Genomic DNA, 72,089 nt, shown 5'->3' on the forward strand with positions numbered 1-72,089 from the left:
ATTTTCACCTCTTTGCTTAATACATTAATCCATTCAGAAATCTTTCAATACTCAAGGAACTCGAACACTTAGTGCCAAAATGATTAGCTGAAGCTATAATGATATCGCACAATTAGTGTCATCATATTAAACCGAAGCTATCTTAGTATCGCACACTTAGTGCCACATATAGCCAAAGCTATTCCAATTCGCACACTAAGTGTTATATATATAGCCGAAGCTATCTCGAAACGCACACTAAGTGCCAAACATAGTCGATTCGTCATCGTACACAACCATCATCTCATTTATATGATTTATGCAATATTAAAGCATTAAAAATATAATTGTAACAATGTCTATTACGTACAAACTTACCTCGTACTCGGAATTGATGTATCGGATCGATTACTCGATAACCTTCGATTTTTCCCGATCTAAACCCCAATTCTTTCTTTCTTGATCTATATGTACTCAAATTTAACTCATTTAATCACAAATTTATTCAATTTAATCCACAAAGCATAATTTTAGCCAATTTTTACTTTCGCCTTAAATTTTTACATTTTAACAATTTAGTCCCTATTTCATAAAAACACAAATTACTCAAAATTCAATAAGACCCATGCTTGGCCGAATTCTCTATTGGTCCCTAGCAGCCCATATTTTCAATTTATTTCACAATTTAACCCCTCAATTTACACTTTTCTCAAATTAATCCCTAATTGACATTTTTGTCAAAAAACACTTTACAAAAACATGTATATCAAACACCAAGCTTGCATAATTCATCATCAAACATCATAAAACACATGATTTCATCAATGGAATTTTTCAAAATCACTAACAAACTCAAAAATTAAGGTACAAGCTAGCTAGTACTCAAAGCAACGATCACAAAAACATAAAAATAATCAAAAACTGAACAAAAACGAACCTTCAATTGATCACCAACATGGATGAACATTAAAGCTTTATATTTTCTTTCTTTCTCTTTTAATTTCGGTCAAAAAGATGAATAAAGAAGAACATTCTCTGTTTTACTTTAATTATCATTTAATTAATAAATTACCTAAATAACCTTATATAATAACATTTAAAAACACATATTGGATGGCTATTCATGTCAATTTCCACTATCCATGGTCTATTTACAACATAAGGACTTCATATTTAATAAGCCATAGCAATTTGGCACTTTTAACTTATAGCATGCTACTTTTGCATTTTACGCGATTAAGTCCTTTTTCTCAAATTGAGCTATTAAACGATAAAATTAGCTCACGAAATTTTCACACATACATATTCACATGCTGTAAACATAAAAAATAATATTAAAATAATTTTGCAACCTCGAATTTATGGTTCCAAAACCACTATTCTGATTTAGCTAAAACCATGCTGTTACACCATATGAGGCTTTGCATGGTCACAAATGTAGAACTCCATTGTATTGGATAGAACTTAGTGAGAAAAAGTTACATGGAGTTGACTTATTCTGTGAAACTGGGGAAAAAGTGAAAGTGATTCGGGACAATTTGAAAGCAGCATCTGATCGTCAAAAGTCTTATGTTGATCTTAAACGAAAAGAAATAGAATTTCAAGTTGGTGACAAAGTATTCCTAAAAGTATCGCCTTGGAAAAAAGTTATCCGGTTTGGTCCTAAAGGAAAACTGAGTCCACGGTTCATTAGGCCATATGAGATTACAGAAAGAATCAGACTGGTTGCATATCGGTTAGCTTTACCACCAGAACTTGATCAGATTCATAATGTTTTTCCTATGTCTATGTTACGACAGTATCGATCCGATCCTTTACATGTTATTTCTCCGGCAGAGGTAGATATTCAACCTGATATAACATATAGTGAAAAACTGATCAAAACCTTAGCTCAGGAAACAAAGGAGTTAAGAAAGAAAAATGTAGCTTTGGTAAAAGTTCTTTGGCAACGACACTATATAGAAGAGGCTACCTTGGAACTGGAGGATACTATAAGGAAGCTATATCTGAATCTTTTTACTAGTAAGATTTTCGAGGACGAAAATCCTTAAAGGGGAGAGTTGTAACAACCTAATTTCAGTGAAATCGGAACAGTGGTTTTGGGACCACAAATCTGATCCAAAAATAAAGTTTATTTTTATTTTATTATATGGTTCGTATTATGTAGACATGTCATGTGAAAATTTTGATACAAAAAATTTATCGATTAAGTGTTTAATTACGAGAAGGACTAAATCGCATAAAATGAAAAAGTTGAATTCTAGTTACTATAAGGATTAAATAGCTATGGAATTCAAAAATGTAGGTCTTTATATGGTAATTAGACCATTAAAGAAAAGTATGTAGATTTTTGGTGACTCATCCATGCAAATTTAGAAAAAAAGGCAAGGACTAAATAGAAATTTGAAAATTATTTAATTAATTAAAAGATGAAAAGAAAATATCATCTTATTTTCTCATCTTATTAAACCTAAAATACATGGAAACTCTAGGAGAGAGAGAAGGAACTTTTAAAATACATGGAAACCCTAGGAGAGAGATAGCTTAATTAGGTAAGTTTCCTTGTCCTGTTTTTAGTAATTTTGATGTTTTTGAAACCGAGATAGCTTAATCTATCTATTTAGGGGATTAATTTGAAAAGTTATCAAGGTATGAAATTTGGGTCATGGATGAATATGCTGAAAATTAGAAATTTATGGTAGAAAATGAAACGTCGTTAATAGATAAACAACTTTTACAAAGTGATTTTTGATGAAAACATGATTCAGGGACTAAAATGTAAAATTTTGAAATTGAAGAAAAAATGTTGAATTTTTATAAATACATGTGCTGTAAATTTTGTAATGGGACTTTGGTTAGGCTTGGAATAGGGAGTAAATTGCACAAGTTTCATTTTTTGAGCCAGGGACGAAATTGGAATTTATGGAAAAGTTAGGGGCAAAATGATAATTTTTCCTAGGATGTAAATTGAGTCCAAATGAGTATGAAATATGAGAAATTGATGATTAAAGCTATTTATATAGATCCAGACAACTCACATTCAAGGTTAGATTGAGGAAAAGAAAAGGTTTTGAATTAGTAGATTACTTACGTGAAAAAGTGTCGTGGTAAGTGCGTGTAACTTAATTAAGCTTGTAATTATATTAAATTAAATGTTATGATTGTATGAAATGTGATTATCATTTATGTGATTTCCTTTGATGTCACAATATGAGAAATTAATACAAGCTTGAAAATGGTGAAAAAGGTTTATGTCCTGATTGAATATTGAATTCTGATGATCATATGTGCTTTCCCGAAATGAATGAGGTCCTGCATTTGTTGAGATAGGATTTAGCTTGGACGAGTAATCCTATTGACCTCATTATGGAAAGGATTTAGCCCGGACAGGTAATCCTGATATAATACCTCTCGAGTATATGTTACAATTAGGATTTAGCCTGGACTGGTAATCTTGTTATGCGATATGTGACTCGAGAGTGTGTTCCTCGATTAAGTGCCCTAATGGGTACTCTTGAAAAAGAATTGACCGGATATTGAATCGTTCACCTAGAGTGTACCACCTGAGTAACGGACACAAAACTTCTTAGCATGATAAGAGAATTATGGAATGAAATGAAGGAAAATAGTATGAAGAGCTCATCTATGTTTACTTGATTGATATGAATATTTTGTGACTAACATGTTTGATTGAATGCATGTGTTTAGGCAATTATGCCAAATATGTACCAGCCCGATTTTGGGGCTAGTTAGAACAGTGGTTTTGGGACCACAAATCCAACGTAGTAAATCTTGTTTTTATTATATTTTCATGGTCTACAGTTTCACGGAATGATTTCGTGAAAATTTTGTTCGAAAATTTTGACGTTTGGGCACTCAATTTAGTCAAAAGGACTAAATCGTAAAAAATTGCAAAAGTTGAGTTCTACATGTCAGAGGAGTTCAATTTATATAAGATTTAAAATTAGAGATCCTTAGATGGTAATTAGACCATTTTTCAAGTTAATGGACAAAAATGGGCTTGGAGAGATAAATTTTCAAAGAAAGACCAAAAGGGCATTTTAGTCATTTGGTAAATAAAAGAATAAAAAGCGAAAATCAAGTCAAATTTGTGTCCATCTTCTTTCTCCCTTAGCCGAAATTTTCAAGACACCGTAGCTAAGGTTTCTTCAACTTTCAAGCTTGATAGTAAGTGCATCCTAGCCCATTTTTAATGCTCTTTACGTTTTTGAAGTCGTATTCACCCGATCTTTCCATTTCTACCATTATTTTGAAGTAGGGTTCATGTTTAAAAATTTACCCATGTATGAAATGCATGTATTTTGATGTTTAATGGTAGAAAATGAAAGTTTGATGTGTAATAAACAACTTTTACTAGGTGATTTTTCATGAAAATACCTAAAAGGGACCTATTTGTAAAAGTTGTAAAATGTGTAGTAAAAATCTGATTTGATGAAAAATGTGGGCTGATATGAGCATGTGTGTGGGTTGGCTAGGCTTGGGTAACAAAGAAACTAAATACATTTCATTTTACGAGCCTAGGGACAAAAATGTAAATATGTTAAAGTTTAGGGGAAAAAATGTAATTTTGCCATAGTATGATTTTTCGACTGAATTGAGTAATGTGATAATTAAATAAGCTAAATTTTCTATTATAGATCAAGATAAATGAAGTTCGAACCTTGATCAAGGGAAAAACAAGGTTATTGACGATTAGATCCTTTCTACTATTTTTGTACTAAGGTAAGTTCGTATGTAAATAATGCATTATTATTTATGCTTTAAATGCTTTATTACTGTATGACTTGATGATTGACTCTTCAGAGGAATTCAATAATGTAACACCCCTAACCTACATCCGTCGCCGAATTAGGGTTACGAGGCATTACCGAACAAAAGAGCAATTCTATACATTCATATATTCACACAAGTCGAAACTCATTTATATAGAGCATATAGCTAATTTATATATCAAAACACACATTGATTTTCATATTGTATACATAATCAATAAAACAAATTTCAATGCATTACTCACAGCATATTATGCATTAAAATACATAGCATTTAATTATTTTCAACATGTCAAGCATACTTCTAATACCATCTTTTTATTTATGCGTATAACCACCAAATCCCATATCATTTCAATATGTAACATTATAGTTATTCATCAAATGTATGACAACATGTCTACTTCTTTTGCCGACTATCAATATGACATTTCCTTAACCAATATACATACACATTCTTAAAACTATATAAGCCATATTACACAACTTAAAAACCACTTACATATGCGGCATTAGTAATAGCCAATATGGACTTATATGCTTTGCACATTAATGCAAATTAAAATATCCATACGGCAATAGTCATACATTTTCATATACTTCATTTAAAACGATTCATCATTAAAGACTAAACATACCTATTTTTAATCATTAGATCATATGCATAAGACCATAATAAATTAAACCATTCTAAGTACAAACACCACAAAAAAGTACACTCATTTCTTATGCTAATTAATATGCCTAAAATTACATACTCATTAACCAACAAATAGTCAACATTTGGTCATTCAAAACAACTTCAATATGACTTTTAAAAATATTGTTCACTTATTGCCATTCATGACCGAACTTAAATAGCAAATTCATGGTAAACATGTTTTAAGCATACAACCATATTTTGGCTAGGTTTAGCCGTATAATCATGCATTAAACGATATTCCATGAAAACATATTTTCAATATAATCTAAAACATAACTGAATTGACACTATAATTGACATTATTTACAAACCACAACTCAAAAACATCCATTTTCCATTTAACAAGCTTACTTAAAGCTATTTATAATTTATTCATGTCATTAACCAAATATAGATATATATCCAAAACACAAATCTTATATACCATATAATAAGCATATCAAAATATATTCCTACCATGTTCGAACATAACCAAATATCCTTTAATGCCAATTCTCATAATAACACATTAATCAAACATAACAACCAAATTCACATATACTTTTATCAATGCATAAACCATAGTCGAATCAACCATATATACATCCAAAATCACCAACCATTTCCAAAGCATATAACACATATAAACTTGACTAAAATTTCATATACTCATATAACATATTAGCCATTTTCGCATGGCTTAATATATACATACTTCAAACTTAACCAAATATAATCTAGTCTATACATGCCATAATTTCAAGTTCAAACTTATAAAATACCAAAAATAGTTGATAGTGTGATGGACTTTGCTGACGATCCCCGAGCTCGTAACTAATCTCCAAAATCTATAAAATAGAGGCAAACATAAACACACACAGTAATCTATCTTAGTAAGTCATAAGCAAATAAATAACTCAATGGCATAATCAACTTACTTAAACCAAACCAAATTATACTATCATAATCAGATTATATCTCAAGCTTACAATTTCATGTATAACATATACTTTCACATATAAACCTATTCATGGCCGAATGCACACATATATATATTAACAAAGCATCTTTCAATCTCAAGGCCCAAATGTCATTATATAACCAAGTACGTTTACACTATATACATATACTCGTGAATCAAAATATAACAACACATACATATTCATAGCATATAGCCGAATATACTACACAAATGCACATATGTTTACATTAGCAACTTGTATAATTTGCATCACATATCAAATAGCCAACTCACCTTATTTTCAAATAAGTAATCAATTAACTCATACATGATTGTTTTAGCTCGTTTTACACATTCGATCACAACTTATCATTGCCCGTTGAACCATTCAGAATTGAATAGGATATGTAACACCCCAAACCCGTGACCGTCACCGGATTTGAACACGTGGTGTTACCGGGCTTACTTCCCTTATTTCTCTCTTTGTAAAATCTGATTGCTGTTCCAGGCAGGCTAGCTAACTGCGTCACTGTCGCCTTAAAAATCATATCTCGAGTTTCAAAACTCGGAAACTGATTCTGTAAATTTTCCCTGAATTTAGACTCATATATCTATCCATGGATTTATTTCTAGAATTTTTGGTCGGGCCAATTGGTACAGTTTATTAGTTAAAGTCACCCATGTTACAGGAGTCGACTACACTGACCTTCGCGCGTTACAACTTGAATATCTCTCTGTACAGGGCTTTAATACTGGTACCGTTTGTTTCTAATGAAACTAGACTCAAAATGGAATCTGCACATATAAGGCATGACTTCTAATTCTTTCTGGATAATTTATAGTAAATTTTCAAAGTCGCAACAGGGGACCCAGAAACCTTTCTGGCCCTGTCTCACGAGAACTTTAATATCTCTCAGTATACTGCTCATATGGTCGTTTCGTTCCGTCCATATTAAAATAGATTCATCAAGGTTCAATTTCATAATTTATTCACTATTTAATTCTACTTCTACTATTTTTAGTGATTTTTCAATCTCATCTCACTGCTGCTGTCCGCAACAGTTACTGCAGTAGACTATGCCAATTTCATGAATCTTTCCTTGGCCTTACTAATCATCCATCATACATGACACAAATTATGGCCACCTTATCAAAATAAAAGTTTCTAAGACTCGTGGCTATAGGTTCTAGCATCCCACTCGACGACCACATAGGCCATTTTTACATGGCTTAAAGTTTACAACCCACAATTCAACAAAATATAATAGCCTATACATGCCAAATGTTCTCCTACTTCAACTACGAAGACAATACCAAAAGGTTTCCAGCCGGTGTGATGACTTCAACGACGGTTCCGAGCACGCAACAATACGAGTCCAAGAGACCTAAAATGGGTGACAAGAAAACACCGGGTGAGTTTATAACTCAGTAAGTCATAAGCATTCATCAACCATCCATTAGTAAAATTTTCACAACATGAAACAGTAAACGAGGGTAGGTACTTCATCCCTATCGGAACTATACCATAATTCCTCGGACCTTTCGGTTCAATCTCATTCCAAGTCATACATCCACATTTCATATTCTATACAATAAGATAATTGAGGCATTTTTACACACCAACTCATTCACACCACAATCATACAATTGCAATCATCACATAGATTTAAAGCTTACCACGCTCAACCCCGAGCAAGAACGTATTGCCTATTCGTCATGAGCTCAAGGTACTTACCCGATCCACTGTCCATACTCAACTCAATGGAGACACACCCTCCATATAATTGTTCGATCGGAGATATATATATATATATAGAGTACGCACACACAGTGCTTAATACTCGATTTCGCACACTTAGTGCCATGCGATTTAAGCCCGCACACACAGTGCCATACCCTTCGAGCTCGCACACTTAGTGCCATATATTTCCAGCATGCACACTCAGTGCCATATTTTTCCAGCATGCACACTTAGTGCCATATATTTCCAGCATGCACACTCAGTGTCATATTTTTCCAGCATGCACACTTAGTGCCAATCTCGTCACCGTACACTCGTATTGCCCGCACACTTAGTGCCGAAAGCAACTTTCTACACATTTCACTATTTCTTTTACATTCAACAAATGTCATCATTCCATACACATACATTTTCATTTGAAAATATATATATCATCCCATTAAACACAATTGCATAAATTTTACAATCATTTAAGCAATATCAAATACGTGCTTAATGACTTACCTTGTTTGGGGTAGAACGGTTCCAAATCGGCTACTCGTTTGCTTTCTCCTTTCCTTTGTCCAATTTAGTTCCCCTTGGCTCTTGAGCTAAATCAAACAATTTACCTCTCCATCAAACACAAACATACGGCATTCACATGCATTATTATGATTATTGCCGAATACTTAACACAACTAAGCTGAAAATTTACTCAATCTCATCTTAATTTATTGCTACTTATTTATCAAAATTTCCAATACAAGGTATTTAACACCTATGCCCATTTATACCCCATATGGCCGAATGCTTCATTTGTTACCCAATTAACCATTCAACAATTTTCAACCTCATTACCACCCTTTTTATGTCTAATTGTTTAAATACCCTCAAGCTCATTCACAAGTACTATTATACATCTCATTAAGCATTAATCATTTTGCAACATAAATTCTATAGCATGGCCGAATACTCATGCACACACACACGTAACAACAAGAACTCAATGGCACAAAATTTCCTTTTGTTAAACATTCGAACTCACTCATCTCCATGCTTTCATCACAACAACATCAAAACACTCACCAAGGGAGACAACATTCATGGCCGAAATTTAACTCACCTAACAACCTAGTTTCGATTCAAGATTCAAGGAAAATTTTGAACCAATCCTCCAAATCATGCATGCATTTTCAAGAGTGGCATAAAACATACCTTCTTGTATCAAAACACCTTAGTCTAGTAAGCTCCATGGCTGATTTTCTCAAGCTTTTCCCCCTTTCTTCTTAGTATATTCGCCAAGCAAGAAAAAGATGAGAGGATGGACACTTTTTTTTCTCTTTTGTTTTCATCATAACCCTTTTTTTTTTCAATTTCATTTCTTTATTCTTTCAAGCATAATCCATTAACTAAACATGTTTGAAACATGTTTTCCCTTGCCCATCACTCTTGACATGGCCGGCCACTAACCTTAGGAATGGGCTATTTGACATGCAAGTCCATTTATTTTACTTCATCCTTTTATTAATCTCTTAAAATTAGCCATATATATTTAAATCCTTTCACATGAGTCCTTTTTCTTTCAATTCACAATCAAATTAACTAAATCAAAGAATTCAAAATTCACACATGCATTTTCACATATTCTAGACAATAAATATTATGTTCGAACATGTCGGTGACTCGGTTTAGCGGTCCCGAAACCACTTCCCGACTATGGTCAATTTTGGGATGTCACAGGATACTCGGATAATGACATATATCATACAATGCCAACGTCCTAGATGTGGTCTTACATGCTATCTCATATCGATGCCACTGTCCCAAACAGGGTCTTACACAAATCAAATATGATGCCAATGTCCTAGACATGGTCTTACACGTAACCACATATATCGATGCCAACGTCCCAGACGTGGTCTTACACGAGAACACATATTAGAAATCCTATGTCATTACATATGTATCCGAACTATTCCTAAGGTACTCAGTCGAATCGAACTCATAAACATAGTTCCAAAGTATATACACATTCGACTATCATATATACAAGCTCATAAAATTTAAATCAACATTTTACAATCACATATATTCAAAATTTATAGCATTTATTTGCTTATAAACTTACCTCGGACAACGGTAATCTGAATGGGACGGCTAATCGACAACTTTGGTTTTCCCCCGATCCAAATCCGATTTCTTTGGTTCTTGATCTAAACATATTCAAATTAAACTCATTCAAACATATTTTCACAAATTTTAGTCCAAAAACACATAAATGGGCAAATTACCATTTTACCCCTGAAATTTCACACTTTTTACAATTTAGTCCAAATTGCACAAAACACAAAACATGCAAAATTTGCACACAGCATGCTTAGGCCAAATGTCCCTTGTGTTCATACAAGTCCATACATTTCATTTATTTCACATTTTAGTCCCTTAATTTATTATTTTTGCAATTTAGTTCTAATTACTCAAAATCATAAAAAATTCCAATACAAAACATGTTAATCCAAAACATATATTTCATATTTCTTCAAGTAACATCACAAAGCTCAGATATTCATCAATGGAATAACTCAAAATATTCATCAAAATGAAAAATTCAAGCATGGGCTTTGTATATTACACTGCAACGATCTCAAAAACGTAAAAATTATCAAAAACCGAGCTAGTTACGTACCTTGATTGAGCTTAACAAAGGGCCAAACATCAAACTCTTTATTTTTCTTTCTTATTTTGATGTTTTGGTCAACATAAAAAGATGAACACAATAACTTTAATTTTTATGCTTTATGTTATTATATCTTATTAAGTATTTTACATAAATAACCTTTATTATAAAATATAAAACCATTATAAATCATGGTCATTACCGTTTACTCATTTAATTATGGCCTAATAGCATTATAAGTGCTTCATATTATAAAGACAACAAAAATTAGGCACTTTCACATTTAACCTTCAAATTTTCATTTTACGCTATTAAGCCCTTTTAATTAAATCGACACTCAAATGGCAAAATTAAAACACGAAAATTTTACAGATATAAATTTATCACATAATAAACACAGAAAATAATTTTAAAATATTTTTCTAACTCAAATTCGTGGTCTCAAAACCACCATTCCAAATAGGTTCTAAATCGGGTTGTTCAATAACCCATATCCGTCGCCGGACTAGGTTTAAAGGCATTACCGGACAAATCTAAACATTTAGCATTCATTACACAATCATCATAACACCATAGATCATACATCAATATCAAGTCCCTTATATTAGGTCAACGTGTAACACCCCGTACCCGAGTCCGTTACCGGAGTCGAATACAAGGTGCACACAAACTTGACTTAATCATTTTCACAGTCCATTTAAAATTTTCCAGACAAGCTGGTTACTGCGTCACTGTCGCCTTAAAAATCATATCTTGAGTTTCAAAGCTCGAAAATCAGTTTCGTAATTTTTCCCTCAAATTAGGCTCATATGTCCATCCACAAATTTTTTTCTAGAATTTTTGGTCGGGCCAATTAGTACAGTTTATTAGTTAAAGTCTCCCCTGTTACAGGGATCGACTACACTGACCTTCGCGCATTACGACTTGGATATCTCCCTGTACAGGGCTTCAATACTGATGTCGTTTGTTTCTATAGAAACTAGACTCAAAGATGAATCTATACATATATAGTATGACTCCTAATTATCTCTGGTTAATTTACAATGAATTTCCAAAGTCGGAATAGGGGATCCAGAAACCGTTCCGGCCCTGTTTCACGAGAACTTTAATATCTCTTAACATATAACTCATATGACCGTTTCGTTTCTTCCATATGAAAGTAGATTCATCAAGGTTCATTTAAATAATTTATTCACTATTTAATTCCATTCCTACTATTTTTAGTGATTTTTCACATCCATGTCACTGCTGCTGTCAGCATCTGTTTTCAAGGTAACCTTTACCTACTTCATAATTTCTTTGATTCAACTAGCCCTTTTAGCATACATGGCACAAGGAATGATCATGATTAACCATTCCAATGGCTAATCGTTTCCAAACATTTCCATACCTCTTAATGAACAACATACAAAATGATTATGATACCATGCCAAAGTGTATATAAGCCATTTTCGCATGGCTATCCAAATTTATACAAAATCAAAGGGGTCTATGACCAACAAACGAAAGAGTAGTCGTATACATGCCATTTCAAAGTTCAACCAAAATTTGTACCAAAAAGGCGGCTTTGATAGTGTGGATGACTTCGACTTCGATGATCCCGAATTCGAAAGCTAACGAGCAAAATCTATAAAACAGAGAGCCAAAGCAACGGGGTAAGCATTTTAACGCTTAGTAAGTCTCAAGAAATGAAATCAGCTTTGACTAAAGTATTACATTCACATAGCTAAATGTATCACTTTAGTAATACACATTCTCATAATCATACTTACTTCACACTTCATCAACATATACACACACAAGGTATCAACCTATCTAAGAGCCGAAAGTTCGTTAGTCGATCGAACAAACACTATTTCAAACAAATCGACTTTTCCGATGCACATGTAAACATACCTTATCGTATGGGTTTTTCGAGCGTATTAATTGAATTTATTACAGCACCAAAACGCTCACCTTCAATCGAGCTTCTTCGGAATTTAGCCGGATATAACCACAAGCACAATTGCCTTCGGGTCTTAACCCGGATTTGGTAACTTGCACAAATGCCTTCGAGTCTTAGCCCGGATATAACAACTCGCACGAATGCCTTCGGGTCTTAGCCCGGATATAATCACTAGCATAAATGCCTTCGGGACTTAGCCCGGATATAATCACTAGCATAAATGCCTTCGGGACTTAGCTCGGGTATCATTCAAATACTCATGTACACATATATCAATAATCACGACACATCCATATTTCATTCTCGTTACTAAGGCTCAAACACAAAACATTTATCAAACCTTTCCAATTTAAACCGATAGCCACACACAAAAGCATGATTTCAATTGACTTTATAACTTAGTTCCTACGCACATTCGGCTGTCCGCCGTAATATGACAAATCATTTCAATATAATTCAAGTAGGGTCATTACTCGAAGACTTACCTCGGACGTGGCCGAACGATTTCGACGGCTATTCGATCACTTTTTCCTTCCCCTTATCCAACGGTGGTCCTCTAAGCTCTTGAGCTAATTCACACAAATTTAACTTATTAAAACCTCATTATGCTAGCTTATGGCGAATATGACAAGGAGTTTAAATGGTCATATGGCCACCCTTTAGCTCGAATACACAATGGTCATGCACATTTTAATTACATCAAGCAATTCAATACAATTCATTCAAACATCAAAGAGAAGCTCAAGGTTCTTAGCCCATATATCCATTAGACATTAGAGTCACATGTGTACAAAATCACGAATCAATTCAACATACTAGCTAATATTTCCCCTTAGCGAATTTCTAAGTCAAGCTAAAGCCATCAATAGGCCACCTAAGGCCGAATATACACATCAACATATGTATTCGTTCATGTGGCGAACATACACATCTATGTTGAGGCCGATTTCAACACTTGATACATTCTACAAGTATGGTCGCTTGTATCGACTAAACACCATTTTGTTTCAAGTTCAAAACTAGGCTAATACGCACATATACACTAGTAAATCAAACACTAACATTTGTACTTCACCTTACTAGCACTTCTCATTCAAATAACATGAACAACGACCATAGTTTTCTTTTATTTCCTACCATGGCCGAATGCCATACAACACCATACCATGCATCATTACAAGCTTTACTTTTAGCATGCAAATGACATCCACAAATCCACCTTAGCGAACATTATCTCCATGACATAGTGAAGATTTGAACCATGGGCTAGTTAGAACTCAAGCTAACTACTAAAACATGCTTGAATCTCATGGCACAACATCAAACTTACCTTAACTTAGATGCAAATATGGCCGAATATCTTCAACTTTTCTCCTTTCAAACCGGCCAAGAAGAACCAAAGGATGAAGCTTTTCTTTTCTCTTTGTATTTTCTTCCTAGTTTTGGCTCAAAGAAAGGATGAACAATTTTTTTTTCTTTCTTTTCCTTCAACTCACAGCAATGGGGGGGATCACACACCTTCTCTCTTTCTTTTTTTTCATTTCTTTATTCCTCACCTTAGTTTAATTTTTTCTCCCATATTGCACCAACAAAACATGTCTATGACATGTTTTGCCCATCCTCCCTTGTCATGGCCGGCTATCACCTATAAAAAGAGGGGTATTTGACATGCAAGACCATTGTTTTGCATGCATGCTTTAATTAGTCATCACACATTTCCCTATCCTACTTTCAAAGTTTACTACTAGGTCCTTTTTAGTGAAATTCACATTTATAACCCTAAATCAAATCATCAAAAATGTCACACACGAATTAACACATATCATAGGCATCAAAATGAATATTAAATTATTTTTGTGCCTCGATTTTATGGTCCCGAAACCACATTCCGACTAGGGTCGTTTTAAGGCTGTCACACAATGAGACCTAAACCATGCTTTAAAAAGGGGTCAGGACTGAACCGAGCACATACAATTTTTCTCAGAAACTTAACAAAATTTTCAAAGTTTCACAGGCCACATGCCTGTGTGAACAGGCTGTGAGCCTCACATGGCTTTAGACACGCCCGTGTGTCTAAACCATGGCAAAACAGGGCATACATACTGACTTAACCAGATGGCCACAAGACACGCCCGTGTGCCTTGGCCGTGGTCAAAACTAACTTAGGTCACACGGCCAACCACACGCCCGTGTGTCTAGCCCATGTTCCCTTTGAAATGGCCACACACGCCTATGTACTAAGGCTTTGTGCCTCGCACGGCCACCAGACACGCCCATGTGTCTAGGTCATGCTCCAGACTGACTTGAATAGCTAAATCATAATAGGCACATGGTCGAGACACACACCCGTGTGCTCAACCATGTGGGGTGAAATTAGGCTTGGTTTAAGCCACATTTTCCACCTATCTCAATCACACCACAACCACAACTTTTTTGCATCATTTATAGGCAACCAAATCAACAATTTCATACATATTGCATAACATCCAAATACCATCCAATTCACTACTCAATTCCACAACCTAAATATACCAAAATGACACTAGCCTATACATGTCATATACTATATATACAACTCTCAAAATGGTACCAAAATAGATGTTCAATAGTATGAATGAGTCGTTGACGATCCCTGGATCTGGCTAGCTTTATAACACTGTAAAATAGAGAACATTTCACAAAGTAAGCTTTGAAGCTTAGTAAGTTAGTACTAAATATAATAAAAAATTTATATAATACAAAACATCATCCAATAAACACTTAGTAGTTCTCAAATCATCCATCAATTCTATTCCATCACAATTAACATGTTCATACTAATTCATCAAGCAATGTTCACACAGTATCTTTTACCACATAGGTTTTGTACATACCTGAACTTCCCCGTATTTATTCACTTTCATTCTCACCTTCTGTTCAAATATATATTTTCTTTCCGAAGTCTTTCCATGCTTTAAGAATTTGCACACTTAGTGCTTTAATGGTTAGCCGAAGCTAGAACAATCCCACACACTTAGTTGCATCTCAAATAACCGAAGCTATCTTGGTATCGCACACTTAGTGCCTCATATAGCCGAAGCTATTCCATTTTGCACACTTAGTGTCGAACATAGTCGATTTATCATCTTACTCAAACCACAGTTAAATATATATACAATTTATGCATAAGCATTAAAACATACTTGTAACATCATTTATCACGTACGAACTTACCTCGTACTCGGGATTGACGATTCGAATTTTTTAGTCGATAATCCTTGATTTTCCTCGATCTAAATCTGAATTCCTTTTTTCTTGATCTATATGTATTCAAAATTAATCCTTTTATTCAAAAAATCATTCAATTCAACCCATATACACAAATTTAGGACATTTTACAAATTAGTCCTCACATTTTCACATTTTGACAATTTAGTCCCTAATTCACAAAACCACAAAATACACAAAATCTCCTTTTACACATGTTAGGCCGAATGTTCATAGAGTTCATATAAGCCCACATATTTCATTTATTTCTCTTTTTAGTCACTCAATTTACAAATTTCACAATTTTGCCCATTTTACTCAAATTCATCAAAAAGTCAAAGACAAAACATGTTAACCCAATACATATCTTTCATTTACTAACATCAAACTTCATAAAACTCATAATTTCATCAATGGCTCAACTCAAAATCATCAACAATTTTAGAAATTCAAACATGGGCTAGCTAGAACACTTAACAACGATCACAAAAACGTAAAAATAATCAAAAACCAAACAAAACTCATACCTTAATTGATGCTTGAACTAGCCAAACCCTAACTATCTCTTTTTCGTTGTATTTTTGGGAATATGAGATGATAATGGCTTTATTTCATGTTTTGTTTTAATTTAATTAACATTAATAAGCCATTTACATTTTTAACCTTTTTATTTTCATTATAATTCCACTATCTCATGTCCATCTCTGTCATTTAATCATAACAATGGTCTATTTGCATCGTAAGGACCTCTTGTTTTAAGAGACATAGCAATTAAGCACTTTAACAAATAGAACACATCTTTTACATTTTACGCGATTAAGTCATTTTTCAAAATTTTATACAAAACTTTCACACATGCTTAACCACATACTGAAAACATAGAAAATAATATTTAAATATTTTTTAACTCGAATTTATGGTCCCAAAACTACTATTCTAATTAGGGTCTAAACCGGGCTGTTATGGATAAAATTGACAAGTGAGAAATATCCTGATTGAACCTTAGGAATAGTTAGGATACGAATTTCATGACATTAGGGTTATTAAAGTTTACGTGTAAGACCATATCTGGGATATGGCATCGGTATGAGATTTCGTGTAAGGCCACAGATGGGCTATTGGCATCGATATGAGATCTCATGTAAGACCATATCTGGGATATGGCATTGGTATATTACTATGTGTGTGAGATATCCCGAGTATCCTTTAGTATTCCAAGTTACAAGTTGGTATATGCTTGATGAGTTTGATATGTGATGAATCCCTCGGTAAGGTTATGTTTGTGCAAGTATGGTGTTAAATTTTTATATAATATCCATGTCATGATTGAATTGTGAAATTTACAATGACATTTATGATAATTTACCTCATGTTAAAATTAAATATATATGTTATAATGTGTTTATGATGCCTATTATTTGCATAGGAACTTACTAAGCTTTTTAAAGCTTACTGCCCTTTTTTTTCCCTTATTTTATAGTGTCACCAAACCAGCTCGGGGATCGAATCAGAAGTCTATTCACACTATCAAATTATCATTTTGCGTACTTATGATTCCATTATTTTGAGTTATGGCATGTATAGGGACTTGGTTTTTTTTTGTGATATGTGTCATTATTAATTTGGCCAAATGTGTTAGCTTGTAATGGTAATTGATTCATTTTGTAAATGGCCATTTGGTATTGGCTAATATTGGTTAAGTATATATACATATGATGATGCCTTTCATGGATGTTGTTTTTGCATGATTTGTGATGATAAGTATGAGATATTGTATGTGATAGAAAATAACATGTAATAGATGTGTGGATGTCTTTGTTGTGGCTAAATTGGTTGTGTGTGTACATGCTTGGATTAGTGAGGTTTGATGTTGTTTAGGTTGGTGTAAGTAAGGGTGGCAACAAGTGTCCATACGGGTAGTGTAATATCCTGAATTAGGGCTTCATCGGAATAGTGGTTTTGTGACCACAAATCTGAGATAGAAATAATTATTTTACAATGTTTTTGATGTTTATGATATGATTTCATGATTGTGTGAAAATTTCGTGATGAAATTCTATGCCTAAAGTGCTTAAATTGAAAGTAGGGACTAAATCGAATAAGTTGCAAAACTTGCATTCTAGAAGTTTTTAGTATGAAATTGTTTTGGAATATTAATGAGGAGGTCTTAAATAACAATTTGACCAATTTTAAGTTCATGGAAAAAATTAGGACATGGAAGGAATTTTTTGAAAGTTTAGTAGTAAGGGTATTTTGGTCATTTAGTTATTAAAATGAATTAAAAACAAAATTAAAAGCCAATTTTTGTCCATGTTCTTCATTAGGCCGAAATTTCAAGGGTTCTCCATAGCTAGGGTTTGTTTCAAGCTTCCAAGCTCCATAGTAAGTGATTCCCAGCCCCGTTTTTAATGTTCTTTACGTTTTTGGAATCCCGGAAGCTCGATTAAGCTTACGCTAGCAATAATTCAACCTAAGGTTTATATTTGAAAAAATACCCATAGGTGAAATTTGTGTATTTTGATGTTTTATGATAGAATATGGGGTTTTAAATTATGTTAGACAACTTGTGCTACTCGGTTTTTAGTGAAAACGAGTAAAAGGGCTTAATCGGCAAAAATACCTAATAATCACAAGTATATGTTAGAGAGAGAATTTGATGTTGCCATAGAAGGGAAAAGTGATCAGCATGTTATAAAACATAAGTATAAGGAATAAAGTTTAATTCCCGAGCCTAGGGGCAAAAGTGTAATTATGCAAAAGTTTAGGGGCAAAAGTGTAATTTTTTTAAAGTTCGTATTAAATGTTGTTTTGATGAATGTATGTATTAAATAAGATTAATTTGGTATTATAGATCAAGAAAAACGAGATTCAAGTCGTGATCGAGGAAAAGAAAAGATTGTGGACTAAATTGTAAAATATTTATATTTTGGTACCAAGGTAAGTTCATGTGTAAATAATGTAGCATAATTGTTATTTTTAAGTTATTAATGTTAATTATATGATATGCTGATTTTAATCGTGAAATATTATGCTTTGTGGTTAATGTTGAGTAATATGCAAATTATGTTTACTACTTGATAAATACGAATTGCTACCGAGTATCGGTTCCGATATTCCATGGAAAACGGCAATGTGAGATCGAGGAAAAAAGCCCGTTTGAACCTTAGGAATAGATTAGGATACAAGTGACATGTCACTAGGATGGTCGAGCATCCGAACTCGTTGAGTTGAGTCCGAGTTCACTTATGGATGCAAATGTCCGAACTCGTTGAGTTGAGTCCGAGTTCGTGAGATGTAACTAGGCATCCGAACTCGTTGAGTTGAGTCCGAGTTCATTTATGGATGCGAACGCCCGAGCTCGTTGAGTTGAGTCCGAGTTCACTTAGGGGCGGGTTACATGATTTCTTGATTACATATGTGGCACTTATGTGCAAATTATCCATGTATCCGAGTTATATTCCGATGTGTTCAACGGGTGAAATTTCTAGTTTAATGGAAGAGCACTTAGGATATAAGTGACATTTTGGGTAAGTTTTGTGAAATAGGCACTTTGGATAGGTATGTTCTTAACCCTCGGGTTGAAAATAGATACAACAACGATAAGGTGGTAAGATGATGAATGATGTTTAAAGATGTGATATATGTTTTGGTGGTACCATGCTAAAGTTGTTTGGTATATTTGTATTGTTATGTTACTTGTTATTTACATATGAACTTACTAAGCATTTATGCTTACTCCTTCCTTTTCATTCACTGTAGTTTTGAACAAGCTGGCTCAGGGAATCGGACACGGTCGAAAGTTCGATCACACTATCCAAAGGACTTTTATCTTGGTAAATGGCTTGTACAACTACTTAAGTATGGCATGTATAGCAATATACCTATTTTGTGTAAATAATTTTATGATATGGCCATGTTTGGTTGAGAAAAGTTTGATATTGATAAGTCATGGTGATGGCTAATTTAGATCATGTTTGATATCATGGAAGTTTAACAGTTATCTAGTTCATAAAAATTCATGGAAAGATGAAACTTGCCTTAAAAGAATATTGTCTTGCAGAATGACATGAATTTGAAAAATCACTAAAAATAGTATAAATAGAACTAAATGATTAGTAAATTGAAGCTTAGTGAGTCTATTTTCATATGGATTGAACAAAACAGAATATAAATTATATTTTATGAGATATTTAAACTTTTGCAAAACAGGGCGAGTGATTTCTAGATCCCTGTTCTAACTTTAAAAATTCATAATAAATTTTACTAAAATAATTAGAAGTTGTTATTTATATGTACAGATTCCTTATTGAGTATAGTTTTAATAGAAACAAACCTCATAGTCATTGAAAGTTTTTATAGAGATATATCTTATTCGTAATACACAAGTGGTCGAGCAGTCAAACCCTGAAACAGGGATACTTTAATTAATAAACTGTACTAATTGGCACAATAAAAATTCTAGAAAAAATTAGTAAATAGATATATGAGTCTAGATTCAGGGAAAATTTATGGATCTTGATTTCGAGTTTTGTAACTCGAGATATGATTTTCTTGTAACTGTGGCGCGTAGCTAGAAAGTCGTGAATGTAGAAACAAATGATTTGAAGTTCTTAAATTGATAAATTATGTTCGGTAACCCCTCAAGCTCGACTCCGTTGATGGTCTCGGGCATGGAGGCGTTACAGGTAGACACACGGGCGTATGTCTAGGTCGTATGTGACACACGGCTTGCCTTATGGGTGTGTGATCCGGCTGTGTGTCCCTTGTATTGTAAATTTTAGCTTCAAATTGGCCACATGGGTAGAGACACGACCGTGTGAAGGACACGGCCTAGGGACATGGGCGTGCACCTAGGGCGTGTGAAGTCTACACCTATTTTAGGAAAAAGCATGAAAATTAAATCACCCACGCAGCCTAGCACACCGGCGTGTGCCTTGGCCATGTGACCCTAATTTGTTGATAACATCATAAACAAAGAGTTACAGGGGTTAGGAACACGGCGTGTGTGACCACACGGCCTACCCACACGGGCATGTTCCAAGCCACACAGGCATGTGACCCCTATTTTTATGAAAAATTTACTAAATTTGGGAAAGTTTCCAAAGTTCTCGATTTAATCCCAAACCACTCCCAATGTATGTTTTGAGCTTCGTAGGCTCATTTAAGGGATGATAAGAATGTTTATGAAAATTTTTAAATTTGAGTGGAAATTTATGTCACGATTTTGAATGTTTGATTGAGTTTAAGTCCGGTAATGCCTCGTACCTTGTTCTGGCATCGGATACAGGTAAGGGGTGTTACAAAATGGGTGAAAAACATGACATTGTATGCTTAGATTTAATAAACAGGATTGTTAATTTTAGTTTCTATTATACGAACTTACTAAGCATGTAATGCTTACTCCGTTTTATTTTCCCCTATTTTATGTGCTCAGAAGCTCGCGAAGGTTAGAGGTCATTGAAGCATCATCACACTATCCGTCAGCTTATTTTGGGTATACATAGTACGATCATTTTGGTATAATGGCATGTATAGGCTAACTTGGCCATAGATGGCTTAAGTATGGGGTTTGTAATCTAGCCATTGGAATGGCTAGTAATGGTTGTTTTTGTAACAGCCCGATTTTGGGTCTAGTCAAAACAGTGGTTTCGAGACCACAAATTTGACGTAGAAAAATTTGTTTTTATTATATTTTTATGGTCTACAATTTTATGGAATGATTTCGTGAAAATTTTGTTCGAAAATTTTGACGTTTGGGCATTCAATTTAGTCAAAATGACTAAATTGTAAAAGTGCAAAACTTGAGTTCTATAAGCTATAGGTGTCTAATTGTTATGAAATTTTAAATTGGAGGTCCTTAAATGGTAATTAGACCATTGGGTAAGTTTTTGGAAAAAAATGGACATGGTTAGGTATGTTTCTAAAGTTTTTCATTAAGGGCATTTTAGTAATTTGGTAATTAAATGAATTAAAAAGACAAATTAAAAGGTTTATCTACTAATACAAGTTATCTTTTCCTATTACGATCTGACCACATAATACCGCTTATTACTATTTAAACATTAGATAACCACGAGCCAATATTTGATTCTATTTTTTCTTTGCGTGCCAAAACCATTGAGGAAAATAAACAAAGGGTATTAATGTAATTAATGGATATTATTATTAAACCAATTAGTTCAAAAAATACAAGTGTACATAGACAAAATACTACACTTAGGGCACCGAATCCAATAGTTAGATATATGAGATTGTCACCTAATGGGTAAGCATTAGAATGACAAGTAACTTGAATGTTAAGTAAACTAGTTAGATGATTAAGATTGATAGTCCCTTTGGCATGTATGTGTTCATTAGCTTTCGATGTGTTCTATTGTTTATTTTGGATTTTTGAACTTGAGTTTTAGTCTTGTGTGTCAAGTTTTTGATAATATATTGTTAGGGGTAAAAACTGATGAGTTTTAAGGTTGTTTTTTCGGTACATGCATAGTTGAATAAGTACTTGGAGTTAGTTGTATTGCAACAAGTAAGGCAATATGTCTACTGCTACAATACCATAGACTTGTATTAGTACAAGTCCTCACTTGTACCGATGCAACTATGGCAGACAAGGGTCCCTTCCATGTTTTGAGTTGTTTTGACTCCTGGAGACCGGTATTCAATCTCGATCACCTCCGAATACCTAATATTTGAATTAAAATGTTTCCAACATGATTATAACATCCTAAAATTAAAATTGATTATTATTGAATGATATTATAAAGATGTTTAAACTCGATTACTGAGTGAATACAACGTATGATCAGAATTTGAATTTCTCTGACAATGAATATGACATCTCGCATTCGGACCTGTTGCCCGAGTCGAGTGTGGTGTGCCACAATTACATTGAAAACAAAAAAAAAACCATTTTTGAAACACCTTTTACCTGTACCCGAGACCGGGATAAGGTACGAGGCATTACCGTACATAAACAGGGCATCTTCGGAAAATATAGGTAATAAAATTTCATTCCAAATTAAAATCGATCAAAAAAGATCATATTATCCTTATTATAGACTTACAAGGTCCAAAACATACATTAAAAGCAATCAGAAACTAAACCGAGAACTTACAAAAATTTTAAGAAAAGTTTCTAGGTTTAAGCCTCACACGCCCGTGTGGAGGTATACACACGCCCGTGTGGAAGTATACACACGCCCGTGTGCTTTGGGACACGCCTGTGTCCCATACCTGTGTGGAATTTCTAGAATTTATATTTCACTTCGAACCTATAGGGGTTTTCGCACGGCCGAGCACACGCCCGTGTCCAAAAACCTAGACATTCTGTTTATGATGTCATCGCTTATTTAGGGCAAACGACCAAGGCACACGGCTGTGTGCTAGGCCATGTCCTCCACATGGTTTGAGACACATGGCCATGTCTCTACCCATGTGTTTACTACCATGCATACTGACTTAGGAATTTTAGGTGCAGGGGACACACGGCCATTCAACATGCCCATGACACATGGTCTAGACACATGCTCATGTGTCTATTCATGTGGATAATTTAAAGGCTATTTTCCAAGCCAATAGTCATCCACAATCACCCATACATTCAAACATACTTTATAACATGCAGTATGACATATTTAGGCACTCAAATATTCCCCACTATGGCACTCTCACATCTTCATAATGTCATTCTATTTCACGTTCATTTGTTGTACCATTTAAAGGCATTCCACACAAATTTCATGCATTATTAATCTTCTTACCATTACTTCAAATTTAGCATTCATGCATGTAGTCATTTAAGCTATTAGGTCACCCCTTATCCTTTAGCACCGGATTCGTACTTTTCCATACATTCATCGATCAATAACCTATCACATCATTATCATGCACTCACCAAGCAATAACATATCTTACCATCAAAACATTAGCGCATGCATGCATGGGTAATTAGATTACAACCCAATGATCAAATATGAGCCATATCACATGGCCAATACAAAATGAATCATCATTATCATAGGCATTCACAGTTTGGCCAAATAGCATGACACATATCACAAAATGACCAAGTTCCCTATACATGCCATACTCAAAATAATAATTTCACTATACCCAATAGTCTTTTGATAGTGTGATCGAATACTTCGACAGCTTCCGATCTTTAGCTAGCTTGGTGGAACTACAAAGGGTGGAAAGAGAGGGGAGTAAGCATTAAAGCTTAGTAAGTCCACATACAAATAATATAAAATGGTTGTAAGGAATTAACATGCAAAAACATAGCAACATATACATAAAGACTATTCATCATTCAAACCTTTTTACTTACTCATCATACGCACATATATACTTGCTCATCATAAATCGATCTTTATTAAGGCGTTACTCATAGGTTTAGCATACATACCTGTACTCATTGTAAAGTATCCATAACCATACCTCTTTCATATTTCCTCCTCAGGACTCGCATTACATTTATTACATTACTCGTTGAACACTCAGAATACTATTGGATACGCGAAAACCTTGCACATAAGTGCCACATTTACAAATGTAGCCGAGGCTACCACATAACATGTAACACATCTATAATGAACTCGGACCTATCAACGAGCTCAGATGTTACATGAATAGCATCCATTATGAACTAAGACCTCTCAACGAGCTCGGATGCTTGCATCCACAATAAACTCGGACCTCTCAATGAGCTTGGACTTCTTAATTCCTAGTGACATGTCACTTGTATCCTAAACTATTCTTAAGGTTCAAACAGGATTTTTCCTCACTTGCATATAGTATCTCCATCGTACTTGCTCGTAACGTCGTGGATAACGACCATAATAACATTCATGCTTTCATAACAATCGGCAAACATATAACTCATAATTACAATAGTACATTTGTTACAATATATTAAAGCATTAAAACATACTACAACATCACATTATTTGCATATGTACTTACCTCGGTACAAAATGATGATAATCGAGCCTAATTGTCGTATACTTTATTCTTTCCTCGATCAAGTTCCGATTTCATATTTTTCTTGATCTATAATGCCAAATTTAACTTATTTATTATTCACATTGTTCAAATGGGTCCATAAATCATACTTTTGAAATTTTATATTTTGATCCCTAAACTTTCACATATTTGCGCTTTGGTCCCTAGACTCGTAAAATGAAATGCATGCATTTTCTTGGTTACCCAAGCCTAGCCGAGCCTTTACTAAGCTTATATCAGCCCATATTTTCTCTTATTTCACGTTATTCCTATTCTCGTTTACACTTTTACAAACAAGTCCCTTGTTTAGGTGTTTTCACTAAAAATCACCTAGTAAAAGATGTTTATCATGCATCAAACATTCATATTCCTCCATTAATCATCAAAATACATGCATGTTACACATGGTTCAAATTTTATACATGAACCTTAGCTCAAAATATAGCTAGAAATGGGTAGATCATGCTTCAAGGACTTTAAAAATGCAAAGAACATTTAAAACGGGGCTAGGATGCACTTACAATCAAGCTTGAAAATGTTGAACAAACCCTAGCTATGGTGTCTTGCAAATTTGGCAATGAAGGAAGAAGATGGACACCAATTTTGACTTATTTTTCCCTTTTTATTCTTTTAATTACCAAATGACCAAAATGCTCTTAGGGTTTTTCTTTCACATTTTTCCTATGCATGTCCTCAAAAATTATATAAATTGGTCAAATTACTAATTAGGACCCTCTAATTCAATATCTAATGCGATTTTATGCTTAAAGCTTCTAGAATGCAAGTTTTGCACTTTATTCAATTTGGTCCCTAAAATGCAATTAGACATTTTATGCATAAAATTTCTTCATGAAACTTTCACACAAGCATGCATTCATAACATAAATCTAATAAGAATCATAAAATAATTATTTCTATCTCAAATTTGTGGTCTCGAAACTATTTTTCGACTAGGCCCTAATTCGGGAGTTATAATTTTTCTTCTTAAAAGATAGATTTGAACTTGCACTATAAGAACTTTGAGCATTAGCAATGGAAGATGTGAATTTCATATGAGTTGGAGATAAAGTTGTCATGGAATCAACTTATGCATTAACTCTCGCTTCAGCAACGACTTCAAAGTTTTGTAACAATTACTTTTTTTGAAATGGAAATAAACTTGGAAAAGAAACAAGAAGACTATGATAAGAAAAAATGGAGGATAAACTAAAAACTAAAAACTAAAAGAAATATATTGAATTTTCACTTTTATGTTTTATTTCACCTTCACAAGAATTGGGCAATTATTTATCTTTATTTTACGTGAGAAAATATTAAAATTGAAAAAATCATTTTCTAAAATTTTATATCTTTTCCAATTTTATTCGATTTTATAATTATTCCTTTCTTTCTATTTTTATTTACATAAATAAGAATGTGGCATTGATAATGGTTTTTTTTTCTTTTGAGTATTTTGGTTATTGAGTCACATCATAATCCATAGCTAACTAATGATTGATTGGGAAACACACTAACTTGGGAAAACATTAATTTAAATATTATTTTGATAAAAGAAAAGTTTAAATATTAAGATGGAAACGAGTATAAATTAAATGGAAATTTTTACAAACCTGAACCTTATTCTAATTTAAGTTGGAATAGATAATAAATAGTATAAAACCAATAAAATAAATAAAAATATTACAACCAACTTAATTTATAAGAAACTATTTTGTTAAAGAAATTAAAAGAGATTATGAACTATGAATGATTATGGATGGGATAATTCGTTGAAATGGGATTATTAGTTGAAAAAAGATGCGAGGAAGAGAGAGAAAGGAAGGAAGGATGGATAGAGAGAGAGAGCGCAAAAAAGGCTAAAACTAAGAAGAGAAGAAATCTTCACGCAAAAATTTCTCTCCCCCGCCCTTGATTTCTTCTTTTCTAAGTCTATATTTCACTTCAAATAACGTTCTTTCCTATTATTATTCCTGTTTGAAAGAAAAAAAAGTTTGATTCCTTTTCAAGTAGTTCGATCATAGCCATCTAAATTCTGGCCCAAATGGTATTCATTAATATTTTTTTCAAATTTTATTGAAGAATTTGAAAAAAAAAAAAAGAGAGGATTTTTTTTCAATTTTACCATGAATCTGGAGATGGGGTCAAGCAAACGCGTGACTTCTTCTCAACGAATGCACAGGTCGATAGAAGGCAAGTTTTTTTTATTTATATTTTTTCTCCTCAAATTTTGATTTTGGTTATTGTCTTTTTCCTTTCCTTTTCTTTTTCATTGGATTTCTCTTCATATAATTTTATTTAAGAACTTGAATCATGTTGCATTTTTCCTAGATCTCATTTCGTTTATTAATTAGATATATTATGATATAATTATTGTAAAAACCAATCATTTATGTAATTGAGTCTTAAAAATTGGTCTGATGGTTTATCAAACTGAGCTGAATGTATAAGGATGATAAAAACAAATACCTTTTGCGTTTGAAGGTGCAAAAAGACAATTGTTGAATACTCTTTTAACATGAAAGTTCAAATCTTATTCGTCTTACATGACATAATTACTTCTCCATTTTCTGGTAAAGCTAAAAAATGGAACAATGAAATTGTTGGCTTTGTTTTTATAGATGTAATAATCTAAGTACAACTTGATTAGAGTTGGTGCTTGGAAATTGTTCTGCTTGGAATTTTTGTTGTCGTGTAGGTACTTAGAAAACATTTTGTTGTGTCCAGGAAAATGGTGAAAATGTGCACTCATGTGTATACAATTTCTTTAGGGGTTGATTCTCTACCATTGTCTGGTAACTGAGGGTCGACAAAATCAAATAATGAACTATTTTCTTAATGCTTTGGCTTAGCCTTTTAGCTTCTGCACAACTGTGGCATATCTTAGCCTTTCTCTATAAGATTGGTTCAAATTTCTTTTGCCTTTTGTTTGAAAGTATTCATGCTTATATTATTTATCTAAATATTATCTAACCAATTTTATGGCAATTCTGTTTTGGATAATTAAGCACCACTTTGAGTGCATTTAAAACATATTTCTTGTTCCAACCCTTTAATTCCTCCACCTACTCAAGCAATTGAAATAATAACTTATGAGCAGCGCTATCAGCTATTATCAATTAAGGTAATATAATATATTTTCTAAAAATAGGTTGGGTTATTAACGTGGAACCTCTTATTACTTCAGCAAGTAAAATGCTATCCCAAGCTTCTGCTTTTCCCCTCCACATTTTCTTTAGGTAGGAGTCTTCATGATAGAAATAGGTTAATTCTTGTTGAAATTTTTGAAATATTAGAAAAAAGGGGAATGTTTAATTTTTACTACCAAACAGTGCAATATTGTCTTTTATTCAATTTATTTTGCACACGAGATTCTATACTAAAAAAAATAGATAGCTTACATACCTTTGTGCAGGAATGCTCATTCTTTTTATGTTTTTTGGGTCATATAATACCTATTTTATCCTTTGAAAATGAATTAGACGTGGATATAGTACTTGTATGCATGCATACTTAATAATATTAGCTTTATGTGGATTTTTTGAATAAAGAGTGAATCTTGAGTCATGGAATTCTTCAAGAACCATGGCTGATGGACTTGTTAACTTTTGCAGATCTTCGTAAGAGACATAGGCAAGAATTAGAAAATTTGACATTGACAACACGGCCTTTTAAAACATTAAGGCTTTTCATTCTGGCTATCTTTGAATATTTCAAGCAATCAATATTTTATCTTTTTGCAAAGGGCGGTTGGCTTTTGCTTTTAAACACTCTAATAGCAACTCTTGGAATTTTGCTTGTGACCATTGAAGGTCCTCATGAAAAGGTAATATTTTAGGTTATCAATGTATTACATCTGTCTTTCTCATTGTTTTCTTTTGATGCACAACATACATCTGTAAGTATTTGAGGTATTTTATTTGTTTAGAGTTAATTACTTTTTTGCACTATTTTCTCCGTTGAATCATGCAATTAAAAGATGCAATTTGTACTATTAGTTTGTGTGTGGGTTGCGGTGGGGAGGGTAAGAGTGGGTGGGTTGTGCTACTTCATATTGCCTCATGATTAAATTTACATTTGGACCTTTTTACTTTTCACGGTGACTATAATGAGCTTGTGCATATTTAGTTGAAATAATTTTTGCTTCGTCCATACTTTTTTATGATAAGATTAATGGAAACAATAATTAATAGTTGCTGTCTTGATTTACATTTCTTACAGCATGTTGAGGAAGCTTCTCGGTATGTTCGGTTTGGATTATGGTGGATTGTACTTGGAGTTGCATCATCAATTGGTCTTGGTAAGAACATTGATTTCATGAATAACATTTATGGTATCTGAAGTATGCCAGATAAGTAAAGAATGATTAGGATGAATTGGCAATTTTTTGTTGTTGTTATACTATTTTGTGTATGAAAATAGGATCAAGTTACGGGGCAGTGAATCGGAAAATCATCATTTAAGTGGATGGATTTACCCTTGTTGGCATTATGTCCCTTCCTAGAGGAACTTATGGTGGAAAGGATAATTAAAGGCTCTTTAGAGGAAACCTTTAAAGCTCAAGCAAATTTTAGACAAACTTTTTTGCTTGTTTCATTTTCATTTTTGATGGTGTTTATGTAATAGGCATTAAATCATTTTAAAAGGAAAATAAATTACAAAATTATTTATAGGAAAGAAATTAATACCAAAACAATTTTAGATTTATAGACATTAGGTTAGGCCAAATTGTTTCTTTTTAATCCCTAGATCATTGTTGCCAGTTATGCACCTGACTTGGCAGATTATTTATTGTTTGTCTTCTATTGACTTTACAAATAAATGCATCCTTAACATCAGTCCCTTATTGGAGAGAAAGCTGTGGGCAAGCATTTTTGAGTTCTGAAATAATTTTCCATGTAACATCAACAATGGTCATGCCTTGCCATTGCACTAGGATTAACATGTTTGACGTTGAGATGCAATCATAAAACATCTTCATGTTGGGAAATTATTTTTCCATCCAATAGTGTGGTTAGCCTTAAGATGTAGGTTGGGATCTCTTTTTATCCCTTTAATGAGAGACACATGAAACACATTATGGGTCTTGTTGGTAGGCAGAAGGTCCAATTGATAGGCCACAAGACCTATTAGGGATTCAGATAGTAGTGGGATAGCGGTATATCAATCACTATTTAGCAGTAGTGCCACCACCCTGCACCACTATTGAAGGAAAAACAGTTGTAAAACTGAATCATAAAATAGGAGCCGCAATAATTCGGTATAATTGTGAGTATCAACAATATCAGTCTACTATTATTGCTAGTCCCATTTTTGGTTCAAACTATTTAGATATATTGTTTAATTAAAAAAATTACAACAGAAAAAAGAGCACCCAACAACCTTACAAGGCAACCAACTTCATCCCAACTCAATAAACCAAAGAAACGATAAACAATATATATAAAATGAAGTGAAGGGGAGAAGATCAGGGGTTGATTGGAGCGAAGGTTGTAAGATTGCTGAGGAAGATAAGTAATTGCTAACTTTGCCACAAAATTTTAGATGAATAGTTGTATTTCAAAATCGATTCCCTAGAACTAACAGGAATTGCTTTCAAGAGAAAGCTTGGACGATGGAATCTCTTAGAAGATGAAGGAAGACAGAGACAAAAATGAGAGAAAATAGAGATAAGGAAAGTTAATAAATTAATTTAAAAATAGAAAATTATTGTGTTTATATAAAAAATATATAATATGCACAGTTTAAGGGTGGGAGTCTATTCCCACAATTTTGTGTCTCAAGTTCAAGAGGAAAATGGAAGGGGGAAAAAAAAGAAATAAAAGAAATAAAAGAAAATGAAAAGGAGTTAAAGCTTTAGTTGTTTTAATGTTATGCATATTTATATCTATAAATACAAAAATAAAAATATTTTTGACGACTATTTAAATAATATAAAATTTTAAAGTTTCATTTTATATATTTTATATTTAACATTTATGTTAATAAACTTTTCATTAAAAAATCAAGTTGCTTTTAAATTATAACTATAATATGAATAAATGATTTTAACCTATAGATAATATTTTCAAATATCATAAAACACCAAGATAAAAATATTAAATAAGATAATAAAATATAACAAAATACTTTAAAATCATGGAAACAAAGAGATTTTATTGTTATGTTAATAATTATTAACTTTTACAATAACTTATGTGAAAATGAAAAAAAAAAAATTCACAAACGTGATGAGCGCCATGCCCACTGTTAGGCTCACAATGGCGATAAATGTGACACTATTAAAAATGTGATTGTAGCCATAATTTTGATCCCTTTTTGACTCATGAAAATATTTTTTAGATATTTGATTCGGAAAACGAATATGGTCAATCCAAAATATTTTACAAGTCAATGTAAAAAGAGCGTGTTTTAATGTAAATGTTTCAAAATGGGAAAACATTTTGTAAACTCATAATTGTTGTTTTTTTTTTTTTTTGGTAGAAGGAAACATAGGTTAAGCCTAGTTATAAGAAAATATGCTAAATACTAATTGACTCTTCAAGAATATTGGAATGAGTATCTTTTTCTAATAAGGTCTTGATTTCATGCGGTAGCTCCTCAAGAACCACAAAATGCTCAATATCACTACTAGTCATCTTGGCTAGTCGATCTGCCACATTATTATTAGTTCTTCGAATACTTCTGAATTTTACTCTCCACTCTTTGAGACACAAGTCATGAATCAGCTGAACGTCAACAACATTGCTCACCGCTGAGAGACCCGTTTGAAGAATTTCAATACACAAAGCATTATCACTCTCTAGTTCCACTTGCCTAAACCCTTTATTCCAAGCTAGTCTCAAGCCTTCGAAAACAGCTTTGGCTGCAATCTGGAAAATATCTGTGATACTTGAAATCAAACAATCAGTCATCACTTGGTCCTCGAGCCACTCCGCCAATTGCTGCTTTTGAACCGCATCTTGATAAGGATCCATCAACATTAATTTTTGGTTCATCTAATTGGTGGTTTTTGCCAACTGTTTAACGACATAGTAGTGCATGCCCAATGTCCAGTTGCACCTCCAATTTGCACGGATTTAGTCCAAGCGGTAGCGGAAGAAATAATATCTCTGGTTTTCTTGTTTGCCCTGTTAAAAATGGCATTGTTCCTACTTTTCCAAATAAACCAACAAGTAAACCCCAAAAAACCCTCCCATTGGCCACAATTAGAAGCATGGTTACCCTCGTTTAAGTTCCACATGATCCATTTTTCAAGGGGAAAGCTGAAAAAACATTTCCAAAATTCCATAGGAAGAACTACTTTCCAAATTGATTAAGCATAGGAACATTCCCTAACAACATGAAAAACAGATTCCAAAATAGCACTGCAATGTTCACAACAGGGAAAATGACTCATACCTCTTCTAGTACGTTCCTCATTAGTCAATAGACGGCCTCTAATAAGTAACCACAAAAACATCTTGCCTCATTGAGGTGCTATAGATTTCTATATTATCTTGTCGTTTCTAAAAGATTCAGAACCAGACTCGACAAATAGATGCTTGTAAGTCTCTGCAGTAAAGAACTTCCTTGCTGATGTCCATTTCCAAGAAAGAGAATTCAATCTAGCACTGTTAGTAGGTGCTTTATGGGAAACAATATGTGTTACAACTTCACCGGGTAGAACTAAAGATAACCACCGCATGTTCCAGATTCCATCCGAAAGTGCCACATCACGTACTAGGATGGATTCATTTGGTTCTCCGGATCCAAGGTAGAATTGTCTAAGAGGACCAATTTCTCGCACCCATTCATCGTTCCAAATATTAACAAGATGACCATCCTAGATAATCCAGATTATACCTTCCTTGACCTTGCCCCAAATGTGCATTAAGGATCTCCATAAGTAAGACGGATTACTACGTCGAATATCATCAGGTATCAAACTTATGAGATTATATTAGTTCCTTTGAACTTTGGCCCAAAACGCATCTGTATTAGCAATCAGATTAAAGCCAATCTTCATAAGGAACAACTTGTTTTGGACTTGCAAGCTTCTTAACCCCAGACCACCATTGTCTTTGGCTTTACAACAGACATTCCAACTTACTTGTGATGGCTTGCGATTAGAAGTAGACCCCCACAAAAAAGCCTATTGACCATTGTCGGATAAGAGATCTTCCTGCCCATTAGCTTCACTATAGCAGAACAGCCATAAGTTTTGCAATGAATTGGTGAAACTCTATCCGAAAAAATGATAGAAGGAATACCATCGAGCATTTCTTTCTTAGCATCTCCCTCGAGAAGATCTATATCCTCATCATCTTGAAAACCTCTCCCCTTCAGATGAAGATCCCAAAATTTTATCCCTCCATGATGCCTTCTGTGGTTTATTCGAAGCCACCTTGATTCCCTTATCGTTGACAATCGGGTCAACAGGGTTCAGAGACTCCTCCGGCCTCCTTCTTACCGTTTTTGTGGCCTTTCCGTTAGACCCATCCACTGCTGCCAAACCTCCACCTTCAGAGGTCATGTTTTTAAATTCAGCATAATTGTTGACATTTTAATCCTTTTAAAACCATCTAGTTTTTATTCCTAATCGCTTTACCACAAATAAAGTATGTTTCTTCCTCATATTGTCTTCTTTCTCTCTGTTTATTCTTTTAGTATTTCCTCTCAATATATGTTATGTCGTGGATCAAATCTTTATCCTTCTATCTTTAAACAGTGAAAATATTGTCATGAATTCCATTTTAGATTTGCATGTTATGTTTAATTTGAGTGAAGGTGATATTTTATCAATGAATTCCGAGGGATTTTATGGAAAAGAGCTTTTGGGTCTATTTTGTTAAAAAAACCAAGCGTTAGCTCTAAGGAAAACATTATGAAACAGAGTTACAGAATTACACGATAAAAACCACATAACATATTCCGAAAATATTACTAGATGATTCTTTGGAAAATATTATGAAATTCTAGTGCGAATCGATAAACTATTGAGAATTCTAGATTTTTCACAGGTTATAAGTTCTCTTCATGGAATTTTGTGCTTGCAATAACTGATACTGAATTATAGTTTACATCTCTCTTGGCTAGGGCCACGCAGAAAGTCATCTTGCAGTAATATTCAACCTAAGAATTTAGTTGATCCAACTTCCTAGTTTATCTCTTTTGAAACAATGAAGACACATTTCAATCGTGTTATTGATAGCTTCCTTCAAGCCATCTATTTGTGGGTGATAGGCAAAAGAGAAATAAGTTGAGTATCACCAAATTTGTACTATTCCTTCCAAAAAAATGCTAGGGAAATGGCGTCTTTATTACAAACAATTTATTAAGGCAAGGCATATAAAAGAAAATTTTCCTCAAAGAAAATGTGAGCAACATTAACAATACAATATGGATGGGCAACATGAATAAAATGCGCAAATTTGGAAAATATGAACACGACATATAGCATACTTAATTTCGATCAGCCATCAATGAAGTCTTTTGAGATGTTCCAAATGAGGTTAGGAACTTGTAGTGGATATAAAAGCAATTGGATGTAAATGCTCTACTTCGTTCATTTTTCAATTGAAGCAAGATGCCTCTAAAGTTTGAATATCTGTCTTTATGCCATTTCAGCAAAAGTCTTGACAAAATCATTGGAGAGTTGTTTGCACCCCTTTGTTTGTGTTGCCATAAAATGTGGACATTATAGTAGTAATAAAAGAAGGTGGGTGAGGATATATATTCCCGTTTTTACATATCAGCCTTCTCTAATGGTCCAATGCGTGTCGAAAGCCTTTTGCTCAATTCTAGTAAGTATTCGAGTTGTTTGTCTCCTCTTAAAATAATGGCATTGAAGTATTTGATACAACATATGGTTCTTCTTCATCTATACGAGATAAGGCATTAGCCACATTGTTGAGTTTTCCTACCTTGTATTCAATTTTGAAATCAAGTCCCATAAACTAGCTAAGTCAATGTTGTTGTGGGGGAAGTAGTCAATTGTTGCTCAATCGAGTATTTGAAACTCGTGATTTGCCTCGTATAAGGTGAGTATCTCTTGAAACTCCACCAGTTAAAATATTATGCCCCAAGTATGCCATTAGTTTAGCTCCAAATGTACATAGTCCTTTTCAAGAATAAGTGATGAGCACGAAAGAGTTCCAAGATTTTCATAATGTGCTAAATGTGTTCCCTCCCAAGACTTTCTATATTCAAAAATGCCATAAAATAAAACGAGAACAAATTCTATAAATAGGGTTGTTGATATGAGGGTAGTCCACATAAGTCCCAATATGATTCGAAATTGTTTCGAGCTTTAAAAGACTCAATTTGAATTGGGGTGCTCTAAAATGAACTCTAGGTTTGGGCAGCAAGCAAGAAGCTTAGAACTTGCAATATTCAACAGAGAAGATGATTAATCGAATGATAATGAACGAATGCAATAAAAACAATTAAATAAAAAAAACGAAAATTAAAGGTGGAAGACGGAATAGATAAACCGATGGAGGTGATTAGAATGACAAGTGTTTGATTGACCCTTCGAGAAAGATTTTCCAACAAACTCAACCAATGGTTGTAACAGACCCTCCTTGAACAAGCTCTTGGCAACCCGAAGTTTGAAGAACTTACTCAAAAATCTTGAATAAGATTAAGTACAAAGAATTTTTTGAATAAAAACAGGAATTGAGTGTTGCAAAATAAAATACTTCAAAGAGTACTTTTATTAATCAAATAATCAAGGTGGTCTGACATAATGAATAATGATAGTGCATTTACATAGGCTACAAATTGAATTAAAAAGAAACTCGTCATTTAATTAAACTTCTAATTGGCTAAACAAGAAGTATTTCTAGTTGAATTGAATTTTCTTGACAACTAAAAAATATAAAACTTTTAAACAACTTAAAATACTTAAAAATATAAAAGGAATAAATAAATACAAAAATATAAAACTTAATAAATACAATATGGAGGCTTATATATAATCAAAGTTCATTCTTAAAATCAAACCTTATATGATTTGAACACGAATGAGGCTAAAAACTCATAATTCTCGTAATAATCTTGTCCAAAATTTTTTTCTCGTATAATATTCATTAATAGACAGAACTTAAGCTCCCAAACTCAAAATTAGGTTATTTAAAGTGTGTTTTGAAGATAGGTATAGTGCTCCCAGTCATCTCAATCCAAAAATATATCACAAGTTAAATAATTTTTTAGACTTGAAAATTGATAATTTTAATTAATAGGATTTAATAAATTTAACCTCATCTGTACATGCAACGTTGTAGTAGTTTCATAGGTGCTTGAAAGGCTAAAAGTGCCTTGGTCAATCCACATAGCTTCACCATGACATTAAAGTGGCCCTAGTGAGTGCCAATGTTTTATTTGTTTATTTTGTTCAATTTGATGGTAACTTGATTTAAGGTCGAATTTCGTGAATAACTGGGCTCAATGTAGTTCACCTAGTAGATTTTCTACTATCAAAATTGGAAAATTATCTTTCATAGCTGGGGCATTCAATTTGTGTGGTGTATGCAGAATCTCTTTGTGCCATCTTGATTTTTATCAATAGGAATAGTGAAGAGAATGGAGATGTACTAGGTTAGATAATCCCTTGACTTTTGATTCATTGTTTTTCAGTTTCATAATTTTGCAAATATGGATATCAATAAAGGTAAACCATTATAAGGCCTGCTTGGAAGCATATGTATCTTGTGGTCACATGCCCAAATTAGGAAGTCCAATGGGAGTCTAAATTCTAGCAACATAGTCTTCTAATCCATGAGTTTTATTTTTGGCTCTCTTTAGGTGAATTGTAAGCTAGCTTCTTTATGGCGACTAATATTTGACCTAAATGTTCAAGCCATTGTAACCTTAAAACTACACCAAACCCATCTACTGAAAAAAAAAAAAAAAAACTCAATAATAAAAATGTGCTATGCCACTTTGATGTTTACCGAATTACAAACACCTAAGCCATGTATTTCTGCACCATTTCCATTTAATTTCAATATCAGCTATTTTGCTGATGAGAACTAATTTCTTAGCTGGTTATTCACTTAGAAAAATTATAGGTGCTGCCTAGTTTAACTAGAATTTTGAGAGGGTAGTTTTATCAACTTGTGCCGATAATTGCATGGTTTATGAATATTGAACTCCAGTGATCGTAAGAAGTGAGATTTATATGGCTTTAGCGGAGTTTGTATTATGTTCATTTGGATGACAATCTTCTACTTCTAACCAAGAACGTCTTTTACATTGATGCCTCGAAGTGTGGGTTTTTGGTCCACATTGAAGTATAACCCCTTGGTATTATATATGCTTGATATCGAGGCTGATTTTTCTCTTGCTGATTTTTTTTTTCTTTTTTGGTGAAATTCTCTTGCTAAACTTTTAGTTTTCAGTGCAAGTATGGATAGTGTGAAGAAGGCCTTTGATGATGTCTAAGTCTTGATTGGCTATGGTTTCTCCTTAGATCGAGCCAAACCCTATTTTCTTCTAAATGCATGGACTAAAATCATGGCTGTGATTAGATTTTGAGGCTCTGAAGTTCCACTTCCACTCTTAATTCATCTGGTAGGCCTGTAGAAAAAATGTCAACCTGCTAATCTGGTCAGATTGAAGTGGATCAAGATACTAGTATGCGCAACCCATGACACTAGTGCTTGGAATTTGCTCAAGTAATCATAAATGGTTGGTTTTGAAAAGGTTTAAGAATTCACCAAATGGTTTCTCCTCAATGGTGGGCCAAACCTCAAACGGCAGAATTCTTTGAACCACACTCAAGGTAGGTTTGGTTGTTCTTGTTCAAACTTGTAGAACCATATTTGGGCCTTTTTTTAATGTTGAACACTGCTACTGGAACCTTATTAATAAGCCCAATGGATCCTTAGTACCATCATGGGTGGGAAAAATCAAGTTTGGTTCACTTGAGAACGAAGGAGGTTGTTTGAACACCAGTAGCTCTGTCTTCACGGGGACAATGGTGCTGACTGCTTCATAACCTTGTGGTCACACCCTGGAGCTATTGCTACTTTGAAGTAGAATTTTTTAGATTTGATTGGATAACTCTTCTAGACAAACTCTTCTAGAGGTTAGGTCAAATCTTGTCTTTTTAATCCCTTGATACTTGTTTCCAGTTCTGCCCTTAATTTTTGCATATCTTGCCTTCTTAATCCCTTGATCCTTGCTGCCAGTTATGCCTTTGATCTTGGCAGATCTTTTGTTGTTTGTCTTCTATTGTAGCCTTTACAATGTGCATCCTAACATATACCCGTTGATCTGTAGGTTGTTTAAACCCTTCCTACTAAACAATGGTTGACATACCAGATGTCAAATGATCATTGTGGAAATAGTCAATTATTTCATCATTGAAACATGTATCTTATCTTTTAGATGTATTTCTTTCTAGTTCTTCTTGTTTTCTAATTTTTAAAGTTGCGTTATATCTCAAATCTAAATTGGGATATAGGAAGAACTTCAATGAGTATTTCAAGAATTGTTGTGCATGGAATACTCTTTTTTTTTTTCAAAATTTTAAGGTGGTGAAAGAGAGGATATCCCTTTGTCTGGTTTCTGCTATGTACACTTTAGTGCTAAAGAAAATTTCTAGAATCTGATCTGATTACACTTTAATACTGTTTTGTTATTTCTTCTTTCTATGTTTTGGGTCACCAAAATGTTCCTTTTAACTTTTCTACTCCACATTTGGTATACCAGGATCTGGTTTGCACACTTTTGTTCTTTATTTGGGTCCTCATATTGCCTTCTTTACAATAAAAGCTATGCAATGTGGACGAACAGACCTGAAAAGTGCTCCTTATGATACGATACAATTGAAGAGCGGTCCTTCATGGCTGGACAAATCTTGCGGAGAGTTTGGGCCCCCATTGTTTTCATCATCACAGGGGTCAAGGGTTCCCATCAGCAGCATATTACTACAGGTGCAAATGGAAGCTACCTTATGGGGTCTTGGGACTGCACTTGGGGAGCTTCCTCCTTACTTCATCTCAAGGGCAGGTAGGAGCATTGTCTTTATATCTTCTGTTGCCATAACAATATTTGCTAGAAGAAATTATGTTTAGTAGGCTGCAAGGGCATATTTCTTGAAGAGCTGGCCCTAATCCTTTTAGCATTGCTCCCATATGTTCCTTGACCCCCTATGTTCCAAGATATTATGAAGCTTATTGTTTTTATTTAACACTTTATGAAACATGGATTTCTTGTTTAAAGTTTCGTTTTGATTCGTAACTTCAAATATTTAAATGTTGTGTCTTGATCAAATTGGCCTAATATTGCAATGTAGTTGCCATTTTTAGCGTTTGTCTCTGCTTTGAAAAGTGATTATGATGTTGAAATTCTTTGATTTTCTTTGTTTAAATGTTTGTTATCTTCTAAAGATTGTTATTTCCAATTAGATTTTATTTAACACTTTATGAAACATGGATTTCTTGTTTAAAGTTTCGTTTTGATTCGTAACTTCAAATATTTAAATGTTGTTTCTTGATCAAATTGGCCTAATATTGCAATGTAGTTGCCATTTTTAGCGTTTGTCTCTGCTTTGAAAAGTGATTATGATGTTGAAATTCTTTGATTTTCTGTGTTTAAATAAATGTTTGTTATCTTCTAAGGATTGTTATTTCCAATTAGATTTTCTACTAGTCTGTACTGTTAAATTATCCGTCTTACATTGATCTTATGACGTATACAGCTAGTCTATCAGGCGGTAAATTTAATGCTATGGAAGAATTGGATGCTTCCTCAAGTAAGGATAATGGAGTCATAGCTACCCGCCTGAACCAGATCAAACGTTGGTTGTTATCCCATTCCCAACACATGAACTTCTTCACCATTTTAATGCTTGCCTCGGTTAGTTATAATTCACTTTTTTCATTTCATAGCCCAATTTTTGAACAAAGCAAAATATTGATGCTTCTTTTGACGTTTTGTTTTAAGTGCATCTTAGTTTGTCTTTGTTATCCCTGTGTTTTCTTTTTTTGCATGTGCGTGAAAAAGTGCAAACCTATACCTCTGCGGTCATGCCCACACTTTTGGAATGTTTACTAAGATTTATATATTAAGAGCCGTATAAACTATTAAAACCAAATAAATCAAATTATATTGTCAAGACGTAATTAATCGGTCGGTTTTGAATTTCTATCTCTATTTTTTTTTGTCATTTTTCTTTTAAGATTTATTACTCAAAAATAGAAGAATACTATTTTAATTGATAAATTATAAAATTATAAGATTTGTCAATTATACAAATATTGATTGAATTCTTTTATTGTTTCATTATTTATTTATTTATAAAATAAATATTACACAAATAATATCAAACTTAATTCGTTTATCATTTGAAGAATAATATAAGTAGAGATTATACTAGTTATCTCCAAATTTCTGTTGAAGTACTATATATCGTTCTTAACTAGTGTACCAGAAAATAGAAACTACATAGTTAAAAGCAAAGGATTACACTTGTTTTTGGTTAGCAAAGTAAACCTTAATTTTTTATAATCGTTAAGCTAATTAATCATGTGTTAATAGATAGAAGAAATGGGAGAAAATGTGTATTATATTTTAACTGGGGACATGTTTACATAGTATAAAAGACGAAAGAAATAAAAGAAATCAAATTAGTTCGTATCCTAGAATTAAGCTTTATAGCATGCCAACTATCTTTGCCTAAGAATCTGTAGCACTGCCCCCCAAACTGACGCATAATTGTTTATATACCTAGCTTGGTACATAGGTGATTCTTATTTTGTCTTTGTGAATAAATCAACAAGTTGACCCCTTATTTTACATATCCAGTGAAGATTGTGTTGTCTAAAATTTTCTCATGAATGAAGTGAAAATAAACCTCAATAGGTTTGATTGTTTCGTGATAGACATGATTTGAGGCGATGTAAAGAGTAATTTGATTATTGCATCAAAGTTTTACTAGTTTATGAATGTTCCGACCTTTGTTACAAGTACTCAAGAGTTTGGGGTGTCATACTCGTATTGACATAATTGAGAGAGCGCGTTTTGCTGACAAAGAGAGAGCGCTCTTATTGAGATGGAGACAAAGAGAAGAAGAAAGACGAACAATATACAGACAAAGTTTAAAAAAAAAAAAACCTATAAAAGAAAGAAATTAATGCTTTAAGCATTTTTAGCCCTTTCGGGACACGTAAAATAGAAAAAATATAATGAAAGTGTTTTTTTATTTTTATGTATTTATTTGTATATCTATTTTAAGGATGTTAGGGTATATATCATAATATAATATTTTTGAGGAATGTTTAAATAATTTAAATTTGGGAAAATTCAAAATTGGTCTGTTTTCATTAATAGTTGGTATTTAAAGGATTTTCTCTTGACCAATGTTTCAATGTAGGTGTAGGCATAAATTGTCTAACAAAAGTTATGAGAAATGCAATATCTAGTTGAGTTACAATGAGTTGTTTTAATTTCCTAACTATCCTCTAATATCTCTTATAACCATAAAAAGGATCGTCATCATCTCTAAGACGCACATCAGGTACCATTTGAATACTACACGGTTTTGCTACCAACTTTCCAAATTTTTTTTAAGTAGGTCAAGAACATACTTTATCTAAAATAGAAAAAAAAAAATTCCTTTTTGCTACTTGTGACTTCTACACCAAGAAGTACTACTATCCCAAATCTTTTGTGTGAAAATTGGTATGCAAGAAAAAAAAATGATAGAAGAAGCTACGACTATATCTTTTGTATTGACATATCATCAACATACACCACAAGAAATAATAATCTCAACTACTAATTGTCCACAGAATAGTGAGTGGTCACATTTACATGCTTTTAGCCAAAACTCTAGAACTACTTCACTGAAATTAGTAAATCAAGCCTAGAGGCTTTGCTTCAATCCATAAAAAAAGACATCTTTTAATGATAGACATTTCTATACTCCTCTTGAGCAACAAACCCATCTAGTTATTTTATATACATTTCTTCTTGGACATTACCTTAAAAAAAGCATTTGTGATATCTAATGATGTAAATACCAATTTCGAGAAGCAATATGTTAAATGAATAGATGAGCATAGCCATAGGGGAGAAAGTAGTTGACTAAGTAACCCCATAAGTATGAGGATATCCTTTTGCAACAAGTCTAGCTTAAGTTTAGCCATCCACCAGATCCCAAGTACCATTCTCATCTAATGCATCTATTCCTTCCTTCACTACATCGCGTTAGCTAGTATGACTTAAGGTCTCTTCAACTATTTTAGAAATAGAAATAGAGTCAAAAGACATAATTAAAGAGCAAGGCAAAAGAGAAAAATAGTTGAATGAAACAAAATTGGAAAGAGATAGGTTCATTGATGTTTACTTTTGCGTAGGGAGATAGGAAGGTCAAGATCATGGTACGGAATAAGACGGATGAATGCGGAAGCAAATTGTAAAAATTGTCAAAGTCGAGATTTGACTTAGGGCTCTAGACGTTTGGAAAGAAACTTGGATTTTGACATAACCTGAAGTGCAATCAAAATTCAAGTTAGATAAAACTATTAAAATAAATAACGAAGATAATCAAAATAGAATAATAAATCTACGATTAGAACAATAAGGAAGAAAATAAAGAAGATAGATAGAAAGATAGAACATGATATTTAGAAGTCCTAATAAGCCTTAAAAACACGAAAAATCCACAACCCCTTTCAAGCGATTCTAATTTCTCCTCCAAGAAAGAAAAATTGGCAAGAAAAAGTTTGAAGATGATCCCACAATATAAAAAGATTATTAAAACTCTTCAAAAAGAGATTCAAGAGAAATTCTTGAAAAGAAAACTTAAAGAGAATTTATTAATTCAAGTTAGATAGAATTGAATGAATGACTTGTGTACAATGCAAAGGTCTATATATAGGCTAGCTAAATAAATCTAAATAAAACTCTTAAATATATTAGAACTCTAATTAATATAAACAAGAAGTTGTTTTAAACTAAACTTTCTTATTGATATAAAACTCCTAAATAAACTTTCTTATTGATATAAAACTCCTAAATAACTTAAACTACTTAATAATTATTAAAATTTGGACTAATAAAATAATAAGAGCTGATAAATACAATATTAGGCTCATATATAATAAAACTTTAGCCCAAAACCCGAACCTAATACGATTTAAACTCAAATTAAAAGCCTAAAGCTCGTAATTTTCGTCATAATTTCGTCCAAAAATTTTACTTGCACAGTCTTCACTAAAACGATTATAATTTGAGTTTCCAGACTTGAAATTGAGTGATTCAAAGTGCGTTTCAAAGCTAAAAGATAGATATTCGAACTCCATGAAGATATCTCAACCTAGAAATGTTTGGATCCTATCCAAAAAGACGTTGCAAGTCTACTGATTTCCTAATCTTGAAAATTGGCAACTTTGATGAATGAAATTTAATAAATTTCACCCCATCCGTGTATGTGTCAGACCACTTGTCAGATTTTATGATAAAAAGGTCGATATAGGACTTGTATAATAAGCATCCTTTCATCTGGAATAAACTTAAGTAATCGATGTTTATGTCGAATTAAGAGTAATAGGATTAGGAATAAACTAAGTGCCAAAGGATCAGGATTTTGTGTTTGATGAATAGAAGAGTTTAGAGATGTGACGGAATACATGAACCACTCATTGTCGTCTTTTTATATCAAAACCACTAATGAAGTTGTTTCTGAAAATAATGTACACGTTTTGAGAAGAAAAAAAACATTAGTAGACGCTAAACTATAACACCTATGCCCCTTTTGAAGGTGGGAATATCTCAAAAACACACTTTAAATATTTAAGATCCAATTTAATGATATGGGGTTGAATATCCTGCAAAGCAAGTACTCTCGAAAATGCTTGGTTGCACTAGAAATAATGTCTTGGACTAGAAATAAAATATTGTATGGGCTATTACCATTTAGTATAGAAAAATGCATGAGATTGATTAGAAAGCAAGTCATTGTAATAACGTCACCCTAGAATTGTTAAGGAACCTTTTTTTGAAATAAAAGATCTCTTATTATCTCAAAAATATATATGTTATTTGTTTAGTTGCTTCATTCTAGGATGGTGTGTCAATAGATAAAGATTGATGAAGAATCCCATTCTTGGTCATGAAAGCCTATAAAGGGTTAGAGAAGTATTGTTTAGCATTATCGCTTGTAGAATCTAGGTAGACACACCAAACTCTAATTTTATCTTAACATAAAAGGCATAGAAATGAGAAAGTTATCTCCTACTAAATTTTCATGAAAAGTATCCATGTCATGTGAGAATATGATGCAATTTCCCAAGCTTTGTGGGTTCGAAAAACAACTTGATTGAAGAATCATCTTGAAATGGTTCAAAAGGTGGAAATCTTAATTCTAAGCACTTGAATTATCTAAGGAATCGTAGCTATATTAAAACTACGACTCGTTTAAACTTGACCTTATACTCGAATATTGGCGTATTGAAGTTGTCACACCCCGGGATGGTAAATGGAGTGATAAGACAAATTTTGAATGCCACAAACTTTGAAGAAAGTTTGATAAGTTCGAACAGTTCAATGAAGAACCAAGAGAGAAATATTCTCACAAAATATGATTTAATTTCAAACAAAAGTTTTCTTTTACATGAATGACTTAGAACGAAATTTATGGGCCTCAAATGACCTTTCAAGTTCCCTTAAGACCTTTCAAATTTGGTCATTTAACTAGCTTAAATCAAACCATTAGATTCGGTTTAACTCTTTGATGGTTAGCCCAAAAAACATGTCTCTTCACTTGTCTTTGAGTAGATGAAAGGCATTTCTTTTCATTAATTTATGGACAGTTTAAAGGTCACTATCTTTATGAAGATTAATGCTCCTTAAGTTGTTGTTTGTAGTACTGCCTTCATTCTTTGCATGTCCTCCCTTTAGTTGGTGCCATGAATTGGCCTTTAAGTGCACCAAAATCGAACAGTATTTGAAGAGTCACTTGATCAAGAGTGAATGCTTATTAAACACTTGAAATCTAGTCGCATTCTTATTCAACTTAAAACACTTGAATGAAAATAAACACACTTTAACTTATGCGTTAAAATAATAGCCAAATTAAATAACACACATAAATAAATTAATTCAAAGATATTTATTAACTAATATGCTTAAATGTATGGTTTTAAGATGCAAACTAAATGGACAAATGAGTTACTTAACGCATGACTTAATTTAAAGATGCAAACTTTAACTAACATGTGAGTTACGTAATGCATGTCATTATTTATGATGCAAACTTAACTAATCATGAGAGTTGCATAATGCATGTCATTATTTATGATGCATACTTAACTAACATGAGAGTTACAGAATGCATGACTTTATTAAATGTAGAACACATAACGCATGTTATAATTTAAAAGATGTAGAATAATAATGCAAGACAGACACTAATTTAAAGATGCATTTAGAGACAAAAATAAACTTAAACAAAGTTCTTGATTAATTAAAACCGATAAAAAAGAATCATCCAATCTCTTGGATCAAAATTTGACTTGATCTTGGCCTAATCAAAATTTGATTATTTTGGACTTGTTCCCCCACGTCCACACAAAGGCCCTTAAAACTCTTTTTGACCCACTTTGTTCGACCTTCCATTGTTGACCCAATTGAAAATCACAAAAGGATCAGTCCTCGTTTTGATCATCACAAGAAGATGTGGCCCTTGGAGATTTAGCCCATCATCAACTTGTTTCACTTTGACTAGATTTAATTCAACCTTGGTGCTCAGAATCACATCATTATCATCCAAAAATTTAATGAAATATTTATATCTAGGTTTAGATACTACTGAACATGGCCCCCAAACATCTGAAAGTATCAACTCAAAAGCAAAACTAGCTTGTTTATCAATTCAAGGTCTAAAAGGTGTTTCGAGAGTGCTAACAAATACTTAACATTCCAAATAAGGTAGATCATAAAATTGTAAACATATCTTTTCAACAATAGTAAATAATGATGTTCTAATTGTAACACCATTACCCGACCCGATCACCGAAATCGAGTATGGGGTGTTACAATTGAATCGAGTTAATGTACATACTTAGAGCTTAGAAAATTAGACTATATTACCTATTTATTTAAAATTTTTACAATAGAGACAATAAATTAGAGTAAATGTTCACTATCTAAACTCCCGATTCTAAGGAAATTTTTAGTTACAAAACATTCATCCCCTAGGTATAGTGACACCAAACTAGTAATCGCTCGTCGATCTACTGCTGTCTGGCTAGGTCCTTCCTTTGTTCCTTTCTCGTTTAATGAGTCCTACATACATAAACCAAATTCTGTAAGTTCAAAGAACTTAGTGAGTCTCTTTACCATATTAGCGAATTAGCCCAAATTTTTCGGAGTAATAAAAAGAGAACTCTTCTTGGTTTTTCTCTAAATAATCTCTCTATTTGGTTTGGCGACCTTTATTTCTTTTCTCGAACTTATCTTTAAGTGGATTGGTCACTAAGCGATCTTCTCCAGGATGATCCAAATCAACCTTTGCTCAGTCTCAACAGTTCCAATGATACCTCGTCGTATTCGTAGACTCTGTCTTTCCTTTACTTTTTTTTCTTTCATTACTTCTAGTGTGGACTTTTCCCTCCACTATGCCCTTATAAAGTGGTCTTTTAGACTACACTCTTAATGGCCCCTTGGCTATGTCGCCTGTTGGTGATATTTCCAAATCTGTTTAATCCATGGAGGTCTCATTTTCTTACCTTAGTCCTAAGGGACTTACTAACATTCCCCTTGTTGGTATAACTACTAAGGTCTCTTGCCACTTTAGAATAAAGATCGGTTTACATCCTCGTAACTCGCCTTGTTTGCAAAATTTTACTTTTAAGCGTAACATGCCCTCTTGTTATGAACTGTTGGGCCTACAATACTTAGTAAACTATCGTATGAGTGGCCATTTGAGTTTACAATTTCTCTTATATATATATCGGTTCCCTACGAAACTATTCATTTGGCCAGTACTTTCACACTAGTTTCTCCTTAAAGAAAAATAGTCTTGACAAACATATCTGTCACTCGATGTTTCTCTTTTTGGCAATTCACTTAATTGGGATTCTATCTAACCCTTTCATTCATTTTGGACTAGTTGGCATACTTTCCATCATGATGAGTGTACATGGTTTCCTTGAGCACACTTTAGAGATCCTTCATGATGGGTCCTTGTCTACAATCCTCGATTAAGCCCTCTTTCATTCGTTTGAACACTAGGCACCTATTAACGTGTCATTTCTCATAATTGCTTCCTGCTGGGTTACCATCCTATTACCTTACCGGCTTTTGTGATTATTGTTCAGACGATTTGTTTTCCCCTTTCTACTTCTATTGCTTTGTCTTGCGGATTCCTCAAACCTGCTCTCCATTAATTACATTTTCTTTCTAACCCTTCCTTTATATGTGACATCCTGTAGATAACATACTAACGATCCACCCCGGGGTTAATGTCCTAGCGGACTCTATTGGTTGTCGTATCTGAACTAGGGTCTTACTCCCCTTACATCCCGTGTTTACTGCCCCGGTAGACTACCCCATGTTTGTTGTCCTGATAGACTATCCCCTGATCACTGTCCGAATGGACTATCCTGTTTACTATTTCGGTAAACTATCCCATGTTTTCTATCTTGGAAGATTATATATATGATGTAATAGCTGAGCTATGGTCTTACGCAACATATGCTCATATTTATTATCTTGGTGGACTTTATTGGTTGCCATAGTTGAGCTATAGTCTTACACCTTAAACCTTTTGGAGGTGTTGCCCCAAAGGACCTTACAGTCGTCGCGATGTCACCCCATAAAGTCTGTTGACTGTCGTCGTGGTGTTGCTCTGTGAAACTTTAAAGCCATCAATATTGTCTTATCTTATATCCACCATGATGCTCGAACACCAAAGTGCCCCCTATAAGGACTATTGTCGTCGTGTTGCTCTGTGGAACCTTAAAGCCATCAATATTGTCTTATCTTATATCCACTATGATGCTCGAACACCAAAGTGCCCCTTGCAAGGCCCAAAGATTTGCACTCACGGTTTGCTTCCAGCAATCCTAGATAGCGGAGCCTTAATCAAATTCCAATTTTCCTCTTCCTCCACCCATTCTTCCATTTCGCCATTCCTATACATTGATGCTTAAACACCGTACTATTCCTTCCGCAAAAGCTCGAAGCTTCGCACATCATGGGTACACTCAGCAACACTATATGACGGTATCTAATAGAAATATCCTTTTTCCCAAACCTAACTTTGTCTAACCCGTCCATCATTTTCCCACAGTGCCCCACTAATTTTTATCTTATATCATGACATAAATAAGCAATTCTTATTTATTGCATCGACTCAAAATCTTGCTAATTAATCTTTACGATCCTTCTTCATCTATCAATTTATATCTTTATCCATAGAATAAAGTATCTAGGCATATATATTTCTTCATATTTTGACTTCTATGAAGTTTTTTTTTGTTACAACTGATAAAAAATGATTTTTGGACGATGCAATATATAGAAAGCCTATTTTTTTTAGTATTTTATTAACTAGCGTATTTGCTCTCTCTTTTTTTTTTTTTATTTCTATAGATTCTTCCTTGTAGATTTCCTCTTTGGTAAGGAAGTTGGTACTTCCATTTTTTTTTACGTTGGTTCCACTCTTGAATTTGCTTATGTTGCAATTTTCAATACTGTCCAAGAATGGTGCCACTAATAATACCTTTCGTGGGTTTATGAAACTGTTCAGTTGGCTCCATTTTCACCTCGACTTTAAGACATAAATCCATGACCAAGTGTGGGAAATATATACCAAATTTACCTTCAAAAACACACTTACGCATGTATTTGTGAATCCATTTCCCTGAGAAAATTCTCTTTCTCTACAAAATAGAGTAAAGCAATACAACTCGAAAGACATTGATAGTGTTAGTGTTTAGTACTGGGCCTCCCCGAGTACAAATTAGTTGCATTCATATTTTCTCATTTGAAAACATTATTGACTAGTGAAAAGAGAAATGAAAATCAAAATATGACAGTTGTTTCCATTCTCTCTTATTTTTTATTAGAAAATTCATTATGGTATCTATTTCAAACATCATCATGTTCAAAATATGGAACACCATAACATTTACAAATAGAAGTAGGAGATATGCCAACTTTCTTATTCTGAGAAAAAACTCTATTACTTTTCGTATATTTCAAATTAGAATAAAATTCTAATATAATGGGAATGTAGCGAGTTTCTTCAAAATGAGGAAAAAATCGTACTGCTTGTAGTATTGGACTAATTCCCAAATGTCATTACAAAAAGAGGAGGCCGAATCAAATCTAAGTTCAAGTATGAACATTCTACCTTGAAGTTACAAGAAAATTTTTTCTGGCCTCTCTATTATTAAAATTTTCCTTATTATACCTCGGAGACAAAGGGTTTCTAGATGGGGTTTAGTCCTTTTTGTTCCTTTTGGATTCATATCACCAATTTCCTTTAAGGTTTAAGCAAGAAAAAATTCTCGTTGTCTAAAAAAATGTTCTAATAAACTAACCTTAACAATTATCAATTTCAAACCAATCATTGAGCAATATTCAACTATTTAAATATACATGCAAACACCAACTCTAATATAAAACATTATGGGCATTCAACAAATTATAAGAAAAGTGTAAAATAACCCAAAGCAATCATGCAACACACAGCTTTTGCAAAAATATATTAAAATACTCTAAAGTGAAAAGATTGAAACCCTTAAACTCGATAGTTGTTGAAAGTGAAGACGAACATTGGACACCACTTTTTTGCTTCTTACTTCCAACTTGAAATGGAATACAAAAATTAGTGAAAGAAAGAAGAAATAAAGTGCAAAAAATTTCCAGGTTAGTGCATATTTAAAAAGAATTGAGTTTTTGAAACCCTAGAACGAGCAAAAAGGGGAAGCTTTTTGGTAGTTTAGAAGATAACAAACTGAAGTAAAATGAAGTAAATAGGGTAAAAAAAGGTTGTTCCAGTGTCAAACACGAATCAAGTCGCCACTTTAAAATGGGTACTCCTGGTGTCGCGACAATAAGTGCAATTTGTCAATAGTGTTACGACTTTACTAGCATGATAAGTGCAATCTGTCCATAGTGTTATGACTTTACTAGCATGATGCCGCGATACTGACCCTATTTTTTTCCTCAAGCTTCAAATGCAAGACTGTCATAGATGTCGCAGCAACGAACATGTAAAATCATCATGGCTTTATTGCCTTTGGTATCGCAATATTTCTAGGTGAATGTTGCCACATTGAAAATAATACGAATAAGACTTATTTAGTTTTCAACAATCAAACTCAAAATCGTTGCTCACATGAAAATTGTTGAAAACCTAATATTAAAAATATGAATTGAAAAATCTAACAAAATTACCAAAATAACAAAACTAACTTATTGAACAAATTAATAAAAAATCATGCATAAGAGTTTAAAAGAAAAGTTTTCTCAGGCGATGAGTCTTGCCATCGAAGAAGAACTTCCAAGGAGTGCTCGAGACTTTGACTCGATGGTTGTTCATGATTGGTAAGATGCATATCACTCTGTTGATCAAATAATTTGCATACATTTTATCTTCAATCAACAAGACATCTACGTCATTAGACACCTCGTACCAAAACGCCAACTCCATATCACCTTATGAGGAATGATCGATTCAGGAATCACAAACTCAAATTCTTTCGAATAGTGCATTACATGAACCTTATCTCCTTCGTCTAGTTGAAAACTCATATACTCACATATATCCTCAGTTATCACTTGAGTTTGATCTTGTTCAAAAATCATTAGAAAATGCATCGACAACTCCACATTTTCACTTAACATCAATTTAAGCTCAATGATTTCTTCATCTAAGATTATATCTATTCTTATCTCTACCTCTACGTCAATAGAGTTGGAGACTTTATCCATGTTATCCAACCTTGCAAGGCACTTCAATTTCTAACTATTGTTGAAAATCAACCTTTGAGTTTTCATGACCAACAATAATATAGGTGACCACCTCTTCAAGCTCAAAAGCATTTGATTCAACGAATTCTTCCACCTAAACTTTCACATTTGTTTAACATTGAAGAGTTTCTATCATTAATGAAAATTGATTTTTCATAGTCCTTATCATGTCATGACATGAAGGCATGCTATCCTCAAGCATACCAACGTGAGTGATAAGATATGCGTCTTAAATATACTCTTCACCATACAATTCCCTATCTAGATTTGATTACTAAGAATATGAATCATATGTTGACACACTATCTAACCACCCTCGATGGTAACTATTGATTTCAGACGTGTAACCATAAAAATCGTTAGACTATGATGACAGTTTCTACTCATAATCAAAATACAAAGTCTAGCCAATTTCATGCTTAAATGATTCATTAATTAACCATAAAAAGACAAGGGTTTAAAAATGCTTAAAGACTCTTGAAGATGTTTTTGATGAAAATGATGACAACAAGAATGTTGACAAATCCACATCACAAGTTAATATTTTTGCACTTTTGATAACTAGCAATATGTAAATGTATCAAATATTTTAAAGAAAAACACAAAATAACAATGAAGGCTCATGTATCTTTTTAAGAAAACAAAAAGTGTAGCAAAAATGAAAAATAAAATAGTAGAAATAACTACTAAGCTAAGAAAGGAAAAACCTGAAAAGTGAAAAATGGTGAGGGAATAAAAGATGTTCACAAAAATATGATAAAGATCCCCTCTATTAGTTGTGACATAAAGATGTCTTAAGTACATGAGGTTCCCTAACCCTAACATTAACAAAAATACCTTTAAAGAAAATGATATGACTTTAGCTGAGTTTGAACACAAAATTACCCCTGAAGTTTTTTTTTTCACCTGTCAAACTTCAGTGTTGCAACACCCAGGTTTTGGTGTTGTGACATCAATGGAAGCAGACACGAGCTTGGCTTAAGGCACTTGGTGTTGCGACCCAGCCTTATTGGTGTCACAAACTCGACGACAGTAGGCATTAGGTTCCTTCACTTCAACAATTGGTTTGGAGTTGCGACCTTGAGGGCTTGTAATTGAGGCTTGGTGTCACAACACCACAGGTTACTCCAAGTTGGGTTTTTGTTGAAGTTCACTTCCTTGAGGTGATAGAGGGTCAATGTCATGACACACATGCACTTGTATCGTGACCCCCATAATAGTTGAGGTCCTCCTTGATGTTTGACCTTAGTTATCTCCCTAAACAAGTTCAAATCCACCTTTAGACTCCTAATAACATAGTTTTGTCAATTTGGATCTCAAAAGAGATCAAATGTAAGAAAAACTATCATTAACACTAAAATCTAAGAATCAATAAAAAAATATAAAAAAGACTAGTAAACTACTTGACAACAAGCTCATTAAGTGCTTGAGAGAGCTTAATTTGACATATCAAATTAAAGTAGATCAATAGCAATCATTTCTTTAAATTTAACAAAATTCGTAGGAGATATAGATTTCTTATCAGGTTCATTTCAACCAAATTCGGATCTCCCAACATCAGAGATCTCATCACTTTGGATTTCATATTTTTTGATAATGGCTTTGGCATCATTTAAATCTTGCTCATTTGCTTTCAAAGTTGCATTAGTTTTAGCAATTGTTTCATCATTTTTCTTGATAGTCTCATCAAATATCTCGTTAATCTTTCTAAGATCAATAATTACACCATCTTTCTCTTTGACAATTGTATTGGGTCTTTCTTTTTTCCCATTTGAGAATTACAACTTCTCTCAAAGAATCATTCAATTTACACAACACTTCCATTTTCTTCAACATATACTTAAAAGCATCCTCTAGGCTATTAAAATCAACATCATTATCATTGTATGAATTTGAAGCTTTAATCACCGAAGATGGATGTGAGATAAAATGACTTTTCTTCTTGGACATCATTACTTTAAATAGAATCACCTGCAACCTTTTATAAGCTGACACAAAAGCTTTGAAGCAACATTTTGATAAGTTTAAAACTCTTAGTAAAAGGATAAATTTATCTCTTGAAATATCTTCGATAATTATTACATAATTTCCTTCATATCTAAGTAAATCGGTTAGCTTGGTCTCAAAGTAAAAAGGAAAAGGATGCCTTTAAGATGAGATTGCCGTTCGTTACTCGTCCTTCTCTCCAAATTCAATCAACATCATTGAGGGTGGATTAAAACATGACTTGAGGATCATTTGCTAACTGACTAACACATTATGAAGATCAAAATAAAAAAATTCCAACAATACATTGCACTTAGGCGGTTTTGTAAGCCCAGACTACTATTCAAAGGTCTGTCTAGTCAGTTGTTCAAATAAGGAATAGTACATGATGACAAAACATGCAGTTTAAGAAGCAATTTGAATATTAGAAAAACTAAGCTCCCAACAAGATTGCTCACCCACACTAGATTGACAAAAAAGATTTTACTCTTTTTTTCCTTTTTTTTTTAATAAAGATAGGCTCTATATGCAAGTTAACATATAGAAGAAATGAGAAAATGTGTGTTATATTCAACTTTATGGTGTGCCTTTATATACATGCTTACACAGTCTAAAAGAGAAAAGAAATAAAAGAAATCAAATCTTGTTCTAGAATTAAGCTTTAATATCTTGTACACTAGCTTTGTCTAAGAATCGGAAACAATATGTAAGTACAATTTTTTGAGAACGGTCAAATACTAAGAATACATCAGACGTAAACTTAAAAAGAATAATAAAAATGCTTACGAAATGGAGTATATGAAAACTTAAGCAATAATCTCAAGTCTATAAATAGCAGCTCTTGTAACGGAGAAATTTTGTATTTTAAAAGACACTATATAATCTGTCCCAAGATATAAAATTTTGTTGGTAAAATAAATTTCATGTGAAATTTCAACAAGCTAATTACGAAGTGTTGCATTATGTTGAAGTGTTGCATTTGAATGGCATTGCTTAATATCTTGTACACTTGAGCAATAATTAAGCCTTAATATCTTGTACACTTTATCTATATTTTGTTGTACGGTGCTGTTTGTTTATTTTATAAATTTTGTATCTTAAAAGATACTATATAATCTGTCTCAAGATATAAAATTTTGTTGATAAAAAACAAGCTAATTACGAAGTGTTGCATTACGTTGAGAGAGCCTAATCGAGAAACTTCAATGGCATTTGAACACCAAGTCTCATTAGTTATTTCCATTTAAGACCATATGAGTTCACAGTTTATAAATGCTATTTATGCCATTGTTGATTGATTTTATCATGTAAACCTGCTGATGGACTGAACCATGTTTCAGGTCCCAAATCCTTTATTTGACCTTGCTGGCATCATGTGTGGACAATTTGGGATTCCGTTTTGGAAGTTCTTTCTTGCAACTTTGATTGGGAAGGCAATTATTAAAACTCACATACAGGTTTGTGATGTTTTCTTTGTGTTTACCATACAAGCAGAGCCTCGGTTCCCTTTCACTGTTTTATTTCTACTGAATCAAGTTGTTTCTACCCGTGAAGTTGAAGGTCTTATTATAAATTCATTGTTTTAATTTTGCTTACGGTGTTAACGAGAATGTCACCACTCTGAAAAGATTCAGGTGGAAATGACTACTATCTGAAAAAAACAAACTTCTGTGTGTTAATTGTATCAATAAAGTTAAATTATCCTAATTTTTTGCAAGCATCTTATTAGTATCTATTTGGTTCCTTCTCTGCAGACGGTTTTTATTATCTCTGTCTGTAATAATCAACTTCTGGACTGGATAGAGAATGAACTGATCTGGGTTCTCAGTAGCCTCATTCCTGGATTTGATTCTTACTTGCCCACACTCACAGAAAAACTTCATGCCGTAAAGGAAAAGTACTTAGCTGCCCCACATCCTGTCCCTTCAAATGTCAAGGTACCCCTTGAATCAGTAAAAAATATATATCCATTTTAGTCTTCTAAAATGACTCTGTAAAATAGATTTCAAATCTCTTCTGCAGGAGAAGTGGGATTTTTCATTTGCATCGATCTGGAACACTATTGTGTGGCTTATGCTTATGAACTTCTTTGTGAAGATTGTCAATGCGACTGCTCAGGACCATCTGAAAAAGCAGCAAGATAAGCAGCTTGCGAAGAAGGTATCTGCTTCGAGACATTAAGCTTGCGAATTTATGAAGCGGGTATACTGGCATTCGGTCATCGTTTTACTTTATTATTCGTTTACGGGTAGTAATAGTTCACTATATGTTACCGCTCTTTCATAATTTACCATTAAAGCAATCCCCCAACAAACCATTGCACTATGTAGTCCCCTTTTAGAGCTTTGTATAAAGGAAATAGGTACACAGACAAATAGAAGCTACAGGTTTTTATAATTCCTGTGTAATGCTGGCAACAATATTTGTTTTTCTCCCATTGTTAAGAGCTATTTGACACTTGGAAATTTATTCTTTCGCAATGTAAGACTTCAAATTTTGGCTTTCCTTCCATCTTCCACTCTTAATTAGCCTGTGCACAATGAAAGATTTGCTTCAGTTCAAGCGCTAATGGATTTTTTAATATATTTTCTTAAATCATGACGTTACTGCATTAGAAATCTAATCAGCGTCTGAAACCACAAATTTAGATGATAAATATATATTTAAAATACTGAAACCATAAATTTAAATGATAAATATATATTTAAAAATAAAATAAAATAAATAAAGAAATAGATGATTTGAAACTAATTAATCATAATAACACTAAAATATGTACGATATTAAAATAAAAAATAGATTAAATTACTAATAAAACAAAATTTTGACATCTAAATAGCTCGCATAAGCAATACTAAATGTACTATAATTATTTATCATGATTTTGTCAAGAATTATGAGTCAAAGGTTTTATTAATAGTATAGATATATAACTGGTAGAGATAATAAATCGTGCATATTAAAAAAATTGAAAAATAATAAAATAAAGTTTTGGTTAGCGATAAATTTAAGATTTTGTTAATTCACTTGGTACAAGTTTGAATCTCACTATATGCATATTTTCTTGATTTTTGTTAAAATGGAACCACCGCAATACCCTCGAATATTATGACTTATCTTAATTATAAAAGTACATTTTCATAATTTTCTAATTTTATTAGTATCGATTAACTTTGTGACATTAATTCACTTGTGACATTAACTCAATGAAGGTTTTATTAATAGTATAGATAATAATAATATTTTTTCAATTATAAAAAATATGAAAATCACGATGAATCAAAATGATTCAAACCGTTTCATTTTGGTTTTACATATAATAATTCATTTTAGCATATTTGCGTAATCAAAATATGTTTTTGTTTGATAAATATATATATTTAATATATATTACATTTACTCTTCCTTTATTAAGAACTTGAAATATTATAAATATATTGTATTATTAATAAAATTATAAATTACATATATGAATGAGTATATATTAAAAATGAAGAGACGAGGGATACTTGCTTTCCAAACAAGAAATTGTGGCTAAAATATTGCTTGGAACCGTGGCCACAATTTCAACCACGAAATCAAAAGTGTGAAAATGTAAAGATGAACATCGAGAGTGTTTACACAATTCGAGTCTACGTCTGTGGGGTCTTGCTCGGAGCAATGATCCACTATCTTTCTCACAGTACAACCAATGGTTTAAGTCCTAACATTGTTCTAAGACTCACCAATTTAGCAATCTCACTGTTGTACAAAGGCTAGATCACTCCCACTAAGCTTTCCCCTTGACAACTTAGCTTTCCAACTCAAGAGACTTTCTTGATGGGTTACAGAAACAATGCACACATAAAATGTTCCTAACTTGAACATATATGTACTCTCTTAATCTCTTAGTTACTTTTCAACCTAGATAAAACTTAAGCTTATATACTACTTTAAGTTTTGCTTACATAAGAGTTATAATCTAATCACTTTTCTATAAAGTAAAGTTAAAAGGACATAATAGAATAATAATTCCATAAGATTCTCAGTGTAATCCAAAGTCTTCAATCATAGAAAGTGACTTAACTTGTTCCGCAATTAACCAATCATCAAGTCTTCAATTTCAACTCAATTGGTCTTCATGTTTTTAACTCTAACTCGTCCAAATATGTAACGCCCTATACTCAATCTGGTTACCTGACCTGAGCTATAAGGTATTACAATCGTAAAATATCAACATTATCCACTATACCGACATAATTGATCAAACAATTCATAATATAATATAATTAAAATCATTCAATGATAATCAATCATAATTGAGCCTTAATCGAGTATACAAAAATATTAAATCAACCCAGGAACTTATCTAGACTAATTTGAAATTTTTACAAAAATTAAAGTAAAAAGTGTAAATAGGGGACACATGGCCGTGTGACAAGGTGATCACCCATAATTCAGTGTATCATATTAAACTAGTTTTCGTATTTGAGGAGCTTGAATACAAACAATTTAGTTAGGTTTTAGTTAAGTTTTTATTACTTTATTTAAATTCAATAAAATGTGTATTTTGAGTCTTTTATTAACCTTAGGGGCCAAATGAGGACTAAGGGTGTAATAACCCGGTTTAGACCATAGTTAGAATAGTGGTTTCGGGACCAAAAATCCAAGTCAGAAAAATATTTTAATATTATTTTCCGTGCTTATTATATGTGAATTAGTATGTGTAAAAGCTTCGTATGAAAATTTGATCGTTTGTGTGCTTAATTTGATAAAAGGACATAATCGAGTAAAATGTAAAAGTGGCTTGCTATTTGTTAAAAGTGCCTATTTGATATGGCTTATTAATTATGAGGTCCTTATGTTGATAATTGACCATTGAAAGAATGAATGGACATTTATGGCCTTATATGTTAATGTTTTGTTAATATTTTCATTCAGGGCAAAATTGGTAATTGTTAATTAATGGTTAATTAAATAAAACCAAAGCCAAAAATTAGGCCATTTTATGTTCATCTTGCTGAAAATACAAAAGAAAAAGAAGAACAAAAAACACAACTAGGGTTCGACACTTGTGATTGTTGATTTAGGTATGATTTTTGTTAAGTTTTTGATAATTTCTACGTTTTTGTGATTGTTGCTCTGTATTCTATCAAGCCCATGTCTCAATTTCTGATTTTTTTGATAATTTTGAGTTATTCCATTGATAAAATTATGATTTTTATGAAGTTTGATGATAGTAAATGGAAGCTTGATGTTGGGTTAACATGTTTTGTCTTTGAATTTTTGATAAATTTGAGTAATTTGGGCTAAATTGTAAAAATAAGATTTTGAGGGACTAAAATGTGAAATAAATGAAATATGTGGACTTGTATGAACTATATAAAAATTCGGCTAAGCATGTGTATATGGAAATTTTTTATATTTTGTGATTTTTGTGATTAGGGACTAAAGTGTTAAAATGTGAAAATGTGAGGGTTAATTTGTAAAATGCCTTAAATGTGTGTTTATGGATTGATTTGAATGATTTGTTGAATAAAGAGTTAAATTTGAATTTATTTAGATGAAGAACAAAAGAAAATGGAATTAGATCAGGGGCAATCAAAAGTCGTCTAGTGGTCGATTTCGTTCGTTCAAATCCGTACGAGGTAAGTCAATATACAAATAAATGTGTTTGAATTGAATTATTATTGTTTATATGCTCTTGAACAATGATGAATGATTATATGATTTGAGTATGAGATATCTGAGAATGTATCGACAAAGTTTCGATGTTCGAAAAGTCCCGTACGAACCATAGGAATAGTTAGGATACATATGTCATGACATAGGATCCGATATGTGTTTTCTTGTAAGACCACTTCTGGGACGTTGGCGTCGATTTATGACTTACGTGTGAGACCATGTCTGGGACATCGGCATCGTATTTGATTTTGTGTAAGACCTTTTCTAGGATAGTGGCATCAATATTTGATTACATGTAAGACCACGTCTGGGACGTTGGCATTGTATGAGCTTTCCGAGCTATCCGAGTATCCTTATTGATTCTGAACAGTTCAACAGGCATTCCGAGAAAATGAATGACTATGTGAACATGCATCTGATTCAAGTATGTTTGAATTGTATATTAAGATTGAGAATGAAAGGTAAGCATATGTATATATGTGAACATATGAAATATGTTTGTATTATGTGGAAATGTGATGTATTTATGAATAAATGGTTATGAGCATTTAAGCTAAATGAGAAATATGAACTTGATATTTATTTATGTCATGATTCATACAACTAATTTGTTTTAGTTGTGAATTGTGATAAGTTTATTTGTATATGGCTTACTAAGCTTTTGAGAGCTTACTTGTGTGTGTTTTCAATTATTATTTTTTTTTAGATATTGAAGCTACTGGGAGCTTGGGGATCATCGAGGATCATCACCACACTATCGAACTCTATTTTGGTACCCTTTGAAAATGTATATATTGAAGTATGGCATGTATAAGCTAGAAGTTTGTGAATATGTTTTGTATAATGTATATCTAGCCATGTGATTTGGTTTGGTTTTGGTTGTGTATATGAATGAGTTTTTGGTATGAAATGTGATGCAATATGATCAATATGATGTGTTTATGAATGGCCAAGAGATTTGGTAAGTTTGGTAAGTTTTTGGTATGTGCTAATTGTGGAATTGGTAAGAATGTGGTATGAGATTGAATGGTATGTTTTTGGCTTAAGGAATGACATCTTTTAGTATGTGTTACAAGCATGGAATTTTTTTTAATGAAATGGCATGAATGTTGAATGTTTTGGTTCTGAATTGGTTAAAAATTTGGTATAAAATGATGTGGATTTGATGCTTGTAGGGAGGACCTAAAATGGGTGACAAATTGGCCTTGTAAATGGCCTATTTTTGCCCACACGGGCAGAGACACGAGCGTGTGTCTCAGCCATGTTGCTCAAGGGCCATTTCTAAATGAGCCTGGGTAGACCACACGGCCGCATACACACAGGCGTGTGCCAGGCCGTGTGGCCAAGTCAGTTTCGACCTCGAGCTTGACACACGGGCGTGTGGTCGGCCGTGTGGCTAAGTCAGTAGCCTCCCTAATTTTCACACGGCTAGGCACACGAGCGTGTTTGGTGGTCGTGTGGACAAGTCAGTATGTATGCCCTATTTTGACACAACCTAGACACACGGGCATGTCTAATGCCGTGTGAGCAACATGACCTGTTCACATGGGCGTGTGACCTGTATAACTTTGAAAAATTGTTTAAGTTTCAAAAAATTTTGTTTGTGTTCGGTTTAGTCCTGACCCTTTTCTAAAGCATGTTAAGGTCTCGATGACCTATATATAAGGGACTCTATGATAATGTTTGATTATGATTGTGGATGATGTTTGTGAATTATTTGTAAAATGTTTTGATTTGTTCGGTAACGCCTTTAACCCTAGCTCGGCGACAAATACGGGTTAGGGTTGTTACATTTGGTTAGTATCAGAGTTACGGTTTAGTCTATTCTAGGACTAACATAGCGTATGTGAGTCTAGCTATACATGCTATATTTATGAACTGCGATAGTGTGATGAATCCTGACAATGAAAATGTGTTTTTATACAGCAAATGGATCCCGAATGAGCCGTAGTTGATGATATCGAAAGTAATACGCCTGCTCCCGCACAAGGGACAACGCCATCCGACTCTAGACCGGCCATGAGGGAGAGGCTAAACAAGCCTTCTATCAAATGATGAATGATTGGTTCACCTAATGTATCCTAACTAATCCGGCTATGCCACAACCTTCACCCTCGGTCAATCCTCCGCAAGTCCCTGTTATGCCACAAGCTAATTCGATTCAGTGGAATAAGCCTCCGGTCGACAAAATTAGAAAATATGGGGCCAAAGAGTTCCATGCTACTACTAACGATGATGCTGAGATAGCTGAATTCTGGTTAGAGAATACGATACGAGTGTTTGATGAATTATCATTGACTCCAGAAGAATGCTTAAAATGTGCCGTTTCACTTTTGAGAGATCCGGTGTATCATTAGTAGAAGACACTGATATCTGTGGTTTTGAGGGAATGAATTACCTGGGATTTCTTTCAAGCTGAATTTCGAAAGAAATACATCAGTTAGAGATTCATCGATCAAAAACGCAAAAAAGTTTCTTGAACTGAAAGAAGGCCATATGTTTGTTACAGAATACGAGCTAGAATTTGTAAGATTGAGCCAGTATGCATGAGAATGTGTCTCGATTGAAGCAATAATGTGTAAAAGATTTGAAGATTGTTTGAATGAAGATATTTGCTTGTTAGTCAGAATTCTGGAAATAAAAGAATTTGTTGTGCTTGTTGAATGAGCCTGTAAAGCTGAAGAACTTGGGAAAAGAAAAGAAAAGCCGACTCTGAAGCTAGAGATGAAAGAAAGAGATTCGCAAGTAAACCATTTCAGTTAGCATCAAAGAAGTTTCAAGATGATTATAGCTATTCAAAGGCTAATGTGGGACATCCGAGTAGAGATCATATGAGAACGCATTCGAGTTTCAGAACTCCAGCTACTTCTGTTGCAAGTGTTGGAAATGTCCGATCCGATCGACTTGAGTGTAAACACTGTGGTAAAAAGACATCCCAACAATTGTAGACTGTATGATCGGGCTTGTTTCAAATGTGGATCTTTAGATCACTTTATCTATGATTGTCCTGAGTCTGTTGAACAAGAGATAGTACAAAATTCGAGACTGAGTAACACCTCAACTCGAGGTAGACCACCGAAAAATACAGGAAATGTGAGTGGCAGCCAGAGGGGAACTAAAGATATGACTGGTAGATTTGAGGCTCACGCACCTGCCAAAGCCTACGCCATTCGAGCTCGTATGGAAGCTTTATCTCCAAATGTTATAACTGGTACTGTTACTCTTTACGATAATTCTGTGATTGCATTGATAGATTCAGGATCAACACATTCGTATATATGCATGAATTTACTATCCAGTTAGACTTTGCCAGTAGAGTCTATTGAATTTGTGATTAGAGTATCAAACCCCCTAGGTAAAAGTGTTTGGGTTGACAAAGTCTGCAAGAATTGTTCGTTAATGTTTTGAGACATTTTTTTTCGGTCGATCTAATGTTATTACCTTTTGATGAGTTTGATATAATTTTGGGTATGGATTGGTTGACTTTGCATGATGCTATTGTGAATTGCAGACGGAAAACTATTGATTTGAGATGTAAGCATGATGAAATAGTCCGAATTGAATCTAGTGTTTGAATGGGTTACCAGCTGTGATTTTGTCAATGAAAGTTCTAAGTATTGTAAGAAAGGGTTGTGAAGCCTACTTTGCCTATGTGATTGATTCAAAAGTATCAGAAAAGAAAGTGGAATCAGTACCTATTGTGTGTGAATTCCCTGATGTGTTTCCTGAAGAACTTCCGGGATTACCTCTGATTCGAGAGGTTGAATTTGACATTGAGTTAGTACTGGGAACTACTCTGATTTTGATAGCTTTGTTTAGAATGGCTTCGACCGAGTTAAAAAAATTAAAGTCTCAGTTGCAAGAGTTGACCGATAGAGGATTTACAAGACTGGGTTTCTCGCCTTGGGGTGCACCAGTTCTGTTTGTAAAAAAGAAAGACGGTACAATGAGAATGTGCATTGATTATCGTCAGTTGAACAAAGTGGCTACCAAGAACAAATATCCTCTACCTCGAATTGATGATGTGTTTGATCAGTTGAAAGGAGCTACTGTGTTTTCAAAGATAGATTTGAGATTGGGCTACTATCAGTTGCGAGTAAAATATTCAGACCTTTCGAAAACTGCTTTTCGAACAAGGTACAGACACTATGAGTTTTTAGTTATACGTTTCAGATTGACTAATGCACCTGCAATCTTTATGGACTTGATGAATCAGATATTCAGACTGTACCTAGACCGATTTGTTGTTGTGTTCATTGATGACATATTGATATATTCACATGATGAAACCGAACATGCCGAACATTTGAGAATAGTGCTACAAACTTTGAGAGATAAGCAATTGTATACGAAGTTTAGAAAATGTGAATTTTGGTTATGAGAAGTCGGTTTCTTGGCCCATATAATATTAGCATCAGGTATCCGAGTTGATCCGAGCAAAATTTTAGCTATTCTGCATTGGAAGCCTATGAAAAATGTTTCTGAAGTCTGCAGTTTTCTAGGACTTGCTGGTTATTACTGAAGATTCGTAAAAGGCTTTTCTATGATTGTAACTCCATTGACGAAATTGCTTCAGAAAGATGTAAAATTTGAATGATCTGAAAAGTGTCAAAAAAGCTTTGATCAGTTGAAAAACCTATTGCCTGAAGCTTCGATGTTAGTTCAACAAGAACCGGGTAAAGAATTTGTAATCTACAGTGATGCTTTGTTGAACGGTTTGGGTTGTGTTTTGATGTAGGAAGGCAAAGTCATAGCTTATGCCTCAAGATAGTTAAAGCCACATGAAAAGAATTATCCGACGCATGACCTTGAATTAGCTGCGATTGTGTTCGCTTTAAAGATTTGGCACCACTATATTCTGATCATAAGAGTTTGAAATATCTGATGACTCTGAAAGATTTGAATCTACGACAAAGAAGATGACTAGAATTGTTAAAAGACTACGAGCTTGTTATCGATTATCATCCGGGAAAAGTAAATGTTGTTGCTGATGCTTTAAGTCAGAAATCATTGTTTGCATTATGTGCCATGAATGCTCATTTAGCTTTGTCTGATGATGATTCAGTTTTAGCATAATTCAAAACGAGACCTTTGTTTTTAGAATAGATTAGTGATTCTTAAAAGGTTGATAATGAGATAATAGCAAAACGAGCTCAGTGTGATTTGAATTCTGATTCTAAATTTTGAGTTAATAATGACGATTGTTTGAGATTTTGAGATCAGATTTGTGTTCCGAGAAATCCAGAGTTGATTCAGATGATATTGAACGAAGCTCACAACAGTGGTTTATCTGTACATCCGGGTAGTACTAAAATGGATAATGATTTGAAACAGCATTACTGGTGATCTAGAATGAAAAATGATATCTCTGAATTTGTTTCGAAATGTTTGATCTGTTAGCAAGTTAAAGTTGAACATCAAGCGCCATCTGGTTTGTTACAGCCAATTATGATTGCTGAATGGAAATAGGATAGAGTGACTGTAACAGTCCGATTTAGGCCTTAGTCAAAACAGTGGTTTTGGGACCACATATCCTAGTCAGAAAAATAGTTAAATATTATTTTTTGTGCTTATGATGTGTGAATTAGCATATGTGAAAGTTTCGTCTGAAAATTTGATTGTTTGTGTGCTCAATTTGATAAAAGGGACCTAATCACGTAAAAGAAAAAAAATTGCTTGCTACTTGTTAAAAGTGCTTATTTGATTTGGATTTATAAATGAGAGGTCCTTATTATGTTATTTGACCATTAAAAGCATGAGTGGACATATATGGCCTTATTATAATGGTTTATTTATGTTTTAATGAAAGGGCATAATGGTAAACTAATTATAAAATGAATTATAATTAAAATAAGGTATGAAAATAAGCCATTATTCATGTTCTTCAACCGAAAATCACAAGAAAATAAAAGAAAAAGACTACCTAGGGTTTGACCATTGAAGGACTTGATTGAGGTAGGTATTTTGTTTGGTTTTTGATAATTTTTACATTTTTGTAATCGTTGCTTTGTAGACTATCAATCCCATGTCTAAATTTTTGACTTTGTTAATGATTTTGAAATGTACCATGAATGAATTCATGAGCTTAGTAACCTGGCCAGATGTTATGACCGAATCCGGCGTGTCACATTAAAGAGTTACTAGAAAAGTCATGTTTTATCTAAAGTCTTTCTTAGTGTTTAAAGAATATCCTCGTTATAGATTAAAGTGAATGGAAGCTGTGCACCAGGTAGGATGCCAGAAAAGAGGAGGTGAGTCAATTAGACTGCTTAAGTACCCAGCTTTCCACGGATCCAATCCTAGACATGCACACAAGCATTGCCACACTTTAACTGAGTGATTGTTCATGGAAAACCAATTCGTTTAAAACCATTTGAAAAGGTTATTAATTTTGAAAACGTCTTCATTGTGGAAGCTTTGCTTTGTTATCGCGATATTTTGAAATCAAGTAACCCTTTTAAAATGCCCTCTAAAGCTATTCAATTTCAAACAATTAAAACAATATCATATCTAAGCTAACAAAACATACTAAAAATAATTAAAAAAAATTAAAGCGGCCTTGTTACAACTTAAAAACCCAAAACAATTAAAGTAAGTGTTGATGAAAACACATGAAGAAAAGCGAATTTGCAGAACATGTGGCCACTCCAAATCTTTCACGGCTCCAAGTCCACTATGGTTGGGGATTTCCTGCATGGATGAAATTAAGGGATGAGTTTGGAAAACTCAGTGTGTAAAATAACCCAACCATAGTCCAAATTAGATCAAACCGTAGAAACAAATTAAGTCAGGCCTTAGCCCTATACAGAATTTAGAATGAAGCCCATAGGCCCATAACAGATACAGAACAGATATATTATGTATGCAGAAAACCCAACCCATATCCATCCGTATACACCCCGTACCAACCTTACACCAGATAACTCGACCCACCTATCCGCTACATGCCACAGAGTTTGCAGCATGGCTGCCAGAACAGATATTGTGACATAGTCACCAGATACAGATATTGCGGCGGAGCCACCAGAAAAGATATTTGTAGCGTAGCCATCAGAAATAGATATTTGTGGCATAGCCACCAGAACGCTTCCTCCATCAATATAACCCATATCCCATGCAACAGATATATATGCCATGGCATACAACATACAGAATCAGAATATCATGCATTTTAGTCAAAATTAACCCTAGGGGTATAACAGTCACTTTGCACCTAGGGGTATAATGGTAATTTTCATACTTAGGGGTATTCTAGTAAATTTACTATTTTAGGGTTTTCATGCACATTACAGCCATTAACATATTAGCAGAAACACTTACCGAGCGTTTTTACCGAATTGGGCCCGTTGGCCTATTAACCCTATATTTCGGCCCATTAAGCCCAAATATACCGAAGTGCACGAAATTGCGCACTCTGCAATCTTACCGCTTGAGATTACCAAGATTAACAAACAACTATCCCACGAGCGCTCGCACGCTCGCAAGTCCACAAAATGCTGGCTCTTTGGCATTTCAGCTTTTTGGCTTTTGCCGATCTAGTCTATAAGTGGGTGTCGTTTACACACCTATTTTACGATGAAACGTTGAAGAGTTCCACACACGAGCAGCCTACAATCGGTTACTATAACATTAGATTAAAAATCGATAACAACTTAACACATCAAACCCTTACCATATTTGGCCATAGTCCATATCTTTAACCTTTACCTTTATCGATCTCCAACTACCAGATCTAGATGCTCCAACAGTGTCAACCCTTTATGCTCCTTGATTGCTTGTCCTTAAATCCATACTAAATACATATGAAACCAAAAGAAGAGGCTATTAAAGCCTTTAGTCTAAAACGACAGTCTCCCTAAGTGATTAAGGACTTGTCGGCTTTTCATAATAAACCCGAAATAACGAATGGACAGAAAGATTTGAGCACTTATCGAGGATCTACTTGCAGAAACATTCCGAAGTACCTTCCTATTCCAGATTTGTTGTAGATCAAATCCCCAAAATACAGGGAGAGAACAGATCTAATGATTCGGCTTCTAGAACCTATTCTGAGGTATGCTTAATTCAATTTAAGAAGAAAATAGAAGAATAACGAAGAAAAAGAATAGAGGATTCGGCTAAGGAGTAAAGTCAGATATCACGTAGTGTGGTTCGGCTTTTCGAAGGGTAATCGATTAGCAATGGTTTGAGAGAGATCAGTGGAAGAAAAAGAAAAGGGAAAGAATTTTAAGAATAGCAATAGAAGATTTAGGCTTCGCGAAGAAAAGAAAGATGGATCAAAAGGAATGAAAGTTGATAAAATAAAATAAAAAAAATATGATTAGAGAATTTGAGGTGAAAAAAATAAACAAACAATTCATCCTAGCCAAAATTTGAGAGCTATTTTGGCATCTAATTGCCCAAAGCCGAATGAGTTCTATTTCGACACCACCGTCCTTCCCATATTCAAATTCCTTGTTTTGCTCCTTAATTTTAGCCCTTAGCACAATTTGAATTTCATTCAAACTCCTTCCCACCGTTTAGCAATCTTATCCACCCCTTGCACCGCTTCAGCACGCTACTAAGAGAGTCCTGATCAGACTCTAACTCTTTCCCCACGCGAGCAGCAAAATTAGTCCTTCGCGCGCACAGCAGCTCAAACTCCAGACCTCCTCCTGTCTCTGCGCTCCACATCCTGCTGCTGGCCACTACACCAATCTTTCATTATACCATAATAGGGTCACAATTAATCTTAATTTATTCTAGCTGAAGCCTTGGTTACTTGTGAAATAAAAAGGAAATTTCGCCTGCTATACATCTCGAACCTGCAACCTTCTGAACACATACATACGTTACTTGCCACTGCACCGAAGTTCCTTTCATGACATAATCTTCTCACAATTAATTTTAAGGCTTAACTGCTGCAGTCACGGCTACTTAAAAATAAATCAAAATTTCGCCTTCCCCTGGAATCGAACCCACATCCTCTCGGCATGCCTAGCACGCTGCTGCCATTGGGCCACAGGCGCTCCTTGTGGCATACTCCGTTCGCAAATTCTTTTAAAGCCTACTTTAATGCAACCCGTTTACTTAAAAAAATAAACGTCTCGCGCCCCCTGTGCCTCGAACTGGGGTCCCCTTCAGCCTTCTAACGTCCCTTTCCATTGGGATGAGTTCTTTATTGTGACATGAGTTAGCCCTAACAACTCTTAAGGCCTGCCTATGACAGCCCTTGACTTAGAAACATGTTTTCACACGTTGGGAATCGAACCCCAGCCTTCCTTCCTGCTGCCTAGCGTGCCTAACCACTGGGCCAGGCGTTCCTTTATGCTCAGCTTCTGCCCAACTTATTTTTAAGGCCTTATGCCCAGATTTCCTTAAGAGGCAAAATTTAAGAATGTTGCTAAAGCTATGGGTCGAGCCCCAGACTTTTTCCCACACCATAAACCCTTCGTAATTTATTTTCTTACTAACTAAACATACTAAATATTAATAATAAAAATTAAATCATCCCATTTATTTGAGCCGTCTTCTACCCGAACTCGGACTCCAAACCCAATATTTCTAGGCCCAATTTTTGGGGCATTACAAGCTTTATGTTGTTATATGATGAAAATGAAAGTTTGATGTTGGGTTTATATGTTTTGTCTTTGGATTTTTAATGGTTTTGAGTAAAATGGGCTAAATTGTGAAATTTGTAAATGAGGGACTAAAATGTGAAATAAATGAAATGTATGGACTTGTATGAGAGCTATAAAAATTTGGCTAAGCTTGTGTATAAGCAAATTAAGTGTATTTTGTGATTTTGTGAATTAGGGACTAAAGTGTCAAAATGTAAAAATGTGAGGGCTAGTTTACAAAATTCCCTAATTGTGTGTATATGGATTGTTTTAAATGAATGTGTGATTGAATAAGTTAAATTTGAATTGATTTAGATCAAGAACTAAAGAATACAGAATTAGATCAGGGAAAGTCGAAAGTCATCGAGTAACCGATTCTATCTATCCGAATCCCTACAAGGTAAGTTGATATACAAATAAGCTTGTTTAAATTGAATTGTTATTATTCATTTGATATTGAAATGTGATGAATGAATGTTTGGGCTAAATATATGCTATTCGAGAAAGTATCGACAAAGTTCCAACTTTTGAAAAGCCCCGTATGAACCTTAGAAATAGTTAGGATACATATGTCATGACATAGGATTTTCGATATCTATTTTACGTGTAAGACCACGTCTATGACATTGGCATTGACTTCTGTTTTGCATGTTGGGCCATGTTTGGGACTTTGCATCATATCTAATTTCGTCTAAGACCCTGTCTGGGACAGTGGCATCGATGTTTGATTACATGTAAGACCACATCTGGGATGTTGGCATTGTATAAGTTCTCTGACCTATGTGCGTATCCTTATGTTTCTGAATGGTTCAAACGGGCATTCCGAGAAAATGAATAACTTTTTGAAATCATATCAGATTCAGGTATGCTTACTTTGTATATCCTATTTGAGAATGAAAGGTAAGTATTTGAATATGAGATTTGAGATAGCATTGGTATACAAAGTATAAATGATTTGATGATACTTATTTGCTTTGAATGATATGTTCATTTGTATATGTCTTACTAAGCTTTTGAAAGCTTACTTTGAGTGTGTTTGCATTGTTTTTTAGATATCGAAGCTATTGTGACCTCAGGGATTGTCGAGGATCTTCACCACACTATCAAACCTTATTTTGGTACTTTGAAAATGTATATATTAAAGTATGGCATGTATAGGCTAGAAGTTGTGCGATTATGTTTTGTAATGTATATATTTAGCCATGTGATATGACTAGTTTGTGTTTGAACGTGTAGTTTGATAACAGTATATGATATGTGTTGCTAATGTGAAATTGTGGTATGTTTTAGTTGGCCAAAAGAATTGGTCAATGTTGAGAAGTTTTGGTAAGTTTTGAGCATTTGATTGAATGATGTACTGATCAAATGTTTAGGTATGATTTTAGTTTAAGTTTTGGTATGAATTGATCGATGAATTGAGTTTTTAAATGATTGGTAATGTTATAGCATGAATTACATATGGTTTGGTATAGTTATTGGCTAAAGTGGTTGTGCATATATGCTTGGTTTGGTGCTTGTAGGTTGACCTAAATTGGGGTGGCAAATTGGCTATTCAAATGACCTGTTTTTGTCCACACAGGCAGAGACACAGGAATGTATCTCAGCCGTGTGTGACACACGATAATGTTACACGACCGTGTGTCCCTTAGGGTACCCTACGAATTAAAGTCTATATACCCTCTAGTTTTGACACGACCTAAACACACGGGTGTGTCTACTGGCTGTGTGAGGGACACGAGCCAGCACACGGGCGTGTGGCTGCCGGTGTGGCCAAGTCAGTAGCCTCCCTAATTTTCACATGGCCTGGCACACGGGCGTGTCTTGTGGCCCTTGTGGACAAGGCAGTATGTATGCCCTGTTTCGCCACAACTTAGACACACGGGCATGTCTAATGCCGTGTGAGGCACACAACCTATTCACACAGGCGTGTGACCTTTTAAAAGTTGAAAATTTCTAAGTTTATGAAACTTTTATATGTTATTAGATTGGTCTCAAATGCATGAGTTAGGCTTTGTATGCTTGATTTAAGTTCTTATTGAATGTGAATGAATGATATTTACTATAATGATATGATTATTTGATAATGATTGTTCTGAATGTTATTATAAGTCCAGTAATGCCACTTAACCTATTCCGATGACGGTTACAAGTTAGGGGTGTTACATTTTATTGGTATTAGAGCTATGGTTTAGTCGGTTCTAAGACTACCATAGCGTATGTGAGTCTAGTTATACATGCCATATTTATGGACTGCGATAGTGTGATGAATCTTGACATTAAAATGTGCTTTTATATAGAAAATGGATCCCGATTGAGCCGTAGCAGACGATGTCGAAAGCAATATACCTACTCCCGCGCAAGGGATGGCGCCATTCAATTTTAGACCTGTTACTAGTAGCCGTGATGGTGAGGCTAAACAAGCCTTCTATTAGATGATGAATGATTGGTTCACCCAATATATTAGAACCAATCCAGTTGTACAACAACCTCCATTCCTGGTTAATTCGCCATAAGCCCCTGTTATGCCATCAGTGAACCTGGTTCAGATATGTAAGCCTCTGGTAGATAAGATTAGAAAGTATGGGGCTGAAGAGTTCCGAGCTACAACGAACAATGATGCTGAAAAAGCTGAGTTCTGGTTAGAGAACACGATAAGAGTGTGTGATGAATTGTCTTTGAGTCTCGAGGAATGTATGAAATGTGTTGTTTCGCTTCTAAGAGATACGATGTACCATCGGTAGTTTCGAGTGAACGAGTCACCTGGGACTTTTTTCAAGTTGAATTTCGAAAGAAATACATCAGTCAGAGATTCATCGATTAAAAACGTAAAGAGTTTCTCGAGCTTAAACAAGGCTGTATGTCTGCACAGAATACGAGTGGAAATTTTTAAGGCTGAGTCAGTATGCTCGTGAATGTGTATCTTCTGAGAAAATAATGTACCAAAGATTCGAGGATGGCTTAAATGAGGATATTTGTTTGTTAGTTGGGATTCTTGAAATTAAAAAATTTGTTGTGCTTGTTGAACGAGCATGTAAAGCTGAAGATCTCATGAAAAAGTAAAGAAAAGCTGATTTTGAAGCTAGAGAGGTATGAAAGAGATCATCGGGCAAGTCATTTTAGTCCACATCAAGGAAATTTGGAGATGATAATAGCGGTTCAAAGGCTAATGTTGGGCATTCGAATAGAGATCGTGCTAGATTGCAGTCGAACTTCAAAGCTCCAGCTACATCCGTTGCCTATGTCGAAAATGCTAAATCTGATCTCCCTGAGTGCAAGCATTATGGTAAAAGACATCCCGATAATTGTAGACTATATGATCGGGTTTGTTTCAGATGTGGATTGTTAGACCATTTTATCCGTGATTGCCCTGAATCTGTCGAGCAAGAAAGTTTGCAGAATTCGAGACCGAGTGGCAATGCTTCTCGTGGTAGACCTCCTAGAAATACGGGAAATGTAAGTGGCTGTCAGAGAGGAAGAAAAGATATAACTATTAGATCCGAGGCTCGTGCACTTGCTAGAGCCTATGCTATCTGAGCTCGTAAGGAAGCTTCATGTAAGACCCTATCTGGGACATTGGCATCGTATCTAATTTTATGTAAGACCCTATCTGGGATAGTGGCATCGATGCTTGATTACATATAAGACCAAGTCTGGGACGTTGGCATTGTATATGCTTTCCGATCTATCTGCGTATCCTTATGTTTCCGAACGATTTAAATAGGCATTCCGAGAAAATGAATGAATAAGTGAATATATATCTAATTCAAGTACGTTTGAATTGTGTGCTATATTTGAAAATGAAAGGTAAGTATTTGTGCAAATGATGATCTATGATCCAAGTATATGAATATGAGGTTTATGTT

The 72,089-nt window shown here is 33.8% G+C and overlaps 2 protein-coding genes across 3 annotated transcripts; both read left to right on the forward strand.

Moving 5' to 3' along the window:
• The first annotated feature begins 26,610 nt into the window (after positions 1-26,610).
• Positions 26,611-40,936, forward strand: LOC108460738 (vacuole membrane protein KMS1-like). 2 transcript variants are annotated; one of them, XM_017760358.2, is made up of 5 exons: positions 26,611-27,193; positions 28,615-28,826; positions 29,222-29,300; positions 38,699-38,998; positions 39,690-40,936. In XM_017760358.2, the coding sequence occupies exons 1-5, from the start codon at positions 27,127-27,129 to the stop codon at positions 40,043-40,045; spliced, it is 1,014 nt and encodes a 337-aa protein (XP_017615847.2). In that variant the 5' UTR covers positions 26,611-27,126; the 3' UTR covers positions 40,046-40,936. The 2 variants fall into 2 exon arrangements, with proteins under 2 accessions (XP_017615847.2, XP_052876161.1); XM_053020201.1 differs by having other exon boundaries at positions 26,612-27,193; positions 38,783-38,998; positions 39,690-40,094.
• A 13,373-nt stretch (positions 40,937-54,309) lies between these two features.
• On the forward strand, positions 54,310-55,466 carry LOC128281979 (vacuole membrane protein KMS1-like). The gene is made up of 3 exons (XM_053020202.1): positions 54,310-54,420; positions 54,718-54,900; positions 54,986-55,466. The coding sequence occupies exons 1-3, from the start codon at positions 54,337-54,339 to the stop codon at positions 55,142-55,144; spliced, it is 426 nt and encodes a 141-aa protein (XP_052876162.1). The 5' UTR covers positions 54,310-54,336; the 3' UTR covers positions 55,145-55,466.
• The last annotated feature ends 16,623 nt before the right edge of the window (positions 55,467-72,089 follow it).

Source organism: Gossypium arboreum, chromosome 10 (assembly GCF_025698485.1).
Source record: "Gossypium arboreum isolate Shixiya-1 chromosome 10, ASM2569848v2, whole genome shotgun sequence".
Lineage (NCBI taxonomy): Eukaryota > Viridiplantae > Streptophyta > Magnoliopsida > Malvales > Malvaceae > Gossypium > Gossypium arboreum.

Coding starts and splice junctions, on each gene's coding strand:
- LOC128281979 (XM_053020202.1), top strand. CDS start 54,337: ATGTGTGGACAATTTGGGATTCCGTTTTGGAAGTTCTTTCTTGCAACT. Junction 54,421..54,717: donor TTATTAAAACTCACATACAG/GTTTGTGATGTT, acceptor CCTTCTCTGCAG/ACGGTTTTTATTATCTCTGT. Junction 54,901..54,985: donor CTGTCCCTTCAAATGTCAAG/GTACCCCTTGAA, acceptor TCTCTTCTGCAG/GAGAAGTGGGATTTTTCATT.
- LOC108460738 (XM_017760358.2), top strand. CDS start 27,127: ATGAATCTGGAGATGGGGTCAAGCAAACGCGTGACTTCTTCTCAACGA. Junction 28,827..29,221: donor TTGAAGGTCCTCATGAAAAG/GTAATATTTTAG, acceptor CATTTCTTACAG/CATGTTGAGGAAGCTTCTCG. Junction 38,999..39,689: donor TTACTTCATCTCAAGGGCAG/GTAGGAGCATTG, acceptor TGACGTATACAG/CTAGTCTATCAGGCGGTAAA.